This window comes from Ixodes scapularis, unplaced genomic scaffold, assembly GCF_016920785.2.
Source record: "Ixodes scapularis isolate PalLabHiFi unplaced genomic scaffold, ASM1692078v2 ptg000972l_1__unscaffolded, whole genome shotgun sequence".
Taxonomy (NCBI): domain Eukaryota; kingdom Metazoa; phylum Arthropoda; class Arachnida; order Ixodida; family Ixodidae; genus Ixodes; species Ixodes scapularis.
The window spans coordinates 296,517-368,302 of record NW_024610076.1 but is presented as its reverse complement, the minus strand read 5'-3'; the positions used below and the strand labels follow the sequence as shown (position 1 = coordinate 368,302).

The following is a 71,786-nucleotide window of genomic DNA, read 5'->3' as shown; positions in this document are numbered from 1 at the left end:
GTCACTTCTCGTATGTGGTAAAACATCGTTGTAATCTCTCCACGCCTCTGGAAGGTGTTCACGAAAAATGCGTGATTGTTACACAATTTTTGTTCTGCTAACCTATATTTTCTCGCTTATTCGAGGTTGAAATGTTTTATTATTTTTTTCGTCCCGCATACCAGATACTGAACCCACGTGAATTATAACGACAGCAAATAAGAAACATCTATAAAAATCCTATTCGTATTTTAACGACTTTTTCAACTTTCTAACCAGTCATGTCGTATCAATATTTTTGTAAAAGACTTTCTATGGACTTTATTCACAACCGAATTTCGAAAGTACAGACGATAAAAATGCGATGGAATTTCTATCAGCACGTCTCTATAGACTTTCTGCCACCATATTTTTTTAGAACATATATATATATATATATACAAAGAATCGATAAAATGATAAGATGCAGTGCGGAGAAACGAAATCACGTTCAATTTGAGCTTCCTAGCGTAGGCTGCTTGTTTCGGCGGCGCGACGGCCCGTGGAAAACAGACGCGGAATTCTCTCCCCCCCAACGGGGAGCCTATCTAGGAACTCTGGGGTAAGCCATCGAATTCCAGCAGCTAATTCGAGGCAAGGTATACGCAAATACAAGCCAAGGCCGCAAATCGGTTGCACCGACAAAGAGAAGGAAGCTGCGCAGTCAATCACGAGCTCTCCTTGCGGCTGGCTGCCAGTGTTTTGCTCCCAAAGCACCTGGTTGTTCCTCTTGCTCGAGTGGTCTATCGTTTCAAGCACGACCAGGAAACGACACCAGAAAAAAGAAAAAAGATGCAGCCCCTTGGAGGACAGCCAGGACAGCCAGATCAGCTGGATCCGATGGACGAAATGATGGTGCGGGACCTCATGATGTAAGTTCTAAACTGGTGAAATCGAACATTAGTAGCCCGAGTAACTAGAGGTTTTTTGTAGATCGTGCGCTGCGAGTCGCGAGGCTTGTAAACGCGTGCTCGATTTATGCTTCGGAAGGACGGCACAAGCTCCCGCTAGCAACCCGCAGCCCTGGCGAACAGTCTCCTAATTAGTCTCTATACTATAGACTTCTACTGGACCACACGTTAGAGCTTCCCATTGCTAGCGGAAGCTCATGCCGCCATTTCAGAGCATGACTTGAGCATGCTACCGCTAGGCCCGCCATCCGCAGCATGTGGTCTACTTAAACACAATAGAAAATGGCCAAACCACAGATCGCGAGCCTCATGCATGCAGCTCTTCAAGAGCTCAAGTGGAGTTCGCGGCTTCCCAGTAAACATATACCTCCCTCCCCTTCCCTCGGCAACAAGATCATTCAAAAGGAAACAATATATAAAAAAGGCAGCTGACGCTTCGTCAGCTTTGTGCCATAGTAATACGCTCATCGGACAAGGTCCTTCTTTTTGCGAACAAAAAAATCACAATAAGAAAACGTACTGAGCAATCTCCTCATGACTGTATTTTAGCGGCGGCCGCAACCTGAGCGGGAAAAATGGCAAACAGTGTCACACCCCCTTTTTATTTTGGCCCTTCTTATATGCTTATTTAAAAGATATCCGCCCGGCCACCCCAATTCACTGAAGGCTATATTTAAGTCCCAAGCTGCTTTGCGTCTGCTGACGACGAGTTTCCATATTTCTTTTGCAACGTGCATTCCGTACCACCCAGACGACCAATTTTCGCCATCTGTGAAATGGTTCTGAGCATGCGTTGTAAACAGCGCATGCAAATGTGACGTCCAGTCAATACCGCCTCTAGATAGCGCGAGACGAGAGCGCCCCGAGAGTGTCAGATCCTCTAGCTTCGATCAGCTTTGCTGGCATATTTTAATTGTCTATTACTCGCTGTATAGAAGGGCATATGCAATCACCTTGATGGCAACCTGAAGATTCGGAAGACCTTGAAGATTTTTAAAGAGCCTGCAACATAGATTATTGTACTCAGTTGGAGACGGAAAGCCATCTTTTTGAGTGCCACTTATACATATCGAGCTGTTTGAAATTGTCTATTACTCGCTGTCTACAAGGGCATTAGCAATCATCTTGCCAGCAATTTAAAGATTCTGAACACCTTGAAGATTTGCAAAGACCCAGTTGGAGACGTAAACCCATCTCTTCGTGTGCCACATACAGATCTCGAGCTGTTTGATACCTTCCATGTATAACGCATCACACGAAAAGCGTTTGTCAAATTATCTAAGCATTAAGGAGAATGCTGGGAACGTAAGTACATGCTCTGCTCGCGCTCGCCTTATAAAAGATTTAAATTAAATAACTAAAATAAATCGCCGGTGTTCACGCGTCACAAGAACAATTTTTTGGGGGTTTTTGCTTTCGAACAGTTGCGGCTGCATAAGGCAGCACGCGCAGCGCGTGTAATTGCATTTCCGCACGCCCTTTGGAGCCCTGGAAATTCAGTACAAGGTATATTTTTGTCGTATTATAAATATATAAGAAAAGGTTTATAAATGTATTGTCCTAAGAACGAAAAAAAAAATCTTTGCTTCGAACGGCCTTCTGGTTGAAGTCGCCTTGAGCGGTGCTGTTCATTAAATAACCTGGCTTTTGCTGCCTACCACTAAAAGAAGCGCGACGTCTGTACAGTACAGTGTGTGGACTTCAGCTGTTTTGAGCTAAGGTTTTTAGACGGAAAAACAATCCATATTGCCGTGTTACTTGGACTAAAATCCGCGCCCAAAGTAGCCCGCAAAAAAAAAAAAAAAAAAAAAAGATTAACGATTTTTTTTTTAGCTAATGTGCACCTTTTGCATAGAGCCTAATGCCTGGTCCGCACATGGACAAGTCGCATACACAGCGCCTCTTGAAAAAAGACCTGTATTAACTAAAACAAAAAAACAAAACAAAAAAAACGTGTATCGCACACAATTTAGCAATAACAGGCTCTGTTATTCGTAACATCTGTGATGTGTTGGTGTAAAGAACGTTCTAGAAAATACTAAACATTGTAGTGTCCGCACAAAGTAGACTTTCAAGTTTAATTCCGTAAAATACGGAGCCTTGAATAAAAATATTTATGTCAACATATTACACTGCCTTCTCAAACTCCATCTCACAATAGTTCCGTGCCAAGCAAAAGATGAATTCCCTCGCAGACGTATTTAATATGCTCCTTTGTTAACAAATTTTTAGGTTCAACGTATGATGATCACGATGACCGCATTCATGCGAACATCTTTGTGAACGTGCAGTACGGCTGAAGATATCTCGGATGCGATAGGAACTATTTCTTTCTCTCGGGTGGGCGAGCGTCGACTCGCAAGATGCAGTCGGATGACATCTTTGCATCCAGGACACTGCCTCACGTAGTTAGTTAGTTAAAGCATTGAGAAACTGGAAATCAAAGCACTGCTTACCGGTGTTTGTAGGTATAACCACAAAACTGTTGTCTTTTTTTGTGCTAGCGCACTAACGCTCGACGATGCTGCTTGACGCGTATAAATCATTCCAGGGCTCGTTCACTCGAAGCCGGTTAACTTTAACCGCGGTTAAAAGTTAACCGCCCTTGCCTTCTAGGTAGCTACAAGTACCGTGCCAAGTTTGACGAGGGCTGGATAAGCGATAGCTCCGTGTTTTATTATAGGGTGGTAGCTGGTGTCACCTGGTTGTAGCGCATAAAAGTGGCTTCCGTGGAAAAGTTTCCGAAAAGGGGGGAACGCAAAAATGCGCGCTACCGGGTTTTCGCGACGCAGCGCGGTATGCGTTTGAGCTTAAGAAACCATTTTTATTGCTCGCGGTACAGATAATCGGTAAGGTAAAACTAAATTTACCCTTGCTTGGAAAATTTCTAAATATTTCGCTACATGTTTGAAGTGAAGACAAGCCTCGTTGAAATTTCCTTCCAAATTCGAAAAAGGACGACAAAGTTCTAGAAACGATAAGGAAGGAAGTGAGCAGTGAAAGGCGGGCGGTGCACCGGCAGCATGGTTGGCCAGCATGTAAGGACTGTATATAACACCATCATAAATTGAAAAACCTGTAATTCGGCTCTAGTAAAAATTGCCCTCTTAGTTAATTAACTGAGCATCAAGGAGAACGTTGAAAATGTAATTCTACGATCCGCTCGCGCTGGCCTTCCCCTTATAAAGTTTTCGAAGTAAATAATCATAATAGGTCTTTGACGAATGCGCGTGCAAGGCAAAATTGGTTTTAGGCCTTTTGCTTTATTACAGTTAATACTGCAGACGCCAGCACATGCAGCCCGTGTAACTACACTCGTTGCATGCACCTCGGTGCTTGGGAAATTTAACAAAAGGTCTGTCGGGACGCTGTTTGCTTTTGTGTGCTATCAATACCCGGCCGATTCAGCCGAGGCAATCCACTTTCCAAAGACGTTGCCATGCCGACAACTATCGCGTTCATTTAGGCTTAAAAATGGCCAGAATTGAAAGACTATCTGGAGAATGCGGCTAGATCATTGCTCATGCTTTGCGATTTAAGTGAGGTAAGGCAAAGCGAAAGCCTCCTGCACCGTTAATTGCTGACTAACGCGCCTGATATTGCAGCTACAACGACATATTACTTCCAAAGCGAACGGCGCTCACTCACCGGGGCACCCGCCATGTTTCTCCACCGTCATTACTCTGCCGGTCACGTGACCTGAAATTCCCCCTCGTAGGGAGCTGCGGTTAACTTCTAACCGCGGTTAGACTTAACCATCTTCGAGCAAACGGGCCCTGGTCAGCAGTCTGTGGTGATCTATACAGCAACACAATGTTTACAAAGAAGCTCGCTTTGCCCACACCATGGGATGGGCACGGCGCGTGCGCAAAAACCAAATTCGAGAGGAGTGAAGCGCGTGCGCATGCGCAGTACCGACGGAAGCGCCACCGCAGGGACGTTAATACTGCAGATTGGGCGAGTTGGTAAGGCATCATCACGAACCAGCGCAAGTAGACAGTTATTCAAAATCCAAACACACAAAAAAATACACTCACACAGCGCTGAACTATCAACTGAATTGTATTTCAAACTTCCTCTTCTTCGACCCCAAGGAATAGGTTGCCAAGGAAGAACAGGGCAAAGACAAGGCAAATGGGGGAAGGCGAAAGAAAAAGAAAAGGCAAACAGATGAATAGAAGACAAAGAAAAGGAAAATAAAGGAGAATAATACTAAAGCACCAAAGTGCAAGAGTTACAAAAATTACAAAAAATAATTACAAAATTAATCACGAACAGGTATAAACCAGGTGATAAGCTGGCCTACTGTCGACTACACTCTAGGCGTAAATAGTTTGAGTGATGAAAAAAGTCCAAGAGTTACAGAAATTAGTTGTTAAATAATATAAAATGTAGACAAAAATCAGTGCTTATACTGGCTTACTGTCTTAAACACCTTCTGTCTAAATAATGTAGTTCTTTCTCTGATAAAGCTAAGGACGGAGTGCTAACGCACTGGGCTTCTCGTCTTGCAATGTTCTCCGCTTCTATAATTTCTCGGGTGAGCTGGTTTTTACTCCTGCCTAACACAGCACAGTTGTCCAGTCGCGCAAAACAGCCACAATCCCTACAGTGAATACCTAGGTGACCGGAGTTGGCATTGGCAATGTTGTTGTTGTGCTCTCGCAGGCGGTCGTTTAAACACCGCCCCGTCTGTCCAATGTACTCTTTTCCACAGGAAAGGGGAAACGAATAGACTACTCCTTCAACACATGGGACAAAGTTGGATCTGGGTTTCTTTGCGCAGCTGACGGTGCTGATTGAGGAGGTGTTTACTTTTTTGCAGAGGCTGTGAAGTTTGTGTGGTGCTGAAAACACTACATCCACATTTACTCTGTTCGCTATTTTCTTTAGACCATGAGATAGATTATGCATATATGGCACGACTACCGGTCTGGTTGTCCTGTCTCTGGGTATTTTTGCGGCGCTACCGAGCTTGATTTCTCTGAGGAGAACCTCGGTTACCGACGTCAATATTTGCAGAGGATATGTAAATGATTTTTTAATCTTCCTTGCTACAGATGATACAAACTTCACAGCCATGGTGGAAGAGGTCCTCTACAATTTCAAGAACTGTATGAATCCTCTGGAGCTCACCTACGAACTGCCGGTCGAAAGATCATTACGATTCCTGGATCTTCGACTGTATGTGCTACCATATCACATCTGTTGGTCCTATGAGCCCAGGGGCAAGAAACCTCTTCTACCATTCAAATCTGCACATTCCAAGCTTGTAAAAAGAGGTATAGTGAGGTCATGCCTTAAGAACTCTATTAGCAAGTCATGCTTACATTCAATGCAGGCGAGCTTCGACGCTCAAGTATCAAGGCTAAGGTCCGCTGGATATCCTCTACAAATATTGACGTCGGTAACCGAGGTTCTCCTCAGAGAAATCAAGCTCGGTAGCGCCGCAAAAATACCCAGAGACAGGACAACCAGACCGGTAGTCGTGCCATATATGCATAATCTATCTCATGGTCTAAAGAAAATAGCGAACAGAGTAAATGTGGATGTAGTGTTTTCAGCACCACACAAACTTCACAGCCTCTGCAAAAAAGTAAACACCTCCTCAATCAGCACCGTCAGCTGCGCAAAGAAACCCAGATCCAACTTTGTCCCATGTGTTGAAGGAGTAGTCTATTCGTTTCCCCTTTCCTGTGGAAAAGAGTACATTGGACAGACGGGGCGGTGTTTAAACGACCGCCTGCGAGAGCACAACAACAACATTGCCAATGCCAACTCCGGTCACCTAGGTATTCACTGTAGGGATTGTGGCTGTTTTGCGCGACTGGACAACTGTGCTGTGTTAGGCAGGAGTAAAAACCAGCTCACCCGAGAAATTATAGAAGCGGAGAACATTGCAAGACGAGAAGCCCAGTGCGTTAGCACTCCGTCCTTAGCTTTATCGGAGAAAGAACTACATTATTTAGACAGAAGGTGTTTAAGACAGTAAGCCAGTATAAGCACTGATTTTCGTCTACATCTTATATTATTTAACAACTAATTTCTGTAACTCTTGGACTTTTTTCATCACTCAAACTATTTACGCCTAGAGTGTAGTCGACAGTAGGCCAGCTTATCACCTGGTTTATACCTGTTCGTGATTAATTTTGTAATTATTTTTTGTAATTTTTGTAACTCTTGCACTTTGGTGCTTTAGTATTATTCTCCTTTATTTTCCTTTTCTTTGTCTTCTATTCATCTGTTTGCCTTTTCTTTTTCTTTCGCCTTCCCCCATTTGCCTTGTCTTTGCCCTGTTCTTCCTTGGCAACCTATTCCTTGGGGTCGAAGAAGAGGAAGTTTGAAATACAATTCAGTTGATAGTTCAGCGCTGTGTGAGTGTATTTTTTTGTGTGTTTGGATTTTGAATAACTGTCTACTTGCGCTGGTTCGTGATGACGCAGGGACGCGACGTCAATGAGTTGAGTTAGTCTATATTCCGCCTCACACTGAGTCCGTCCGCAAAACGTAGCTGCGATTCAATGAAGGCAATCAACCAGTGCATATTATGCATCGCCATGGCGATCGTCGTTTCTCTGAGTTCAGGCACTGGCTAAACGAACCACGTAGAAAAATAAATGGGACAAAATTGCTGCTGCTGCCACGCCGATTCTCAGTGAAATGCGGGTACATTTCGCGCAGCGGTTATATGGATCATTTCATCACATCGCGCAGCGGTTATATGGATAACGAAACATGGTGAATGCAGCCTTTCCGAACCTTTCCGCTGGTTGAATATTTCCGAAACCCTTATACTCTCTGGTACAAGCACTTAGCGTGTGCATGAAGGACGTGCGCGTGATGCGCGGAAAACGACAGCGCCATTTCGCCGTTGTGCCTTGCATCTTTATTTATTTATTTAACAACGCTACCTGGCCCAAGGGGCCGTGGTAGCAGAGACACAATAATACAAAAAATAAGAATGCAATATATCACCACGCATACTGTGGCACAAACATTATACAATATACCTATAGGTGACATTCACTTGACGTCACTCGCTAGGTTCGCTGGCATCGCCCACCACGGTCGCCATCTTCGAGGTCTCTTGCTATCGCGAATGCCATCTGGCCGGACCTTTTGAGCGTGGTTTAGCAGGATTTTACAACTTTAAAGGGTCTTTTTGATCGAAACTAGGGGTTATTCTTATACTTTGGTGCTTTTGAAGCGCCGTGGGAGTGTTTTTTGTGTGTTTTAGTTCGTTTTTGTCGCTATCGGACTCGATCACCGCGGCCGCGTTGCTCCCTCGGCTCCATGAAGCGCTCCGTGTCGCCCGCCGTGCCGACGGCGGTAGCTCTTGCAAGAACTAATTTTTCTACTTTGGTGCTTTTGTAGCACGGCGTGATTACTCTTTGTTTTGTTTTGCTAGTTTCTTTATTGTTTTTCTCTAGCGGATTTTCTGTACTACGGCCGTGTAACCGTGTTGCTCCATCGCCGCTGTGTCGTACATACGTAGTGCCTTCGGTGTTCGTTCCTGTGCAGAAACATACCGTGCGGCTCACAGAGTGCGCAGCTTATGAAAAATGCGGCGCATTTTTCATTAGCCCAAGCGATTTAAAAACCGCATGTAAGCGATTTGGCGAGCGGGAAGACAGCGACGGCGACCCGCTTCGCTGCCGCTCGGTCACTCGCGCGACGAGGCAAACCGCATGAAAGCGACGGGAGCACACGACCGAGGCGATAGCGCTATGTTTTCTAGAAATCCCAAAACCGAGCTACGCGACGAGTGACAGAGAAGGGTGAACCGCATGTAAGCGATTTAGCGAGCGATGGCGACAGCGACGGGAGTCGGCGACGAGCGACGGAGATTTCTCACGGTCGGTCGTCGCGTCGCTCGGTTTTTGGATTTCTAGAAAGGGTCGCTTATCGCCTTGGTCGCTTGCTCCCGTCGCTTTCATGCGGTTTGCCACGTCGCGCGAGTGACCGAGCGACAGCGAAGCGGGTCGCCGTCGCTTGTCTCGTCGCTGTCGCTCGTCTCGTCCCGTCGCTCGCCGAATTGCTTACATGCGGTTCAGCCTTTCCACACGGTACTCGGCGGCAACAAGGAAAACCGCCCGCCCCCGAGACCAACTTTTCTTCTCTCTTCTGTTCAACGAAGCTTCAACGATATGAAATTAGCACACACTAGCAGCGGACGACCGCGTAGCGTACCCAAGCCAGTCAAACCGAGACCTCGAAGATGGCGGATCGACGGTGGCGCTCCCTGGCAAAATCGAACCTGCAGGCTCAGTGAATACCACCTATATAGCGCCCAGCATACAAAACAATAAATACTAACAAGATATAGAGTGTGATTTGGTGACATCAGCGTGCATAAGTGTGGCCGAAAACATTATAAAATATATAGCACCCAAAATACAAGACAATAACTATTACAAGTTCTCGGAACGTGAAAAAAAAAAATTCAATCGATTCTAGAAAAAAAAAGGCAATGTTTTTATTGATAAAATAGTCAAAAATACTCACGAATAGTTGGGCATTCAAGGGCGACGACATTGTGCGCTCACGGCCTTGTGGCATGGTAAGACGACTGCGCGTCAAGAACGGCGTGGCAGGCCGAAGAACGGAACCGCAGCCTGTGTGCGCCCACAGGTCTCCAAAGCCGGCGGGAGGAGCTCCCGAAGGGCGTCCGAAGCGCGCAGCTGCGCGCCGGTTCCGTGACGTAACAACAACCGATGTGCAGTGGGGGACAAGGGACTTTCTTTCTGGTGGTGCAATGGGGCACAGCGGGCCTAGGGCGTGCTTCGGCCGGGGGCCGATCGCCGCGAAGTGGCGTGTGCGGGTGGCCTAAGGTGGGAGTAATATATTATGATGAGCCATCCGCAGCGAAGCGGCGTGAGCGATGTTGCCGGGTTTGGTTGAACGCGCCCCAATGATACACCCGCCGTACCCGACTGCACGGCTCCGATATTGGCGAAGGGCAATGTCGCCGGCGATCTTCGGTTGTTTAGCTGTTACGTCACGGCGCCGCTTCCTAGAGTGGGTGGTAGGTGAAAAGTACAGTGGAAGCTCCTCCCACCTCTTTCCACTTCAGCAGAGCGAACGCTGGAGAGGAGCTGGCCCTTTCTTCAGCGTTCGCGCTGCTAAAGGGGGGGAGGGAAGAGGTGGAAAGAGCTTCCCCTCTAGTCTTAACCTGTTACTTATAATATAACGAGCCAATCCAGTGCGGCTTCGGTGGATATGCGTCCTATCGCATAGACTCTCGGAATACAAAACTCGCCGCTATCTGTCGGCGCTTGCACAAGGTATCTTCGAGCCAGTTTCTACAGCCAGTGGTGCTGTGGCGGCATCCCGTGGCGCCGTTGCGAAATTTCAATAGCCCTGCTCCAGACCAGTTTCGTCAGCGCACGTACCACGGCACTAATGCTAACGCATTAAAAAGCGCGGGGTCATGGTGTTTCACCGAGCATAGCAAAGACGGAAAGACGACAAGCGCCATGACAAAACATTCTTGCCGCTACTTGAATGGTATGAAGAGCGCAATTTCGTCTGCTTTTTTTGCAGTGGTTGTGGTGACGTCAGAAGGAAACTGAGCTCTAATTGTCCCTGATTGAAGGAGGGCAAGTAGTCCTCAAAGCAGCTTGCGTTGAGGTCTACTACCCCCTCTATCCTTTAATATTGGAGCTGAGCGGTCTGACGTCACCACACAACCCCTGCAAAAGTAGCAGACGAACTTGCACTCCCGATACATCTGATGATAGTGTCGGCTGCCGTCAGACTTAGGGCTTGATTAAGCTTTTCCTTATGAACTCGTGGGAAAGCTTACATTGGATCAATGGGACGCGAGTAAGAACAGCACCCGTGCTTGAGTTCAGAAATCCGCGACCAGCTGCGCCCTTCAATATGGCGACGACGAGTAAGGCGCTGAGGCCTCGTCGGCGCCGACGATAGAAACCCTTCGTTTTTCTCTGTCTGGATCTGAGTGCCGAAACGCACCGAACCTTGCACGTAAACAGAAAAGAAATTGAACCCGCTTTCATCAGGACGCCGTCGCCGAGAAAGCAGCAACGGTGAGGCGGAATCTTGCGCTGTAAGCGCACATGCAACCAACGTCACTACGGAGCGTACGGTGCTTCGACGCGCACGGCATCGCAGACGTCACACATAGATTTACTAAAAATGCTGCACACAGCAATTAGGCTAAAAGACATATCTCATTGAACACGCAAATGCAAACTATACTTGCATTATTTCGGCGGTGATTCCGCCGTGAAAGTTGTTGCTAACGGCAACAGTCACTGCGGGAAACCCACGCTATCAATCAAACACCTTCCTCCTTGTTCCCCGAGGCGTACTGACATAACTAATTTCTCACTTATGATTGATATGCGCTTTAGGAAAGTATCCAACATAAGGAACCAAAAATAGGTTTATCACCAACGTAGCCCAAGCGGAAGGGTGGAGGGGCTAAGCGGGACCAAGCACAATAGAATGGTTGCCATAAGGAAGCATCTCGACCGACTGTGTCGCTGCCGAAGGTAACAGGACGCACTGCAGCAGTTGTGCCGTGTGTACGATTTAATACCGTTGAGAAAAAAAAAAAAGAAACACAGAAAACCACACAGGCATTACCGTAACAAGCGGCGAACTTGGAGTACACTGGCGCGGCACGCACAATCTCTAGCTCGCTTCGCCGGTCCGACCGATCTCTTCTTACGAGTATCTTCCTTTTTGCTGTCTTAAATTTCTTTACAATAGCATTGCAGATATTTAACAGTCAAAAAACACAGAAAGAAAGCGCTTGATGTAAAAGACAAAGAACAGGTAATTTAGTTTCTACAAGCAAGGAGAAACACAACGGCCACCTTGTCGACGAAATGACCACTGATGCAGTCTATGGCTTTGTAGCTGGTTCTGGACTCACATTTAGACAACAAGTGATGTATGTCTGAGCAACACATTAGAAACTACATGCTCGCGGACGACCCATACAACGCAGCCAACGTAGTTTAATTGCTGCGCTCGACAGCCTTCGCCGCGGCCGCTAGAACCTAAGTTTGGTTTTGGTTGGTTCCAACCGCCCCAAAGAGCTGTTTCAAGAACATTAAAGGACCCTACCCTCTCCAACAATCTGATTCGGCTGCCGCTCTGTCTTATACACGTGCAACACGGGCAACTTGAATGTCATTCAAAACGAATGACATTTGCGCGGATGGCCAATCAGCGCGCGACACTCCGGGCCTAGCGCATTCCACGCGCGACAGATTTCTATCTGATTCACCGATCACACAAATGTCATTCGTTGTAAATGGCATTCGAGTTGCCCTTGTGGCACGGGAATTACTGGCATGTCTATAGCTGGTCCACTATTGCCTAACGGCAATCATTGCGAGATGCTTTCTATAAGGTGTTGCTTACGTTCTGTAGCGCCTTGGCCGAGCAGTATGAACGCGCAGAACGTTATCGTACGTTACCTAGCATAACGAATCGCAACGTAACATAGCATAACAGGAGCAAACGTAACGGCATGAACCAACCATTTAGAGTGAAACAGATTATAATCCCCCATCTAAAGCGGAGCCACCAGGCGTTGCCTCAAGAGATCGATGCTTTCTGAAACAGAAAGCTTGGATTCGATCAGCGAGAAACTAGAGATGCGAATAGCAAAAAGTGGACAAAAAGCCGAATGTAGCATCGAATACGGTTACCAAAATTTGTACTGACAATGATCACACGGCTAAAAAAAAATGAGGAAAAAACGCAAAGACGAGCAGGTAGCCCTAGCACTACGTGTTTATTCTCCGGCACAGCACGCGGAATAAATAACAAGTGTGTTACAGGCCACGCTCAAACATCATATAGGTGCAATTTAGTTCAGTTTTAATAGTATCCGGTACACAACACAAGCAGGGGAAAAAATATCCGACAGCTCTGCAGTGCGTCAGAACAGCCTCCGTTCCCGTAACGTTTTGTCGTAATGGTCATCGCAAGGCCGTCATATGGCCAGCACAGGTTTAGTGCAAGATACATAGGGATTCGTTTGGGTCTGATAAGATGTTGCAGCTATCGCTGTGGCCTGGTAATTCACACAGGCCTGATCTTTTTTTAATTAAAATCATACAGTTAGACGGAATCAAATTTTGCTCTGGATTCTATTAGCTACAAAGATTTAATAACATAATTATTGAACGAAAGAAAATCGTCTGATGGTTCCAACTTTCCTTCACACAACTTAGGTGACGTGAGCACAAATCTGACAAATTTGTTATTGTTAAAAAAGTGTAATATTTTGTAGTGCTCTGTACTTATCGCGGATATTTTGCATGCCTCTCCAGTCAACAGGCGCTGATCGACCTGATGAACAAGCCTATCATTCCTGACAGCCTGGTCTTCTGCTGCGCATGTCTGTACCTCGCTTTCATCGTAGGAGTTCTTGGCATCGGTGCTATCTACCTCACCATTCGCTGTACGTTTGGTTTCTTTTCTAATTGCATATAGAGTAATGCATTGACCATGAATGTCACTTTTTTTCAAATTGTGTTGATATTTGTAGCAAGGTTACATTTTTTTAATGCAGAGCTCTATTAAGTAACACAGTGAAAATCTATATATGCGATTTTTTCGCACTGTCCGATTTATGACTGTGAATCACGGGGAACATTATGTTTTCTTAACGAAATATGAGCGATACAGCTAAAGTAAAACATGGCAGATGATTTACTTTATTAATAATAACGCTGTTATGTATCATCTCAATATTCATCAGCAATATCGCCATGTCCATGGGATAGGAAGTGCAATCATTAGAGGCAATAGAAATTAAGAAGATCTGGTTATCTTAAGCATGTTTGAAAAACTTGAACACATAAGGCTATTTTTCATTTTCATTCAGAATGCCCAACGGTCTAGTCTGGTGCACAATGTTACCACTTTTTTTTTTTGCAACCTGCCGAAATTAATTTTTTTTAATCTTGCATCAAAAAGGATATTTGAGTTTGTCGGAAATTACAACTCTGCTTTTTACCCCTACTCTAATAACTGGGGCGATTTTTTTTTTGTACTAGCCATGTGCATGTGCGAACGACATAAGCGTAGCTGTTCGGGTTTAAAATTTATTTTTCTTTGTAACACCAACTTATAAAGAAACAGGAAGCGACGCCATAGCATCGCAGGTACTGTCTCGTTCAGAGCCTTAAAGACCCGTTCACACATACCGCACAGTGCAAATTCAGAGCTAGAAACACAACACTGACTTCAAACCAGATTCGCTGTATCAGAGCTTCGAAAACGTGATCCCCTTCCCCGGGGGCGTTCTCTACGTTGCACACACACACAACGCTGCGCTATCTCATATATATCTCTTGAGGTACCACCTGTTATAAAAGCTACATTCATTAACATCCATCTATCCATCCATCAACCTGATTTTTTAGAATACCGGAGAACAACTCATCGGAGAAAAATCATTGGCCGATGCTTGGCAATGGTCCTTTGGCAAGTGGCCACAGAGTGGTCAGCCATTGGCCGTCGACTGGCTTTTCTGTGGCCATGGCCAATCGCCACTGGTCATCAGCCATCGTCCAAGCATGAGCCGATGATTGGCTACTTTTTGGCCATTTGCCAAAGGACCATGGGCAGCCATGAGCCAATGATTAGCAAAAATTGTGCTGCTTAGGAACTTATTGAAGAAGGGCCCACCGGAAAAATGCTTAGAGGATAAAAGCTTACGTAAGAAAAGCTTATCCAGTTTTGTGCGTGTCCGGAGAAAAGCTCGCCAGTCTTTCGAGAGACCCAAGGAATACGTTTTATATAACGTGCTCATTGACTGCTAGAAGAAATAGAGAATAACCGCATGTACTTAATGCATCCAAACATACTTTGTTAAGGGAACGTTTGTGCAACTTTCAGCGATGCAGGTACCGCCCTGTGAGAATCGCGGTCTCTGCTTCCTAAAGGACCCGCTTAACAATAAAGGTACTTGCTTACACCGTACACGTTCCTGACGTGACGAAATGAAGTAAGGCTCTAATATTTTTTATATGAAAAGAAAAACAGAATTACATATGCGTCACAGTCCCAACCTCGTATACTGCTGTTCTAGGACAATCATTTAGATTACAACCATTCGGACAGGCGCCGACTTTAACCTTGGTTCACATATCTGTAGGTGAGCTGTCCTCCACATCCGCTAAAGGCCGGTGAGCTTTTCTCCGCATTTCACGGTTTTTATGGTGAGCTTTTTCATAGAGTTTTTCTCAGGCGAGTTTATGTCTGGTAAATTTGTCTCCGGTGAGCTTTTCTCCGCTGTACGATTTTGCAATATCTCAGCGCCATGCGGCATGTGTGAAAACGGACCTAACTTGTCTTCGAAAAAAAAAAGAAGTGCTTAGTATATGCATATATATATATATATATATATATATATATATATATATATATATATATATATATATATATATATATATATATATATATATATATATATATATATATATATATATATATATATATATATATATATATATATATATATATATATATATATATATATATATATATATATTGTACCTAAGGCTGCTCACGAAGTTTTTTTCAGGATGTATGTATAAAATGGTGGTACTTTTTTTTGTAAATAGTATTAGTTTCCTCCGTTTGAATTGTTTCTCTTTTTCCCTTCATAGACTTCGTTTCTCCTTATGTCTAGACGCAGCCGATTCTACGAGCTGAAAGAACTAGAGAAGCAGCATAAAGAGGCGCAGTTCATTGGGAATTCTGTGTACATCATTGGTTCGGCGATGGTAGAACAAGTACAGAAATCTGACGAACGCCATAATGCTGCTCTTTTGACGCTCTTTGATTGCGCGGTTCCAGCCGCTCGTAGTGTCAGCTGCGTGAGTTTTGTGAAGGGCGGATAGTGAAATAAATAATGGTTCGTGCTTTCTTCAGCATGAACATATTAGACAAATAATCTGTTGCAAGACTGAATCATCAAGAGAAGGTTCGCCCCATAATTCCCTGGAACAAAAGGCATATCTATGTTATGAAAGCGCGCGATATTTTTTGTCTACGCTCACATTGGGATGTTACGAACCAATCGCTTCAACGGGGACATGTGGAAATGACTCATAAAAAATTAATTAAGTTTTGAGTATCGGGGTCAAAAGTTGTTAGTGTAGAGTAGCAATATCTAAGTTTCAAAGTAATTCAGTAAACTATTGTAAAAAGGTAGCCTATTACTTTCCAAGTTACTTTAGCAGTAGGCTCTTTCTCTGTATGCGTTTGTTTTCTGGTATCTTTTTTTTTTTTAGTTTTGTCAGATGATGTACAAAGGGGTTTTGACGTTTAGGCGTGCACAGGGGAGGTTTGTCGTTTCTACCTTAAGGTTTCGCCTTGCATGAGCTTGGTTTTGCATACATTGCACTTGCCATTTTTTTTTTCTTTTTTTTAAATCGATGCTTGAGATACGTGCGTATCCCGAGTTCTGGCAAGCACTATCAACTAAAAAGATCACTCGTCTCTCCCGTGCGGCGACCGGCTTCTTTCCTCGGGTTGCCCTCCTTTGCTTCCTTATGACTATCGTCTCTTTCTCGCAGAAATCCTTTCCTTCCAACAGAAAGAACTGAATGTTTAAACTCAAGCAACAAAAATAAAAAAAAAAGAAACAATAACACTCAATTCTTCACGTACGGCACAAAAACTATGAAAGTGGCGTCTATTGCAAAGCTCGAAATCGAAGAGCACCTTGCGCGCGAGCTACATAGCGGACGCTGATTTTGTTGCCTTCTTTTGGTGAGGCTGTACGTGCGTAATCGGTGAGAGATGTCCACGGGAAGAGACAAGTCCTTTCTGGCAAATGCGCGCAAGTTGTCTCTGCGAGGATGTAAAAATAGTCACAGTCTCCGAACTAATCCCGCGGTTACTCCGCCCACCTTGAAACGCACAATTCCAGACGCACCTTCACGTTAAATGTCCAATTACAGCCGTCGTTCGGGCTCTCAAAGAATTGCTTTCGCTCTGAATTATTTTTGCTCGAGGTCTGAGCCCTCTTTCGCGAATATCAGGTGATTCCCCTTTTTGATTTGTGTGTGCGAAAATATCCGCTGATCATAAAAAAGTCTATTTCAAAAGTAATTTGTAACTTGAGTAGAAATTTCTTGGAAAATGTAGTTAAAGCAAACTACTAATGTCGAAATATACATGTAATTGAAAAATTTTAATTACAAAAAAAGTAGCTGAACTAAAGTAACTCGAATAACCGTACAAATCTGCATCTCCATATATAACAACAAGCATTTGACTGCAAATTTATATTATATGATTAATGAAATTGTAATCTCTACTGTGGTTTCTAGCTGCCACTGTGTAGCATGTGACCAGGAACGAGCCAATGGCGCGGCAGCCTTCTCCTGTGTGGGCGGAGCTTTACGTGGGCCGGGTCTCTCTTGCACATCTTATGTTGCCATCACACCCTGGAGCCCCAACTATATTGTTTCCAGGGTTGAACCGACTACAACGGGTACAACGAGTACAACAGCGATCATGTGAACAATATTTTCGTTTCCAGTGGTTCCCCCACCCGCTCAGACTGCTGTGGCGGAAACCGAAATCGATGTCCTTTTCAACGCAAGTGAGTTTCGGCGATATTAGACTTTTTAAAGCTCAATATTTTTACTGCTCAGCGTATAAAAGCTTAGGTACACTCTAAAAAAAGCCTGTGCGTCTATTTTCCTGCACAGCGATTGGAAACCCAATCACCGCAACTTAGGGAGGCAGCTCAGCGAATGGCAATGCCGAAACGTATGTTTAGAACAGAAAACGCAGTCTGAGTTGTGACATTAAAGGGATACTGAACCGAAATTTCGAGCTCACTAAACAAGGCCGGGCGGATAGGCGGGAAGCTGCAAAACCAAATGATATCACTCATACGGCGATATGTCTAACGGATCGCCGTATTTCTTGGAAAAGAAGTGCGCGATTGAACCCGGCCGACAAGACAAGGCACGTCACGATTCCCATTCTCTCTCCTCCTCGCTACGTCCCGTCAAGCTGGTGGACCGAAGCGAGGAGGAGAGAAGCGAGGCCGCTTCTCCTCATTCTCAAATTCTCCCGGAGGACAGTTACGTCAAAGAACTCGCTTGATCGCGCCCTTCTTTTCCAAAAGTACGGCCATCAGTTTGAGATATCGATGTACGAGCGATGTTTTGGAGTTCGTAGCGTCTGGTTCAACACTTCTGCAGCCTTACTTTGCGAAATCCAAATTTCGGTTCAGTATCCCTATTGAAAAAATGTCTGTGAGGCACACTAGGATTTTCTGTGAGGGTCTGAGAGGCCTTTTAGGATATCCTGAAAGGTCTGATGGGCCCACCATACTCCGTTAGTAGGTCTGTGGGGCCCATCAAGATATCTTTCAGAGAGGTCTGCGTTCCTTCAGGATCGTCCCAAAAGGTCTGTGTGGCCTTTCAGGGCCGTTCTAAAGGGTCTGTGAAACTCACCAGAGATTATCGGGAGGACCTCGTAGAATTCATCCGAAGACGGTAGTGCGTAAACGTGCTGTATTCATTGGCAGACCGCTTCGGTGACGCGAGTGCGTAAACCTGTTGTCTCGCTCTTTATATTGGTTCAATATGTAGACGCAGTTGCAAGCAAATGTTGCTTTGATCGAACCTATTTGAGTGCAAACGATGAACACATATTGCCACCCATTGAGAACAGATAGAAGTCTATCGAGCTAGTTTTATCGTACGATCTCTCCCCAAGAATTCGGCGGTGCGAGTTGGCCACCCTGCGGCCCAGCCGCCCGCCCAACAATAGTAAGCCAAGCCAGTCTGAAATGTGTGACATATGCGACGGACAGCAGACGGACTTATACCTCTTGCCTATTTTTACAAACACTTTCTAGCACCGTCTGCGTGTATACAACGTTTCAATATTTACGAATTAAAGGCCCACCAGCGCTTGGTTGTTGCTTCAGAAACGGAGTGTTGAAAATGCGATTTATTGAGAAGTTGCCGGCATTTTAGCCGGCATAAGATCGCGGCTTCCAAGAGTGTTTTCGGGCTGCTGAAGGAAATCCCGGCTGCACCCCCGCACTGCGAATATCTCTCATTCTCTTTGGGAGAGGGTGTTTGACTACGCAGACCACGGCATCCTGAATGTGGAGTGCCCCGAAAAGCAAACTAGTCTGCTTTTACCAGCGCCCGACTGGGAGAAGCGCCTTGAAATTAGAGTCGCTGTGACAACCCCGCGCCCGGATTGGTCAATTCGCTGCCGGTGGCAACGGTCGTATGTGGGCGGGAAAGTCTTTGTTCGTGTTGGCTATTGACGCTCGGTGAGCTCGTGTGAAGGAGCTGTTTGTGCGAACGAAGTCTGTGCATTCCTGCGGTGACTTTCCTCGGCAGGTTCTTCGAGAGTCTGTGCGGCACGGGGCTGTTTTCGATATATGGGTGGTACACAACGATGGCCCTACTCACCAGGAGTCGTGCGTCCGAGAACGCAGCCACGCTGGAGGTCGGACAAGCTTCGTCGCCCTGGGCCGAAGCCGCCAAGCGATCCGGCTTCTCATTCCCTCAAATGCCGCAGTGGGCCGACAGCCGCTGGGAGATATTTCTCCATTCTTGGTGCTGCAACATGATCGCCGCGTTCGCCAACTCTCCGGGGTTAGCGGTGCACGCTCCAGGTTGGCGAGCCGGGTCAGTGCCGCCTTCGAGTCGCTCAGGATTACCGGGCAGTCAGGCGCACTCTCCGCTTCAGCCAAGGACAGTGCCCGGCGAAGCGACGCCAGCCCGGCGGTCGCCGAGCGTGCAAAGAGGTGGCGCTCCGCTGCTTGTGCTCCGAAGTTTCTCGACACCGTGCTGCGGCTGTTACTGTGCGTGCGTCGTGGTCGACGGACTCGTCAGTGTAGCATCGCGCCCATTCCTTGATGCGCTCATTGTGGTTTTGGCCCTCGAGGTTGGTTTTGACGGACTCGTCAGTATAGCATCGCGCCGATCCCTTGAAGCGCTCTTTGTGTTTCGGGCCCTCGAGGTCGACGTTGAGTTCGAGCGGTGCATCTGTTCGGTTTTATTAGTTGAACTTCCACACGTCTCAGGACTTTACCCAGCGGCATTGTGAGTACCTCGAAATATATTTTTTTGCAGAGAACAACTCAGTTGTCCTTATTTGGTTTAATCACTTGTCTGCAGCTGCTTGCGCGCGTGTTTGAGTAAACGCTTTACACACATTTTCATGATGTCGCGGCTTTCCGGAAAGCTGCATTTCTAAGGTATGTTGGCTAACGGGTTAGGCCGAAGGGATAAAGTCTGGAGTTTGAAATCTTGAAGTCTGAAGTCTTGAAGTTTGAAGTCTTGAAGGCTGAAGTCTTGAAGCCTTGAAGTCTAAAGTCTTGAAGTCTGAAGTCTTGAAGTCTGAAGTCTTGAAGTATGAAGGGCTAAAGTTTGAAGTGCTGAAGTCTTGAAGGTCTATTAGGGTCCCATAACACATCAGGGCTGAAAGGTCTTTTTTCAATAGGGATCCCTTTAATCAATGCAAGCGTGACGTTTTGCATTGCTTAATGTCACAACTCAGACTGCGTTTTTGGTCTAAACATATGTTTCGGCGTCGTCATTCGCTGAGCTGCCTCCGTAAGTTATGGTGACCGGCTTTCCGAGTGTTGTGAGGAAAAGTAGACACACCGGCGTTTTTTAGAGAGTACGGAACTGTTTAAACGAAACATCAAGCGGTTGTGCGTATGATAGGAAAAAACTTTTTTTTTACATTGTTATCAATATTAACAGAAAAAGGCAATCAATCTAGCAATATTACAAAAATAATTCAGTAAAGCAATTGTACAATCAGGCAGTAATACAAAAGAGCAATTAGTTCCAGACTTTCTTTTTGTAACGTCATTCAATCCTCTAATTTATGTTTATATACCTGATGATATTTGTCACTCAAGAAATATAAAAAAACGTGTGTTCGGTGTTTTTTTCGGGTGCTAGGAAGGAGGTGAGAGGTGTAATTAGCTACTTGGCCAACTTCATTCCTGTTAACTTTGAATTATTTTATATTATTAATGCGACAGCATTAATTGTCCCATTGAGCTCAGCCAGCGTTTTATGTGACCGCGAAAAAACGGCTCCTAACTTCCTTCCCAAACGACGGTTAAGATGACTGCGACGCGTGTTCCAAGGAACGCCACCCCAGTTCACAGAGAAGCCCGTAAAAGGAAGACGGTGACGCAGCGCGCTAAATTCCATCTGGCACAAAGAAAAAAAAAAAAAAAGCGAATTGAAATAAGTTTTGTAGTCATGCGGAATATCAAGGCGTGGAATAAAACAAAAAGAGTCTGGATGTCTAGAAGCCGGAATATAGTCCAGACCGGTCTAGTCCGTAAACCAAGCCGTACCAAAGCAGTCCGTAAACCAAGCCGTACCAAAGCAGTCCGTAAATCAAGCCGAACCAATCCAGACCGTAAACCAAGCCGTACCAAACTAGTCCGTAAACCAAGCCGTAGAAAACCAGTCCGAAAACCAGTCCGTAAACCAAGCCGTACCAAAGCAGTCCGTAAATCAAGCCGAACCAATCCAGACCGTAAACCAAGCCGTACCAAACTAGTCCGTAAACCAAGCCGTAGAAAACCAGTCCGTAAACCAAGCCGTACCAAACTAGTCCGTAAACCAAGCCGTAGAAAACCAGTCCGAAAACCAGTCCGTAAACCAAGCCGTACCAAAGCAGTCCGTAAATCAAGCCGAACCAATCCAGACCGTAAACCAAGCCGTACCAAACTAGTCCGTAAACCAATCCGTAGAAAACCAATCCGAAAACCAGTCCGTAAACCAAGCCGTACCAAACTAGTCCGTAAACCAAGCCGTAGAAAACCAGTCCGTAAACCAAGCCGTACCAAAGAAGTCCGTAAATCAAGCCGAACCAATCCAGACCGTAAACCAAGCCGTACCAAACTAGTCCGTAAACCAAGCCGTAGAAAACCAGTCCGAAAACCAGTCCGTAAACCAAGCCGTACCAAACTAGTCCGTAAACCAAGCCGTAGAAAACCAGTCCGAAAACCTGTCCGTAAACCAAGCCGTACCAAAGCAGTCCGTCAATCAAGCCGAACCAATCCAGACCGTAAACCAAGCCGTACCAAACTAGTCCGTAAACCAATCCGTAGAAAACCAATCCGAAAACCAGTCCGTAAACCAAGCCGTACCAAACTAGTCCGTAAACCAAGCCGTAGAAAACCAATCCGAAAACCAGTCCGTAAACCAAGCCGTACCAAACTAGTCCGTAAACCAATCCGTAGAAAACCAATCCGAAAACCAGTCCGTAAACCAAGCCGTACCAAAGCAGTCCGTAAATCAAGCCGAACCAATCCAGACCGTAAACCAAGCCGTACCAAACTAGTCCGTAAACCAATCCGTAGAAAACCAATCCGAAAACCAGTCCGTAAACCAAGCCGTACCAAACTAGTCCGTAAACCAAGCCGTAGAAAACCAGTCCGTAAACCAAGCCGTACCAAAGAAGTCCGTAAATCAAGCCGAACCAATCCAGACCGTAAACCAGGCCGTACCAAACTAGTCCGTAAACCAAGCCGTAGAAAACCAGTCCGAAAACCAGTCCGTAAACCAAGCCGTACCAAACTAGTCCGTAAACCAAGCCGTAGAAAACCAGTCCGAAAACCAGTCCGTAAACCAAGCCGTACCAAAGCAGTCCGTAAATCAAGCCGAACCAATCCAGACCGTAAACCAAGCCGTACCAAACTAGTCCGTAAACCAATCCGTAGAAAACCAATCCGAAAACCAGTCCGTAAACCAAGCCGTACCAAACTAGTCCGTAAACCAAGCCGTAGAAAACCAGTCCGTAAACCAAGCCGTACCAAAGAAGTCCGTAAATCAAGCCGAACCAATCCAGACCGTAAACCAAGCCGTACCAAACTAGTCCGTAAACCAAGCCGTAGAAAACCAGTCCGAAAACCAGTCCGTAAACCAAGCCGTACCAAACTAGTCCGTAAACCAAGCCGTAGAAAACCAGTCCGAAAACCAGTCCGTAAACCAAGCCGTACCAAACTAGTCCGTAAACCAAGCCGTAGAAAACCAGTCCGAAAACCAGTCCGTAAACCAAGCCGGACCTGACCAGTCCGTAAACCAAAGCGAACCTGACCAGTCTGTAAACCACACTAAGCTTGGCCAGTTCAGAATTTAAGTGGATCTAGTTGACGCAGATCCGTTCCTTTCCGAAAACTGAACCAGAATAGTTCTCAAGGCTGGGATAGGTTTGAGATAAAACAACATAGAACTGCACCACAATCAAAACATATGAATATCGATGTATCTTCTTATTTTTAAATCCACTACAGCCAAAAAATTACGAGCATGTTTTTATTACGAAATCGGCAGTATTTGCACAATAAATGCCCGTGCATAATTTTGTGAAAATCACTGGCACGAAACTGTTTGCTACATTCCAACCCATAATGTGGTGTTCAGTTTGCCTTTGCAGAAGTGTGCAACATTGGAAAATAAATAAAATTTGGTTAGGATATCTCGTGTATGCACGCAACTCATGATAACAGGCCAGCGTAATATGTTACATTTCATTTAATAATGAAACAAAAAGCTGATCACACTATTATTCAAACAAAAAATAAAATTCTGTAATTTAGTGCACTTTATGACAAAAGTCATTCCATGATGTTTTCCAGATAATATAAAACCATTATAAAACACTAAAGTGGCACAAATAAAAGATGTACGTCGAAAATCACAAAAAAGAAGGTCTAGATACTATGTCAAATAGTGGCACAAAAGAACAGACCGCCGAAGCCAATTCATCAGGATATTGTGAAACTAAATAAAGAATCGCATAAAACAATTTGATATTAGGATGATGCATAGATTACTGAGAAAAAAATTGTACTGAATAAAACAATACATTTTTATGCGATGGTGTACACAGGGCAAAGAAAATAAAATAAGAATAGGACATATATCACAGAACCAATGCATCAGCAATTGAAGCCTTAAAAGAGTATTGAATCGAAATTTGTACTTTGCAAAAAGGCAGTAGGAGGATTAAACGGGACGCTAGACACCCCAGGACATCAATTTTACAACAATGTCTCGAACGGAAAGCTCCAATTTTTTTTTTTTAAGAATAATGCAAATGAGCGAAGCTGCTAGGCCGACTTATGTCACGCTACCGGTCCGACGTCAAATTATGGGGCTTCCTTCGAAGCTTGCCTGGGAGAGGAGTAGAAGGCCGAGGAGCCCGGTAACCTGACGTCAGACGTCCTGCAAGCTTCGGTGAACCGCGTCTGTCATTTCCTAAAATACAGTCGCCCATTCGAGATATCCCCCGTTAGAACCCTAACCTTGCACTTTTCGGCGTACAGATTTCTGTTCAGTATCTCTAAGAGGCATCATTAAAAAAAGGCAGATATGCAGATTATCCTTCACAGTTCATACCAGATCAGTGTCAGAGGACTTCCTTTTGTAAATCTGCGCCCTGTCGTCCTTCCTGTTAACGTTTATTAAGTATGTCCCCATTAACTCCATTACTTTTTCTTATGGTGCCAGCACTTTCTTCGGTTTCTTCTTGGTTCCCACCTTCTAGTTTTCCTCCTGGAAAAATATAAGCATGTGCATCTGCTTTAAATCCTGTTACATTCGAAACCTGCTATCCGATGCAACAAGCTAAGTTGTCCGGCTGTTGCCTCCACCTTCTCTTTGCTGCGCTTCCCTCTTATGGATCCGTTACCTCTTTCACCAGCTGCATATCATTTCTTACTTGACGGGCATGACCCTGAACTAGCCTTGGACTGTACTCGGGCCTTTGCGGTACCTCGTACAGCTTTCAATGCTCCTTTGCAAGTGTGCATGTCTCCTGTGCGAAGACGGAAACATTGATGTCTTTTGGATATCTTCTTATTCACAAATTCATTTTCCTAAAAAAGACACACATTGCGCAATGAAGAGATATATAGATAATACATGTTTAGACAGCATGGGTTTGGTTTTTCATAGCATGCATGGCGTCACTGGTTCACATACTAAGTATTCACCCAGCACTATACAATACAACAGCTAGGGAGGGGTTGATGCGGCTCGTCAACTGCTTCGATCTGTGGCACTTCTGTTCACTATACTCCATTTGTTACTCCACTCCTAGTAAAGACAAAGGGGCGCAAACTCTGCATTCCCTGCACCTGCAAGAAGGTATAGGACAAACACCTCGAGGTTAGCAAGCGATACACCAAACAAGGTGCTTCATCTGTTTCGAAGGGTTCCAAAAATATTTCGATGTCCTTGCACTAGCAGAGTTGATTGGTTCGTTATAAAAGGTAAACCAACAAAACTATAAGACCTATGGCGAAAAAAGGTTACGGTGTCTGTAGCAATCTGTGCCTTCGACTTGGAATTTTCGGAGAAATGAGTTCAATTTACTGGAAATTAGAAATTATATTTTCTCTGCAAGAATTGCATTTCTGCAGAAATTCTTGCAGAAGGTTGCACAGGAGGTTGACATTGCCACCACAAGCCGGCATCAGGAGACCAGATCCGAGGTGGAGCACGCGATCCGAATGAATTCGCGCCGCCTCTAGATCCCCAGTTTGATATGACTACTCCTTCGGGATCAGCGAATGCCTTCCCTTCATTCACCTTTTCGGGAATCCCCTTTCCGCAGTTCCGGATCCCGAAGCACATGTTTTTGCAATCGCGGGTCTAAGAACACCTGTTGAACGCACGTGCGAAGTTAATCATGATGTGAAAGTTGCGTGTAGATAACGGATGCGCATCAGCGAAGCCCACTTGCCCCTTCATCGGAATGCTCGTGAAGGGTGTCTAACCGCTCATTCACACTGGAAGCGGATCCGCGTTCGCAAAGCGGTTGCGAACGCGGTTGTATAAAGATCCAGTACAATTGCACGCGCACTCGATGACATCAAGTGCGCGTGCAATTGCACTGGATCTTTATACAACCGCGTTCGCAACCGCTTTGCAAACGCGGATCCGCTTCCAGTGTGAATGAGCGGTAAGTGCCTCTCGATTTTCGTCCTCTTGCAATCCTCGTCGTCGCTGCTAGTCGATTCGTTGTTGCGGGAGCGGCTCGAGCAACTTTACGACGAACTGTCATCAAGCGGCAGCAGCAGTGACGCGGGCGGCACTTAATTCGCAAGCGGCCATTACGAATTCTTCCGAAGCGCGATCAGCGAGATGTCCGGCGAGAAAGGGAGTCACGTGTCCGCATCGAGGTCTGGCCAGGCTGGCTTCCGGTCGAAGCCGCCAAAAAGGGCGGAGCGCTTTTTTTTCGGATCCGGATCGAGATCTCGAGTGGGAGCTAGGTGATCCGAAACGACGTCTGAAACACGTCAACTCGATCCCGAGCCCCCTGTGAATAGGCGCGCTTCAGGAAAGTCGATCCCGGCGCGCTCAACAATGACCGTGGAATTTACCATCAGGTTCTTGCCGTGGCGGAATGAGATATAAAAAAAAAAAATAATAATAAATAGACCCTGCCATTTTTTGTAACATTTCTTTAATTTTTTTTTTAATTTTATTTCCTCTTTTGTTGAAGGTTTGAGTCTGCATCTTTTGGCCTGGCTTGTTTCCTGTTCTTTGTTAAGTTTCTTCCGCTTCAAGTCTGCAATCGCTCAACTTTTCCTCAGGGTGTGCTCATTTCTATTCCGGTAGAAAAAAATCCAGAGAAGCACTGAAAAATTATTCTTAGTTAATTTGTACAATCTAGTGAAAAATGTAAAATAGTATATCAAATACATTCGATGAACTGTATTTCATAAGGTACAAACTTACGACCAAAGATATTTGAACTGCAGTATCTTGAACAGAGTATTTTGAGACGACCGCAAGTCTGAGTTTTAACGTGGCGCACCGTAAGTAGCAAACGCAAGCCCGATACGTTTCCTTTATCCTTTTGTGCTCCGCGTTGCATATGCGCGTCTTCGCCGTGCGCCAATCCAAGTTAAAAGTTTGGGCTCCCGCGGAAGCGCAGTGGTGAAGACGCAACTGTAACGCAAAAGGCTTACGTTTACTCGACTAAACCTCACTCTAGAGGGTATTTACTGGACGCCCTATTTAAGGACGATTTTGTTAGAGCGCGTGTGCTCAGAACGAGTTTATATTAATAGCCTGCTAAGATCGGCAACCTTGATGGTGCGGAACGCACTTGGCGAAGTAACTGCGGAAACTCGTTTTTAGCACGCGCTCAGCAACCGCGCGCACTGATATGGCCGGATGTGAATAATCCTTATTGTCCAATTAGCTCCCGTTTGAAGCCGCGGACAAGGATTGTATATCTTATCTTGTAGCACCCGCTACGAATTACAACTAAAACTTAAATATGCACTTAGAAAAATTATAGTTGTAATTAAGACATCTATGTCTGGGCATCAGTTAGAGTGCTTAACCCCCCGATTGATCGCTATTGTCTAGTGAACTAAACGGACATTTGTACTTTGAGGTGTATATACATATATATATTTAAAGTGTCAAGCTGTCTATTCTGTTTATTATTTCTCGTGCTATGTCGTCCATCGTGAAATGTACAACCTTGTTGAAAACGTGACGCTCTATCTCCCATTAAAAAAAAGAAAAATAAATAATAAAGACATTTATGAACAAGCTATATTAAAACACATTCCTCGTGCATTATTGTTCAAAACAAAGGATCACTTTAAATAACAATAAAATAAAATAACAAAAAATAACTCTACCGTCGATTAAAACAGTGCTGCCCTTATAAAATAAAAAAATAATCAATATAAAATGTAGCAGGCTTTTCTCATTTTTAGCAGAGCTGTTGAGGGCTAGTTTCCCCAGGATCGTGTCCACCAGCAAAAAAATGATGATACCGAACTCTGCACAGCTACCGCCATCTATGAGCGACGGCGGCAACCAGAAAACCCGGCTGGTTGACGCCGTCCCCCCTAGATGGTGGTAGCTGTCGGAGTTTGGTGTCATCATCTATGACAGCGTTGTGCGCAGCAGCGCGTATGGTTCCGCAACCGCCGCGAGGGCGCTATCGCATCAAGTTCCACTTCGTCGAGCGCTTCAGATTCCCTTGTGAAAGGAAAGCAGATCGTTCACCTGGAAAAGCACCGCCGAGAAGAGATGCTACAGCTCCGCTGCTCTTCCTTCTTCACCAGAGTAAAAAAGTTGAAAGTTTTTCCATTAAATTTCGCTCAGAAAGCAACCATTTAACCGTAAAAACGTTAATCGCGATTATTGCATTAGTCGATTAAACGGAATGTTAGTCTATTAATTGCCGAGCCCTACATTTTAGTAATTTTCATTCAGTAAATAAGTCGTTTTTCCTAGTTGCCGCCATGGCCAGCCGCTAGCACCCAGGCCTAAAGGAACCCTAGCGCATGCTCCCTTCCTTTAAGGTTTCGACCAACAAAATATAACGTTGTATATAATACCTTCCAGAGAGAAACGACAGCGATTTCGCCATTATTTGCATTTGGTTTTACGGGAAGAAGCAAGTTACCAATAGATACCTTAAAAAACGGCTAGCTTTCTTGAGACGCCTGATCCGTTGGCATGGCGTGCACAAATCTTTTTTTTTTTTTTTATATTTATGCCGAAGGTAATTTAAAGCCTCGAAATGTAAGACATTAGTGCCTATTACGCTGGCTAGAAAGAAAATGTGTCAGCATCGCGGAGTTTGCTCCGTGTGCGGCGGCGCCCTAAGTATATAATGACGACGATAGGTGGCGCGCTGATCGACTCTGAGGTGCCTATAGCTGACGCCGCGCCGTGAAAGGCTCGTTCGCTTCGCTAGAAACACTCGTTTGGGGTGCTGTTTCCGTAGAGATTGCCCCATGCGTCCAGGCTACCGCGATGCCAAAAGAGCTCACTCCTTTGATGCCGGATGCACCACCAGATACATTTCTGGGAGAAAGAAAGGAAGAAAGCCTCCTTCTTCGCCGTTCCGGACAACGACGACGACGGCAAAAGCATCGGCAGGTTTATTTATTTGTTACGTTAGCCACATGTCCAGAATCAACATAGTTAAACTTTCAAAGGCATTTCAAGGAATCGCATATCGCACGCGACACTTATTCTTGGAGCAAGAAAGCGCCCGAATCGCAGCGGACGCGAGCGGACAACGACGCAGCTCAGTGTCAACAGCAGCCCCCCCGCCGCACCCTGACAGGCTGCTGCTTATCTCGCGCGCCTATGCTGACACAGTGACACCTCTCTTTCTAACCTTCGTTCCAGCTGAAGTCCAGGCGCAGACGATGCCACAAACGCGAGATCCGGGCTTTAAGCGTCCCTACCAAGCATCCGCGCTCGTGCTTAGCAAGCACTGTTCAGGTGCACATGCTCGCTTTCGTAGCATCGGCTTCGTCTGGACTTCAGCTGAAACGGAGTATTGCAGCCGTAGGGCCAATCCTCAGCGTCAGCTTTTCTTTTTTTGACGTTGTTTAGCCTAGTTTTACTTCCGCAGAACTCCCCCATCGTCAAAGGCAGTTGCGCAAGCGCGTGTGAATGAGAGTCAAAATAAATGCACGTGACCTCGCAGCAGTGCGGGGCTAGAGCACTGTGCAAGCCACGTGCAAGCTGCGCTCGCCGTCTCATATAATTAACATAGAACGCGGTCAAAGCTACTGGTGTGAACGCGTGGCTTCATCTATGGCTTCATTAGCGCGAGAACGCGTGCAAATGTTCGACGAGATCAAGTACCATGCTCGCGCCAGCAGCTGTGACAGCCCGGCCTGCGATTCCCTCAGTCCAGCACGCGCATGTGCGTCGCTTCGGAAAGCGGGCGAATCACGCGCCATATCCACGAACACTGAAAATGGAACTGGACGGAAGCCCTTTTTTTGGAAAGGTCTGTATCGACGTTACTAGAACACTCAGTTGGGAAACTCACCGTTGAAACCTTGGCCGCTGGCGTCCAACGAGAGCGAGCTAAATTAGAGTGCCTTCATAAGTTCATACACACGCGCGATTTTGCTTGAGTGGTGACGTCTCAGCCATTTCTCGACCCACTCGTTTTTTTATGCATTTCGAAATGCGCGCAATCCGGTGTCACTCAGCCTGAACGCGTAGCTTAGGCTAATGCATAGACGCCATTTTACCGCCCAAGTCACGCACGGAGTGCGCGAGAGCGTCGCGCGCTGGCACATACAGGGCAACATTGGATGTCTTCACCCTGAGACAGACATGTAGCACCCTAAGCTAAATACGACAACAGTGCTACACTTTCTAATTTGTCTTTCACCTTCAGCTTTTAGGAAGCACGTTTTCACGCAGAAACCAACGGAAAAAAGTTTTTGTAGTAACTTTTATTGGAGTTTAGTACAAAATGAAGGGCGCGTGACGTTTTTTTTTTTTTTAAATCTTTAGTTCGCAAGGTTTTGCGGCACAATTATTATTGTTTTTTTACAAACTTGCATCAGCGGTGAGCTCAGGTAGCGCGACCCGACCAAGGCGCATCCTAACTTTGGTAGTAAAACGCTGCGCGTCTGCTTGAGAGACGCTGGTGGCACCCCTGAGACCCCTTCCACCGTATCTGCTTCACGTGTAGTTCCTCGAGTGGCCGCTGCGGGAGAAATGGCGGCGTTGCGATCGCCATTAGCTCATCTCTCGAGTACGGATCGGTGCCACTTTTTCAGAGCGGCTCTGTGGAAGTTTCCAGACTGCTCGTGTCGACACGCCCGTGCAATTGCAAGCTTTCCAAAGCTATGTTCACGCGCAAGCTACAGCTGCTTGCACGCAAGGGGCACCAGTCGGGTAATCATTCTTGCAATATAGACTTTTCCAATGTTTACAAAGGCTGTGTTCCAAATCTTACTAAAATGGATCCGAGTAACTCCGTCGGGTCGTGTCACGTGACAATACAGATAGAAAAGCGCTGGACGCGGGTGGCTTTTGGGACGCTAAGGCACAAAACCCTTACCCTGGAGTAATTTAGAGTAAATTTTGGAACACGGCCAAAGTAACTGTCCCGCCCGCGATCTTCACAGCCCAGGGTGTGTGTGTTCCTCACATCGGAAAGCGAGAAAAGCACGCGCCGTACGCACGAACACCCTAGATGGAACCGGCCACACGCTCTTTTTTTTAACGTCTATACACCAACTAATGTTTGCAAACAAACCGGAGCGCCTCTAACCACGGTGCAAGATACACTCCTACACCGTGCCTCTAACTAACTCCACCGGCGCCGCGCATGCGCGATGGACAGTGGGCAAGAAGCTCGCCGTCGCCCATAAACAAACCATTGAAATGTGATTTTGCCGGCGTCGGTGTGAGTCCCCCTGTCCCATCTTTACGTTGGAATTGTTGATTCTTTCTACGTCATCCTGGCCCTGTCTGACTAACTGAGTGGCCTGAGCGAAATTACAGAGGCTCCTCATACCGCAAGCCTTCGCGTGAATAATATGATATGCGGCGATTTATTCGGCGTCGACGCCGCGGTATGTACGCTAAAGTCTAATTTGCATGATGAGATTTCGGTCGCAATTTTTAGTCGCGACGTCGCTCGAGCTACAAAAGCGTGAACCGTAGCTGAGATGGTAAACATCGATATTGAAAATCGCCAGCAGAATCGGACCAAGTGAATTAGGCATAACAAGTCGGTGATGGTCACTGGTAACAATGATCAATATCTCCTTGTATATACTGTTTACATCGAGCCTGTCTAGCAACCTTAAAACTTAAGTCTTTTGAGGTCTGCACTTACTTCCTATCGCAAGCACCGGGCCAATATTTGATCTACGGGTTGGTGTCATCTAAAAGAGCAGACGACAAGCAGAACCGTTTGAAAGAGCAGACGACAGTTCGAATAGTCAGGCGGCCATTTGAACTTGAAGACGCACTGAACGTAGTCCGCAGGTGGTCCGCACAACTTGACGGTTTTTCGGCGTTCATGTTGGAACAAAACAAATAAATCTGAAAACAGAAGTATCCGTGAATTCAACCCAAAGTGCTTCTCTCCCAAGCAATCGTGATCCAACGGCGTCTGGTTTTTCCTTTTCACGGCATATATCCACGTTCTCGGACGAACCGAGCACGTGAAAAGTGACGTTTAAACCTTTCCAACTCCTTTGGTACAGCCCCAGTCACGGCGTTTTGACGAGAAGGCAGGTCTTTGTCTAGTTTCTTTCAAAACAACGCAGAAATACGCGTCTCACATGGGGACTTGTGCTTACTGCCCCAGACCGGAAGTGCGCCCGACACGCCACCACCGCGCCTTGACGTAAGAGAGTTGAGTTCGTGTATAGACATTTTGCTAAATTACCCAATCATCGAAGAGAATGTTTGGAACGTAGGTACTCGCGCTACACGTGCTCGCCTTCCTTATAAAAATATTTTAAGTAAATAACCAAAGTAAAGCGTTCGCGGAACGCGCGTGCGAAGAGCCTTTTGTTTTGGATTTTTACTTTCGAACAGTTAGAGCCGAAGACGTCAGGACGCGCAGAACGTCTACTTACGTTCACGGCACTCGTTTTGATGCTTTGGTAATTCGGCAAGAGGTCTATTGTCTATTGGCCTCGAGACCCAGGTTAAATTGTGTCGAAGCGTGCTTTTATCTATCCATCGTTCTCTATGAGGCACGCGGTCATTTCCACTGTCCACAATGCGGGAGGACACAAAGCATCCACACTAACGACGCAGAGCACGGGCAAGGGTGCAGATCACGAGCTCTTCGCTGTTAATTCCAGCGCGCAAGCGCTGCATGGTCGCCTCCAATGACTTCAGCCTCGCGTGCGTAGCACTCGTTTTGCTACAAGTTAGTGTAAAACAAAGCGTGGTTCAGCTTTTCACCACGAGGCAAATACTCCGTTCACCCTTAACCTTAGACTGTAGCCTATGCCACAAACGCAAGAACATGAGGTAGCTGCTTTGACGCCTTCTTCTGCAGGACGAGCGCTCGCGCCAAAAATACGTGTCTAAAAGGCAGGAGCGGGGGCTAGCGGGCACTTGAAACTTTGGCTGCAGTGTTAGCATAAGGGTGAACAGGGTATAATCACTGTCGGAACGCTTCTGAATGTTTCGCCCTTCTGCCACTGTCCTCGTCAAAATTTCTCTCAGGGCCTTCTTACAACGATCGCTTCCGCGAAACCATGGCATTTTTCGTTCACAATCGTGGTCGATTTCTGAGTGTCTGACATTGAAATGCTGGGTTTCCATCTTAAATATAGTGTTAATAAATACTTAGGTGATGAATACAAGCATTACGTATAACAAGTATTTTGTTTCATTTTTTTTAATTTTTCTTAATGTTATTACATAAACCTGTGAATTGATATGTCATATTGTTGTTTTCTTATTCCTAGCATCTTTGACGACCACCATTAAAACAACAAGTAAGTAATATCAGCCCATCCTCTACACGACTGCAGATTTATTTATTATTTGTACTGCCTGGAAGATGCCTCGGTGACTTAGTTACTGGGAGAAGGAACAGCTTAATTATATACTTTATTGGGAGAACAAAAAATGAAATCCGTTTACAATTCCCTGTAACGCCGGTTAGAGCGCAGCTCTTGAGGAGGAGGATGGAAGCGTACTGAGGGATAGGTGACTCCTTGAGGTCACGTGACCTCAAGGGGGTCACGTGACTTCAGAGGGTCACGTGACCTCAGGGGCTCACGTGACCTTTGGCGGTCACGTGACCTGAAGGGGTCACATGACCTCAGGGGGGTCACGTGACCTCAAGGGGGTCACGTGACTTCAGGGGGTCACGTGACTTCTGGGTGGGTCACGTGACCTCAAGGGGGTCACGTGACTTCAGGGGGTCACGTGACTTCTGGGGGTCACGTGACCTAGGGGTGTCACGTGACCCGCTGACTACCTGCGGGTAGTCACGTGACCCCGGGGGGGTCACGTGAATTCGGGGGGGGGGGGTCACGTGACCTTGGGGGGTCACGTGACCTCGGGGGATCACTTGACTTCGGGGGGGGTCACGTGATCTCGGGGGGGGGGGGGGTCACGTGACCTCGGAGGGGGGTCACGTGACCTCGAAGGGAGGGTCACGCGACCCCCCCGGTTACGCCGACGCCGACGCCGCTCAGGCTGGAAACAGGCCCCTAAGAGCTGCGCTCTATAAGTGAAATAGAGGGAGCCAAGGTAAACTATACCATAAGCAGAACGCATTTCATTTATCCGTCCAGTTGAGTAAATGTTAGCAGGTTCGATGGTGGCGCAACCTCGATCTTTTAACTGCACAATCAATCAATCAATTAATGGTTTTATTAAAGTCAATGCATATTACAGGTTACAGAAATAACCTGCGCGCTATCGGCGATCGGCCCAACGTTACGTCTGAAAGCATGGACTAGCCAGTGGCGTAGCCAAAGGGCGGGAACTTAAAAGGCTTAAAGGGATACTGAACCGATATCTGAACTTTTCAAAATAAGCCCCGGACGAGCTGCCCGGGACGTTACTATACCTAAAAATCAAGACCATACCAAGGGATGGTGATCGGATTATTATATTTCTTTGATTGAAGAGCCGCGTTCGAGCAATCCGTCGGCCGGAAGCCGCCGGTGCGATTGACGCCACCGCGGAGGAGCCCTAGCGGAACTGACGTCACAGACCTCTCGCTCCTTGGCAGACTCGGTTGTCCCGCTGCAGTCCTAATGGAGAACCGCGCCGAGTGTTCCTCATTCTGATCCCGTTTCTTCAATAATTATGCCGCGGTACTGCGCTGCACAAGACTGCTCGAACAGCGTATGTTACAGCGGCAGGCCTGCGCACAAGTTTCCGAGTGAGCCCACGTTGCGGAAGCTGTGGATTCGCGCGGCCCGTCCTTCCCAGCCAACATGGAAGCCCGCCAAAGGCGATTGTCTTTGCACGGAGCACTTCGAAGACGAGGACTACAAGACGAGCCCGAAGTTACTGCAAAGTCTGGGCTTGCCTGTAAAACAGGCCTATTTGAAGCCTGACGTGGTGCCATCGCTCTTCACGCGAAAACGCAAGCGAGAGCGGCACAGCGGCGCCGTGGAAAAACGGCGACGGAAAGAGGTGAGCGCAGTTACTAAAATATTTTTCTGCTTGTTTCTGAGAGGAAAGCACGAATGCGAGTGGTCGTGAGATTAGCGTAGTACATTGCGCGACGCTGTTAGCGCAAGCCTGCTAACTCGCCTTTGAAGACGAGCGCGGAGAAACGCCGAGATCGCGTTTTCGCTAGCAGCGTCGCGCAGGGTAAGTGTGTACTATATCCGTGTTCGCTATCGTGCCCTTAGCCGGACGAAAGGTTGCCGCCAATCGCAGGTGCTCCACTGTCGGTATCGTGTACATGGCGAGACTGCAGCTATACTCTGTTTCACCTTATGATGTACCGCAGGAAAGGCTACAAGCTCGAGCTTGTAGCCTTTCCTGCGAGCTCACAGCGTAGGCAGCTGCCTACGCTGTGAGCTCGCGATTCTTGCCTTCGTTGCGGTACAACATAAGGTGAAACGGAGTATAGTAGCTGCGGCGATGGCACTCGGTTTTCGGGCTCATTTGCTAGAAACTTGCTTTGAAGCTACGAGCTTGCGCCGGCACCTTTGGCTCAGTTGTGAAGGCTGGTATTTATCTTTATTACTACTGATAAATGCCAGCTAATTTTAATTTGAGAAATTTGGCATTAACCAATAAATATCGAATTTTGATTTGGGCTACCTGAAAATGGCACATAGGACCGAGCTGAACCATTCCTGGGAGAATGTGGTTAATTGATGATCTACGTACTTCCTTTTGGTTTGCAGCGGGTATATTCCGAGCTTGAGCAGGATGTGCAAACTCCGCGGCATCTTGAGCATGTGCTATTCTTCATTGTGGCGCATAAGGAGATGCTGTTGAATTTCGGAATAGGGTACTCACAGTATGAGTGCCACGCCATTTAGAAAAGTGTGCCTGTATACATCATTCTGTTTTGGAAAACTCATTTTCCTCTCTGGTCTGCTCTCCCTGATGAGGTGGTCAAGCTGCTGTCGCTTCATCTGTTCAGTGTTAACCTGGAAGGCAGTTTCTCTCAACTGCGGAAAATAAATGAAAAAGAGCGCTGCAGTTTTTTTTAATGAGAACCTTGTTATGGTACATATTTCCACCCCTTGTTTATATTTCTGATTACTATGACGATATCTTAGTTATAGACCAACACGCGGCCCTGACGTCACGCAGCTGCGGTGGCACTCTTGACGGCACTGCGCAGGCGCAGAGGCTTCACTTCACGTGAATTCGGTTTCTGCGTTCGCACAGTCCCCACACCTGGTGTGGGCAAATGCAGGCTTTTTTGTAAACAGTGTGCCGGTTTATAAGATCTTGTTTCGTCTATGTTCTTCCCATACATTGAATACATGCTCGCAGTAATGCTTCACGTCGACAAGTGCCGAGAATGCCTAAAAACCTGGTGGTGTATGGAATTAAATTGCAGCAAAAATCAATTCTAGTGCCAAAAATAGATGCTGCTAAACGCGTGCCAATTTAGAACAAAAATAAACACTGCGAAATCTTTTGCTGAGTTACTCTGTCTTAATCTCGCGGAATGTGGTGTTTATTTATAAAGTTCACTAAGAACACCAGCTGGCCATTTATGACAATTGCACCCCAATCAAGAGGTTATTACAAGTGTTGTTCAATTTCTCGACTCGAGGCAAGGCCACTAATTAACCTCGGTCGTCATTCGACCGTTTCATCTTAGTGTTCATGACTGTGCACTTGACGGTGTGATTTGCTTACCAGTTCAAGCAAAGTCAAGATGAGGAGGGTACACAGAGTGACATGAGCCTAACGAAGATAAGGGCTTGGGCCAGTCACCCTCATTTGAGCAGAACCTGGGTGTTAGCAGCATATTGACAGTGTGTTTGTTTGCATGTTGTAAGTTTTTATGCCTATCATTTATAGATAATTGCTGAATTGCTGGAGGCACCGGCACAAGCAAAGGCCACACTCATCGCTGAAGAAGTCAGCACATCGTCAACCCCTTCTGGTGACGACACTGAGCAAGGTCCTGACTCTGGACATGAACCAATGCATGATGCAAATGCTGGCATCGAAGAACCTTGTTCGAGCTCAGGTATGTGCGCCAATTGAAACTACTCGGCTGACATATTTTAGTACTGAATTCTGCCAAATTAGGGTAATCTAGCCTATTGCTGATTACATGAGCCAAGGATGATTTTGTTTTGAAAGACACTTTATTTCCTCTGCTGTGAACAGCCCCCTCCATCAGTAATGCCAAACAGGTTCAACCTGACCTTCGGAACGCTGCTACGCAGACCTCGGGCATCTACAGAAATCGAGGTATGTATCTGCAAGAAGAAATTTCACAGAAGGCAGCATTGTTCAGATCGTTGTAACACGTTATGATGGCACAGGCATACAAGTCACCTTGAAGACTTCATCACGAAAGTCCCAAACGAATCCTGTCCTCGTGACACCACGATGCTCTTCACCAAATCATGTCCCCCAGGCTCCATTGGATTGGATGTTGCCTGAAGGGCTGACTCTGTCGCCGCAGCCGCCAGTGCACAGACAACCAGCTCCACCACCGGACCCACCACAGCTGCCAACAATAAACAATGAGCTGCCCAGTGCAGGCCAGGAAGAGTCTGTTGAAGAGTGTCCCACGGAGCTGCCAGAGCCACACGTGGAAGCAGACAGCCTATACCTCCCCTCTGACGCTAGCTTCCTCATGATGATGTCCGACACCGGCTTTCTGAGGTTGGTATCAGTCGGATATATGTCATCTTTAGTGACGAGTATGAGAGGGTGTGTAAGAGGTTGCTTTTTTCTTTTCTTTTTTTATTCCAGGGATGCACAGCAGAACACTGCATCTGACAGCGCACTCAGTCAGCATGAGAGCAGCAAAAGCATCGACTACGTCTCGGAACGAAAGTTTATTGTTTTCGAGTCTTGTTTGGACGAGCTACTAGGTAATTGTCCCGAGTGCACTGCACTGTGCCGCATCACAGAGAAGAAGATCAGAGGGACATGTCTCCGGGTGCACAGAATGTGCAACAATGGCCACCAACACACCTGGACCAGCCAACCATCAGTGAATAGGAGGGCCCTGGGCGATGTGCTCCTAGCTGCAGCAACGCTCTTCTCTGGGAGCATCGTCAAAAAAGTGCTAAGGCTCCTCCACCAGATGGGCGTGCCCTGTTTATCGTACGAGACATACTTTAAGATTCAGGGTGCCTTCCTTCTACCAGCGATCAGACAGGTATGGCACGTTTTCAAGCTTTTCCTTTCCTGTGAGAGGTTCATTTTAGGTGCCAATATTTCAGGCTCAGCACTCCTATGGGATCCTGAATGGTGTAGTACATGCGTAGGAAGCACCATATGTTTCTGTCTACAAGTCACACACTCCTATAAACGGCTGTTTTTACAAAAAGCTTGATATATACATGTTTGCAAGTGCGTCTTCAGGGTGCCTCCATCTTGCCGAGTTGGGTTGTGCTTGGGCGCGGCCATAGTCTGATTACGACACCTTAGTGAGGCATCGTAATCGAATTTAATGCGCCCAAGTGCACTCCAACTGGGCAAGGTGGCGGCGCCCCGAGGCCGTACTTGCAAACGTCTATAGGTGGCACATCTTTATACGGGCCGCAAGGCAAAACTGCATTGATAAGCTGTCATATGTATATTGTAATATAAGCACAAGTAAGAGCCAGCTTCAATGTTCTTGCGAAATACTGTGGGAAATTTGTTCTGATATGGCCGGCTGTAAGCTCTGCTGGAAGCCGGCATATTGCCAAGGTTCCAATTGTAAGGAAAAGCTGATCCGCCGACCCGAAGGCCACATCTAATGGATCTAGGTCTGTACGATTCAATACACTGCAGCACCTGAGGCTACATCTAATGGATCTAGGTCTGTGCGATGCCATACAAACTACAGGCTCTGCCGATTCTCCTTTGTTGTAACTTTGATACGGCCTTGCACAGCTATGGCTTATACTTGCAAAAAAAGCGGTGTAAGTCGCACCTCTGTGTAAGATGCAGTGACAGGAATTTGAGGAAAGAAACAACTTATGTGCTGGAAAATATTGTAAATAGGGAGAGCTGAGATGTCCTCTGTTCCTCTGCACCTATTTTTACCACACTCCTGGGGTGGAAAGGTACCAACTGTGTGGGCAAAGCAAGTATATACAAAGTTCATGGCACATACTTCAAGCTCGAAGACTCGCCGCATTCCATGTGGGTGAATTGTCGCCCTATGTGTTTCTAAACGTGGAGGCAACGTTTTTAATTAGTTCTTATTCTCCTGCTTCGTGACTGATTGCACCTACTGGATAAGTGTACAGTGTAAAGGGCAGATTTTGATTTGGGGAATAAGTAAAAGAATCAAAAATAAATGTTTCCCAGGCCGATCGTAAAGATTAATCGGCGAGTACTCTATTTTTTATACGGGGTGGCATTTCTTCAAGGTTAAAAAAACGAGCCCGCTCTTGAGAAGGCGGCTCCTCGGCAGCCAAACTGTCCTTGTTGATTGCTACGAGGGGAACAAGACCTGAACAGGCAGGGGTGTATGCGACCTAAATAAGTGCAAAACTATGCTTCTTGAGTTTCAATACGGAAAATGTCAAAAGCTATTCATCAACTAGCCCTTGCATAGATAATAGAAAGTAAAAAAGTGTTTTGCCAATCTACCTAGTAGTGCATATGTGCCTTCAATATTTATACTCACGACTCGGAGCATTTCATCCCCTCATTTTGAAAAGAAAGAAAGACGAATTACAATTTGTCAATGCTTTGATCGCATTTACTGGGATTCAAACTTAAATGCTGAACTTCCATGGACGTTCACATAAAGAAAAGAAGCTTGCAGTATACTTATAGGTGAAATGAAAAGCATGTTCAGGATTTATGTTTGTTTACAAAAGTCTTTGCAAATAAACTTCCAGGTGTGGAACAGGAAACAAAACGAGCTCTTCGAGCAAGCAAGTGGACGAGAACTGGTCCTCGCTGGTGATGGGCGGTCAGACTCCCCCGGGCACTCAGCAAAATATGGAACGTACACCGTCGTCGACGTGTCAACGAAGAAGGTTCTCCATGTGGAAACAGTGCAGGTAAATTTCCCCTGCTATAAATGTTCTGATGCTTCTGTTCTTCTGGAATGAAACCTTTCTGTAATTAATTGAAAATGAATGGCGAAAACAACTTGTTTCAGACATGGGTTGTCTCATTCAACAGCTCTAGTTGACTTCGTTCTGGATACTTCATGTTCGGTGTGATAATGCAATGTTTTATTTGTCACTTCAGTCCAACGAAACGAAGGGCAGCTGGGCAATGGAGCTCGAGGGCCTGAAAAGGACTCTACTGATTTGTGAAGCCAATGGATTGACTGTGGGAGGAATCATCACTGATCGCCACTCCATGATCAAGTCATTCCTTGCCAAGTGGTACCCCCAGATTCGGCACATGTTCGACTGCTGGCATGTTGCAAAAGGTGAGCCATAAGTAATCGGGGTTCCAGGTTATGCAAAAACAAAAAAAAATTGAATTGCAGAACACTCCTACCCTTGCCTGTCACTATACTTTGTTTCTGCGTATGTTGTACTGCAGGAAAGGCTACAAGCGGGAGCTCCTTGCTGTATGGCAACTGCTCGGCGGCACAAGCTCTCGTGCAGCAGGAGCAGCTGCCAAGGCCATGAGCTTGCGCTTCTAGTTTTCGCTGCAGTACAATATAAGCTGAAACATAAGCCGTGTTTACATGAATGCGGCTTAGTCGCATCGAATCCAGTTGTCGCATTCAATGCGGTGATGTAAACAAACAATACAGTAGGAGAGCGCATCGCATTCAAGTCGCTAGACAGAGGTGGATTGAGATGGCGAATGCACATTTATTCAAAACATGTAAATGGAGGTTGCATCGCAATTTGGATCGGGGAGGATTATGGGAAGGCACCCGCTCTGGGAGCAAGCGAACAGCTGAGAACATGGCGGCAGCCACCCTCGGCGGCGGCGGAGAGCAGTCCGTGTGGTCGCCCGCAATATTTTCTCCAGAGAAGAACCGCAAGCTTTTATTGTCAAACTATGTGAGCGACATATAGCAAATCTGCTCGGTAATGCGGCCCTTGTCCAGGCCTCGCGAAATAGGACCTTCGTGTCCGAAGGAGTCCCTAGAGCCTTCAGTGTAAGGACAGACGCCGATAGCTCTGAGCACTGCATGCTAGGCAGAAAGAGGAGCTCCAACCTCGGTGCCGTTCCTGGCTCTGCCAGAGCCTTTCGGCCTCAGGGTCCGGTCGCGGTTGGCAAGGTTGGGCGAGGTGGCGTCCCCAGAGCGGTTGGGAACGATCTCGCTCACCAGGCCATGCGCATGCCGACTTGGAGCCCAAACTGCTTGGGTTTTGATGTTTCTTCCGTCCCGTAACTATTTGCGCAGCATCGAAGACAGCAGGCACAAACTTTACACTCGACGAAAGCGTCTAAAAAGTAAAGTGTCCTAGAGTGAGGTATCGCCATGTTTTTTTTATACTTGAGAAAATGGGGCAGGATTGGGTTTTTCTTGTTTTTGGTGTTCATAATTATGAACTCTTTATTTTGTCAAGCTGTTGTTTCTGGCAATGTAAGCTTGGTGCTTAGCAGAATGAATACAATGCTTCATTTTTCAGGCATCAAGAAACGCATGGTCTCAGCTGGGAAACTCAAATCCCTTGTGGGACTCCAAGACTGGGTGCAGGCAACTGTCAAGCACCTCTATTGGTGTGCGGAATCCAGCGATGGAGCGCCAGAGGAGATCCTTCCTAAGTGGACTTCCCTGGTGGGACACGTGGCTGACTTGCACGAACATGCCGACCCCCTGTATCCAAGGTGCCAGCACGGAGACCTGGGGAAGAAAAAGTGGCTTCCTGAGGGCAAGTAGACCACAGCATATTAACAGTGTTGATATGTTAGTGTTTCATACCAAGTGATGCTGTGAAGTATGCACCAACTCATGTTTGCAAACAAACAGGTCCGGCCGATAGCAGTGCCACACATTGCGCAATGAGATGTGGGCAGACATGCTGGTCTGCCCACAAGTCTAAAACAAATTTTGCCTTGCACGCATGCTTGTCAAAGCCTTATGATTATTTACTTTGAATTGTTTATAAGAGGAAGACCAGCGCTCGTGGACCATAGAATTACACTTTCAGCGTTCTCCTCAATGCTTGGGTATTTAGAAAAAGGTCTGCTGCGACGCTGTCTGCTTTTGTGTGGTATGAATACCCGGCCGATTCAGTCAAGGCAATCCGTTTTCCAAAGACGTTGCCATGCTGACAATTATCGCATTCATTTAGGCTTAGAAATGGCCAGAATGGAAAGACTAAAAAATGTGGCAAGGTCATTGCTCATGCTTTGCGATTTAAGTGAGGTAAGGCAAAGTGAAGGCTCCTGCACCATTCGTTGCTGATTAACGCACCCGATACTGCAGCTACAACGACATATTAGTTCCAAAGCGAGCAGCGCTAACTCACCGGGGCACTGCCATGTTTCCCCGCATCTCTACCGAGCCAGTCGCGTGATTTCAAAATCCCTCGCCTAGGTACTGCAGTCAACTTGTAGCCATAGTTAGCGCTTCAAGCAAACGGGCCCTGGTGTGCCTTTTCTAGTGGAACCGCAATTTGCTCACACATAAAACTTTTGAATTGGCCTCAGGTTGAATTCTTTAACAATTTCAACCAAGTTGTTGTACTGGTTCTTAGTTTCAAGGTGTCTGATTATGAATGTGGCAAGTTTACTGGCTCTCTATACTGGTTAGTCCGTGTGGCAGCCAGGGAAGAACCTATGACTGCTGGTAGAGGGGAGTGAGCCGATAGGTGGTAGCTTCAGCTTTCTTCCGCGTGCATCGTTACCGCGCGGTGTTTATACGGACCGCTGGGACCTGTACTTACATGTTCGGGCACACGAGTCAACCAAGCATGACGATTTGGTGCATCATGCCTTTGCAAAATTAAAATCGGCATCGCTTGGTCTATTCGATAAAAAAATCTAGGCGTCATAAACACGGGCAGTAAGCAGGACTGGTAGCAGCCTATTAAACTTACCCAATTTAATCTGTTCTCATCAGCTCTAACCCTTTTATTAACCTCTGGATATCATATATTTTTAATTTAATTACACAAAACTACTACTTTTTCTTATGAGCCTTAGTGTTATTGTTGTAATTGCAGATTTGAAACCACACAGTCTGTAATACAAGTGTCCTACTTTATCCAGGACTTCAGGCACACGACAAGCTAAAGAGCATCGTGCTGTCAAAGCCACTGCTGAAGGACATCCCGCAGCTCTCAACCTCAGCGCAAACCTACGCAACTGAGTGCTTTCACAGCACGGTGAACCAGTTCGCACCAAAGTCGACACACTTCGGTTACGAGAGCATGCAGGCAAGGTATGCAAGCTAACCAATTGTTTGCATGTGCCCGCTAAAGTCTTAACTTTTCAGAGTCTTTGTGGCAGCGCTGCATTTCAACGAAAACAGCGACAGGCCACAGGCGACTACTAAGGAAGGCAAAAAAAGGTTCCTGGTCAAGCGGCCTAAACAAACAAAGAGGCCAATTGCATCTCCCATGAAAGGGCCCTGCACATACGGTAAGATGTCAAAACGAGTACAACTACCAGCTTCTAACATCTAGTCTTAATTTCAGCCTATGTACTAGAGCTCATGAAGGAAACCCTCGCCCTCAATTGCCACTACCCGTCGTACCGAGCTGCACGAAAGGCCAACTGTGTCGAGGCTCCCCCAACTCTGTCCAGTGGATATGAACGCCCCAACAAGGACCTGCTCATCTCTAACCACCGTTCCCGGTTCAACTGCTAAGCTGAAGCTGAAGGAACATGTACTGTCGGGGAAAAATCAAATGCGAACAGAAGAGCGCGTGGCTTGCGGTACAAGCTGCGCCGCCTGGAAGCGAGCCTAGGGGCGAGGGTGCATGGCCTACCCGATGAGTTTACGCCCTTCGCTCGGCACTCCCCAAGCTTCAGCAGTGCGCCTCTTAGTGCACTGAAAGCTATCACCACTATCTTTGCTCACTCGGCGCATGCGGCACAAGGAAGCTTGCTGCTTGTAGCAGCTAAAGCGCGCACTCTCTCGGAGCGAGCAAAGATAGAGGTGGTAGCTTTCAGTGCACTAAGAGACGCACTGATGAAGCTTAGGGAGCGCCAAGCGGAGAGCATAAACATATCGGAGTAGGCCACGCACCTTCGCCCCTAGGCTCACTTCCAGGCAGCGCAACCTGTACCGCAAGCCACGCGCTCCTCTGTTTGCATATCATTTTTCCCTGACAGTACATTGTGCAGGAACTTGAAACATTTATTTACACTATGCACAAGCAGCAAAGCAGTTTGATCTGACGTGTCAATCGCATCTGTTCCGAGCACGAGCCCCCGGCCGCCAGCCCCTTGCCACGAGCTCCTTTTCAAAACGTCTGTGGCCCATTTTCTCGTCTTAGGTCTCCGATTGTTGGTACAGACTCCCCACCGAATGGGTGTTACCCCATTTTAAATTTGTTATCTCTAGCGGATAGAGAAGTTGGTCTTTTCAGAAGACTGCCCCTGTCCGGACGCACTATACATGCACAAATCCTGCCGTCTCGCCTACAGAAAACCTTTTCAACTCTTCCTATCTTCCGGAGTAAACGTGGGAGCTGTTCCTTCAGAAGGACGAGCCCGCCCACCTCCAGACGTGGCGATTGCTGGCCTTTTGTTTCAAGGGCAGATCGAAGTTCTCTCGGGTAGTCTGACCTCCCGTTACCCAGAGTCTGTTAAAGAATGCTTTCCTTTGTTTCCATATTTCTCGGAGCATCTCTGGAGACGACGCAAAGTCTTCTCTTTCAGCCACTGGAAGTGCTGTCAGTCGTCCTCCCCTGAAAAAGCTAGTCTGTGTGAGCGGCTGGCCTTCGTCAAGCTCATTGTAAACGAATGTTGGGGGACAAGAATTTAGCATCGCCTCAATTTCGCATAGGACTGTGGACAACTCTTCTGCTGCGTTCATAGTTTTTCTCCCGATCACTTTTCTTAGTCCCACCTTCACGTATCAAACCAGTCGCTCGTAGAATCCTCCCCACCAAGGAGCACGCTCAACAATAAAACTCCCCTCGATGGTTGCATTGGCGAAGTGATTCACCACTTCTGAGTGTCGTAGGATCTTCCTAAGTTCTGCCAGGTCTCTGGAGGCTCGCTTGAAGGTTAGCGCATTGTTTGAGTAGATGATGCGGCAAAGTCCCCTCCATGACACAAACTTACGGGCAGCTACAAGAAAACTTCTCGTTGAAACGTCTGGTACGAGCTCCAAGTGGACCACCCGCGCCACTGGACAAGTGAACAGCGTGATGTACGACGTCCTTTGCCTGTATGTACAGCAGTCCTGCAAAATCTACACCAACTACCTCGAAAGGTTCAGCCTGCGTCGTTCTCGTACGCAGCAGAGGTCCCGCTGGAGCACTGGAGCACTCGCCGGAATAGCACTAAATCGCTGGCACGTTACACACAGCGCAGCATCTTCTTCACCAGCTCTCGTACCCCGAAGGATCCAATACCTCTCGCGGAGCTGGACTGGAGTGTGTCTTACTCCTGCGTGTAACACCATCCTGTGAGCGTCGATCACAAGTACCGTGGAATATCGATGCTCTTTCAGTAGTACGATAGGGTTTCGTTCATCGTATGTCATGTTGTTCGATCGGAGTCGCCCTCTTATGCGAAGCACTACCTCTTGGTTGATGAAACTACTGAAGTCTCGAAGAGGAGAAGTGGATGGGGTCTCGGTTCTGCTGGTCGCACGTCGAAGCTTGGCGGCAAACGCCGATATTAGCTTTTAGCCAATATGTCCGCGCTCCTTGGATTTCCTCTGCAGTCAGAGGCCCCGATTGTTTTCCCGTTGACCTAACGTTGTGAAGGAATCGAAACATCCACACTCTTGTTCTGTTGAGTTTTGAAGCTGAGCTGAATGTGGTGACATCAAGCAACGTTGCAGATGGTGTTGAAATGTCCAATATGTCAGCTCTCGGTCCCCTCTCCTCGAGCTTATATCGAGGTGGCTCCTCGCGCTTCTCCTTGGGCCATTCTTTAGCTGGCAGCGGCAACCAACTGGTCCCCGAACAACAGAGTGGAGTGGAGACCAATCCAAGGTGGTCAGACCTCGTGACATGAGGTCGGCGGGGTTCTCCTTTCCCGGCAGGTGGTGCCATGTCACACATTGCAGTTCTTCTGTGGCATTCCAGCAACCTTGTCATTTGCCAACCTGATGTCTGCCCTCTATGGAAGGCCGACTTCGCACCTCCCATTGGTCTTGGCGATCATAGTTTCGGAGTCTCGCATGACATCGTTGTCCGAAGGATCGTCCACCGATGCGTCGATGACACCCATCCTCTGAAGTTCCCAGAATTGCTTGAGACTTGGCATGGGTTCGGGCTCTTGGACCGCCGTTCTCCGCATGACCACCCTGGAGCAACTAATAACCGGGGAGCTTGACCCTTTTCGTCCCTGAACCGCCCATCCGAATACGGGCTGCACTGCAGTCAAGCTTCCTCTGTCGGTGAATCTTTCCAATGATGTACTCCCAGTAGTGATCCGGGCCAAGCAGGATATCGATGCCCCGATGTTCCAGTCCGGTCATGGCATCTCCTACTAAGCAACCGAGCTCCTTTAATGTCGCGACGATGGATTAATCTGGGCTTGGGAGATTTTGTTCGCAGATGGTAGGTGTTTCTAGCATGTCGATTTCATATTTTTTGTAGTACCGTTGGTCCCGCAAAGTAAGCTGCACCCTGCGAAACATACGTTCGGTGCTTTCGCCTCTGAACACGCCGAACGTGAGGATCTCCATCCCGAGTTGTTTGCAACCAAGTCTCTGGGACAGCTCCTCCGTAATGAAGGAACGTTGACTGCTGCTGTCAAAAAGAATTCGGGATAGTCTTCTTTTGTTTTTGTTCTCGGCCCATGCGGTCACCGTCTCCAAGAACACTGCTGGCTTGCAGTTCTTTTCATTGATCTGAAGACTGACCGGTGTTTTATCTTCGCTTTCTGTTTTATTCACCGCGAAAAGTCGTTCCAGTACGTAATCCGGGTCACACATAGTAGGCGCATGCCATCCTTGACACCTGGGGCAACACGGCGTGCTTCGGCACATTCTCGCCGTGTGGTTTGCTTTTGTGCAACGAAAGCATCTGTTGCCAGCCTGTAATCTTTGTTTTTTTTTCTCAGTGAGCTCAATATTGGCGTTGCAGTCAGGTGTGGCGTGTTCTTCGGATTTGCAGAACTAACACTCTAAGCCTTCAGTCTTGCCATACAAGGCCGCTGCGGTAGAGTTTCGAAGGTTTGTGTAGTTTGAAAGTTTCTTCGGCAGTTCTTGTTTAGGGAAACGAATTGCAGGCTTACCGCCAAAGTCGTCCTCTTGTTCCTCTGACGTCCTTTCCCAGCTCTCGACTTCAACTCGAATAAATTTGAGTAGAGTCTGTAGAGCTCTTAGATGAACATTCTCTGTTGGAGACTCGGGACTGGTGCCCGTCACTGCGGTGGCGTTCTTGGTGTCCTCCAACGACATCTTCCGGTTGTAATCCAGGGACATGTCCTTCGGTAGTGCTCGCAGTAGGAGCGAGTAGAGCATGGCGCAGTAGGATTCCTCGCCCACACCCAGTGCTCCAAGTCCCCAGATGTGCGCCTGAAGACTGTCGTACAAACGACGCAGGGTTCGGGCATTGCCCTGTAGTGGTACCTTCTGGATGTCCATCAGACTTTCCATGTGGTTGTGTACCAGAGTCTCTTGCTTGCCGAACCGCTGCTGTTGAAGGTCGAGCGCGTCCGTATAGCATTGAGCGGTTGGCTGTAGTTTCGGATGGCAGCTGATCCATCTCCGGTAAGCGCTGATCTCAGGTAATTGAACTTTTTCGATGGAGTCAGTTCCGGATTCTCGTGGATTGTGGTTTCACTCCCAGAATGCTTGCCAATTCTTCCGGTTGCCGTTGAACTTGATAAATTCTAATTTTGGAAGCTTGACTTTCTACGGCTGTTGCTCTCCAATCGTTCGAGGGACCACTTGCTCGTTGGCTGTTCTCCACGCCCTTCGCCTTCTTTCTGAGCTTCGTGAGGCATGTGACAATCTTGTCAGTATAATCTATGATTTGCGTGAACTCCATTTTCACGTCTCTTTCGGTAATCAAAGGCTCGATCGCGGCATCTACGTGGCCGAGTTGATCCCGAGAGAGGCTTATGCACTCAATCAAAATCTCTAGGTCATCGATGACTGCTGGAGTCAGCTGAAATAATTCTTTTGCCTCGCTGAGGAGTTTAGTTACTTGTGTTTGCAGAGTCTTCCGTTTCTTCTTGAGGATGTCCATGATCTTTCAGTCTTGTCTCGATGGAACGTTGCTTCTGTCGTTCGATAGGTATTGCTTCGGTCTACCAGATTCCCTTCGTCGAATCGTTCCGTAGCGGGTTTCCGCACAAAATGCATGAACTTCTGGTGGTCATTGTTGGTTACATTGATGCAAACATTTATTTACACTATGCACAAGCAACAAAGCAGTTCGATCTGACGTGTCAATCTCATGTGTTCCGAGCACAAGCCCTGGGCCATGCGCTCCCAGGACACTAGCTCCTTGCCATGAGCTCCTTTTCAAAACGTCTCTGGCCCATTTCCTCGTCTCCAGTCTGTGATCGTTGTTACACATTGTTTGTAAAGTAAAAAATTGGTTAGCTTGCAATAAACAGTGAGTTTCTTATATGTCAAATATTGATCTCTTCATTCTAACATTAATTATGTACTGCTCGTGCAAGCTGTTGCTCCCAAGTGCTTGGTAGGAAAAGATACATATTTAGGAGGTTTGAAGGTAGATAGCATGCAAACTTACTCAGCACTTTGACTGCTTGAAGCCCGTGTAGTCTGCAGGGTTCGGGGCGGGGAACTCTTTGCGGACCCTGGTCACCACGCAGCTGGGCAAGGTGACCCGGTTCTCCTTTCCGAGCCTTCCGTGTATCCACCAAACAAATTGGCAGTATGCCGTGTACCTGTACTTACTGCAATGATAACATAATAAAGTTATTTAGTTACACTGCCAGGTATCCACTTGGAACTAGAAGGCATTCATTGTTTTTAGTTCGATGGCCAGCAGCAAGACGCCACAAGCTGTAGTTTCATTAAAACATGCATATTCGAGCGAGCAAGCATGTAATGAATGGTTTGCTTCTAAATTTTGGGTATGTTTTTCAGGCCACCAATAAAAACCTGCCTGTGTCGGAAACTTCAATTGCCAACATTGAGGCACTGCCTTTTCTGGTTCATCTAATGCAAATCTCGCTTTGCATCCTCCCTTTATTTACAAAGCGGTGCACATGATAGTAAAAAAGTATAGCAATTTAGTTTCACTGTACGTACGCATTTATCTCCTTTATGTTTCTTGTGCTGAGAGGCCGGCAGACTCTCAGCTTCCTGTACTCTAGGTCCAGGATATCCCTGTCCAGGCAGTACAGCTCGAAGAGCCTGTGTGCCGTGATGCAGGGAAGGCTCCCAGCCTTCTCTTTGACCTTGCACTGCTCCTTGCAGCACACACTTTCCACTGGTGTAGACATGGTGCCACACCGGGATTCGCAGCAGCACCTGTTTCCCAAAGGTAGAAACATGAATTAGTGCATATGTCAACATTTCTGTAATGCTGTGTGGGCACTGGTGTGGCTACACACTTTGCCTCTTTCTTTTCTCAATCCAATTGTGTCACCCAAACACTGCTCAAGCCTCAAAATGCCTTTTGGGAGTATCCACAACCACGATGCAGTCACTATACAGCAGCTACATTTTTGCGTATAATAATATAGTAATACTTTATTCATATTCCGGAATCTTTGACCCAGGCATAGAGGGCCACAAAAAAGCAGTGCTGCCCATGCCACAAAGGCCTGAGTGCCCAACCTGGGGCCCAGCATTGCGCAAACACGTGCATAATAAAAAAACAAAAACAAAAAAAAAAAACGTACAGCGCGCACGTGAGTACTTCGACGGTGTATCGGCACTACGTGCAGGTTCAAGCCCGCACGCAGCTGATGCATCTTCAATTTCTAACGCGCCTTCGCGGGACAGGTGCACGGGTAGCCCCTGCCTTAGCACTGACAATTTCTAGCAAAAGGAGGCGCATCTTTCTGTAGCCCAAACGATGGAGCCGATAAGTTCAGGTTGGAGCTTACTCGCCGCCGCTCGGCGATACCAAGAGCATGTCAGTCACTAGTACACCTGATAACATAATATATAAAACCCCATTTATCATCGGTTCTTCGAGGCTACAAGTCAACTTCGCGCAACCCCAAAACAATCGGTTCTTCGAGGCTGCAAGTCAACTTCGCGCAACCCCAAAACAATCGCTCTCCCGGGCCTATGCAAGACATACGCTGCGCCATGTGCGCGTGTTCTTACCAGCGTGTGTTGAGTAGCCGCCGCCTGTCACTTCGCGGCAGAGCGTCTGGCGAGGACTCCGCTGCTGGCTCCGTTGAAGTTTCATTACTGTCCGACGTCGCGGACGGGTCGCAGGCGTAAGGCAGCACCTTACGCCTCTTCGCTGGCGGGTGCTCGCGCTCCTCATCCGACGGTACTGCGTCGCTCCCGCTGCAGCTACTGCTGCTGCTGCTGCCGCTCTTGGCGCACGCACGTGTCGCCATAACCACGCCACCGAGCTCGAGGTAAACGCGGCAGGTCACAGGTGACAGCAAACCAACAAAGTTGTGATTTTTCGCGTCTCCTGAGGCAGCTGCGCGAGGTCTCTGAGGTCTTTGACGTCACGAAGCGAGGTTCCGGAGACGCTCACCAGGGGCACCTTAAAATGCTTATTTTCCGGTTTATTAAAATTTACGTGGTATTTTCGCTTTACCAGCGCCAGTAAAAATTAAATGACGTGCCATACTTGCGATTAAGACCAAAAACGTCGACCCGATTTCTCAGTTCAGTATCCCTTTAAGCCACCCACCCCCTCTCCGCACCCCAAGTCATAAACATCCCAGACACCTCAACCAGACACAAACACATACAAAAAAGAATACCTGGCTACGCTCTGTAGCAATAGTGGTATGGATTTTCCGGACTGTTGAGTAGGGGATATGTCAATCGCTTATCGTTAATGTATAAAAAAATACTTAAATACATCAACAAACGCATCGAAAGTGTCAAAAAGTAAATATCGCGGTGCCAATTCACTAAAACAATTAAAAACACCCAATGCCTAAAAAAATACAAAAAAAACAACAGGCGACCAAAATGTTTTTGTCCCGGGGTCATTATATCCGAGGCCATCCGACCGGAAACATGATTTCTATTGACCAGTGGTGACATGGTGGAATATCTGCCATCATTTCACGTGGAATTCATTTCGACGCTGTTAACTATAACCGACTGTGCACGTCCCCGGCAGTACGGGCCAAGACGGGACATTGTCGTAATTGTACCTGAGACGAAACCGGATTCATCGCAAACATGTTATCTCTGCTCCGTCGCACTGTCAAATAATTTAATGCGCCCATAGTTTCCATGACGGCCTCATTGGTGAAGATAATTTTTTAGAACGTTGACCGATGCATCTTGAACCCAGCTAAGAAGCGGTTTTACTGACGACGCTACAGAATGCCGACTGTCAACCGACCGGTCCCTGTCACCTTGAGAAAGGCAGGTCGTGGCTATCCCCGGGCATCTCATTACCGTTCGACAACCAATCAGATTGCTGCATCACATGGCAAGACCGCAGAAGAGCCATCTACAAAACGCGTAGCCTGAGGAAAACTAACCACGCCCATCCTTTCTTAAGCTCCCAGTGATTATACGGCATTCATGTTCGTCTGCTTCCTGCACAGGGGTCGCGGTGACGTCAGTACGACGCCGAGCTCCGATTGGCTTTGATTAGAAAGTGAATGGTTCGACCTCAAGTGATCTGGCGTTGACGCCTTCCCCACTAACCTTCCAATCGAAGACAATCTTAGTTCGGCGTCATTCTCACGTCACCGCAACACCTCCGCAAGAAGCAGACGACTTGCTCTCCGCGTAGTGCCTCTTCCGCTTCTCGTCATCACGACAACGTTTATGTAACGCGATAAATATCGACGACATTAGTATTTCACACCGGCGATTGTGCCATGTTTACGCTGTCTGATTGAAAGGTATGTGCGTACACTCTTTTTGACCCGATTTGATGCGCCTCTGGTACCTGTGGGGCGTACGAAAATTCCGTGTATACACAAACATTATTTCACCTATCATTGCTCAGAAGTTGCGTTAACAATGCGTACGAAAACAAGTGCAAGTGTTATGAGGCACATTCTTTTAAGGCGATGATGAGTGTTGAAATTATTATCTTGTAACTACTTCTCGCAGTGTACGACTTTTATTTCTTTGAAATCTAGTATACTACGGGCGGACTGCTTAACATATATTTACCATTTTTCAGCAACGACGGTTCCTCCAACAGTTTCTTGGCCGAAAAGTGAGCGCACCATAAAAATATTCGCTAAAATATTTGAAAAGGCGTTGCATCGATAAGATAAAGCAAATGTTCGAGTCTTTATAACAAGTCAACCTTGCTGTCGACATGAACAAAACTCTATTAAGACTGTTCCTAGTAGTACTCTCAGCAAGAATTTCCTCGCTTCTTTGCAGTGGCCCACCTAACTTTATCGGGTACACCGGGTGGATGCTTTCAATTCGTAGATACTGTCAGGTATACTTTTCAGACGTTACCTTAATACGTTTGCAATATTTTTACACTTACAAAAAATATCCCGCATTGTGCTACGTGCGCGCAGTGTTGTAGTGCACCGAATTTCTATAAATATGTTTAAAATAACTATATATTTAAGAAAGCATATACGTTCTTCCGATGAAAAAACAAACAAACAACATTCGAGTGGCGATTGCTTTGCATTAAGATATTTACATCACTGGCGTCGTTTATCTTTATTTTTGGCAAAACTGGGAGTTACAGAATTGCCTTGAGTATTGAACAAAGCATCTGCAGTGTTGCCCAGACTTAACGCCGGCACTCGCGGTTACTCGAACAATCATGTTAGAGAGTTTTTAAAAAACACTTTATTACTCAAGTTAGGTATCCTGTGCGGTAGGATAGTGATATAGGGCGCAGGACGTTAAAAGGTACTTTCACCTGTAGTAGCAGGAATTGGCGACGATGTGTTTCGGTGGCGTCACCTCACGGACTCTTTTTTTGTGACTTAGCCAGAAAACTTCGAGCCGGCAACGCGCTAAATGATAGTACGGAGTGTTTACATTATTTTGTACCTTTTGCTTAATTAAGAAATAAAATATACTTTATGTATTTATAGCACATTCTCCTAGCCTTTGTTGAGACTTTTTGTTTTCCGATTTCTTGGGCTTGTGCTGTTGCTCGCTTCCTGTTTTGTTACTGTAGCGTCTCCCGTCACGAGGCGATGCCATGGTGTATGTTATATATGTGAGGATACACAACGCGGCGAAGGCTACCGGTGATCGCCCAGATAAAGTCCCGTTAGAGAGCGCCGAAAAGCTTCAGCCGACAGCGTCTCCTTCGTCCAGACCGAGCAACTGAGGATAAAGGAAACAAATAAATTACAGAATGACGCTGAAGCTTCGCCTTGAAGGGTGGAACGCGATAGCTAAACATAAATCGGCGGTCGTTCCCAAGCCCTGCAAGCGTGTCTTCCCAGCCTTGCCGGTAGCGTGTCTGCACTCTAAGAAAAAAGGCAGTCACATGTGACCACCTTTGGGGTGGTAAAACGTTGTCCCAAATATAACGACCCCTAGGGTAAAAATGACGACCCCACACGTAGTCAATAAGCAGGTAGTCAAATTTCACTACCCCCAAAAGCAATATGACGGCCGGTTAGCGAAGCTCGGATTTCCCGGTAAGGCCTAGCAAACAGCACGGCTTTTCGGCCGAGTGAGAGAGTAGGGCGCACACGCCTATTCGACGTCTTCCAAGCACCACCAGACACTCTAAACATCCGTCTTTAGACACCGGTACCGTACCTATTAGCCGGAAGGACGGCAGCGTGTTGGCCGGAATCGCCGCGATTGTACCCGACGGCATCTCGCTAGATTGACTGCATTTATACCGCCGGCGGAGAACGCTAAAAAAATAAATCGTAACGCGAGGAATGGGCATGCTGACTCTATTGAAGACAGAAAGCGCTGCAAAGGCTGGGGCGCGCGAGAGTATGAGTCCCGTCCAGCTCGTGCGCTGGCTTTGAGAATGCTTTCTCTCCCCCAGTCTCAGCTGAGTCGCGGTTTCTAGCAACCGGCGCAGAACGCCGAGTTTGGGTTGGAATGATTAGTGGCAGACGTGTAAAACTAGCTGCCTTTTACTTTCTACTCACACTTTGGATGCGTTCCTTTGCCGTCCGACCGCGTCCAGCTTTTGGCGTTTGAGTTTGGTAAGCAGCTACCTTTAGGTGTAATTATGATTCCAGTCTGAGCTCATCAATCCAGTCAGAAGGAAATGATTAGACTTAGCTTAAAGTCTAATCATTCCAGTCAGTGAGGTATGATAAGACCTAGCTTAAGGTCTATTCATTTCAGTCAGAACTCGTCGTTCTGACGTCCCCGCACGCTCCCTTCTCCTCCTCTCCCTCCGCTTCTAGTCGCACTAAGAGCAATGTGACGGCTAAGGCGAATATTTTAGCGTTAAATGCGTTTTAAGAGGACTCCGCGGCTTCGCCAGCCGATACCTTTCGTATGGCAGCTGTTTTAACTCAGCGCTCCTCTTCTACACTCTGACGCTCCGAGCTTCATACTTCAAGCGCTGCAACTAAACAGATTATAAGCTTGCGGTCGCGAGCGCGTCCGCAAGGCTTACGCAAGACGCGACCATCTTATGCTGACTGCACCATCCGCGTGGCGCTGTAACGTTCGATTTCGCATGTGCCACGTTCGAATACAAACATCAGTCAGTATCTGCAAATGCGCAATCACAAAACGTCTAAAAGAGTTATGCAGCTCACGGCCGCAACGTTTCATTAAACATTCTTTTCAGCTTTAATATTTGTATAGACCCGTTGCTCTGGGGCTGGGGGCGCGAGCGCGTCCGGAATACTTACCCAAGATGCGACCATGTTATGCAGGCTGCACCATCCAGGAGGCTCTGTAACGTATGATTTTGCACGTGCCGTTCGAATACAAGCACCTGTCAGCATCTGTAGATGCGCGGTAACAAAACGTGTAAAAAATTAAAAAATCAATAAACAATTATGCAGCTCGCGGCCGCAGCGTTCCATTAAACATTCCTTTCATCTTTGCATTCTTCATAGCTTCTGCGAGCAGGTATATTTCACTTTACGTGATACCGATGCCGAAGCTACTCGCAAACGCACGTACTCCTGAACGATGCTCGCACTGCACGGGCGCGCGTGCTTGGAAGGGACACTGAAACTTCGCTAAGCTCGCTCTTGTAGCCTCTGCTACGCTGCCAGTTGTAATGGAACGGAGTATACACGACGGTAGTGGAGAAGCATAATGACACATGTTCAAAACGCGAGCAACAAATATTCTATATTGCTCACCTGGAGCGCTGTTCAAAACTTGAGAGCTACGGTCCTATAGCGTACCGAAGCGCGGCGCGAAACCGAAACTGTCTACGAGCCGCATGAGCCACTTCCCGCCGCATGGTTACGACGAATATCCGGCGCCTCGTGGATACGAATGGCAGAAGCCGAAATTAATTGCGAAGATGAATTAACTAGGGCCTGCGTGGTCCGTGTGGAGGCGGTGGTGTCGGCACACGGCGCAGGCGCGGACATTCAACGCAAATCTGGTTTCTGAAAACACAAGCAGTGCGCAGACTTGTTTTCATACAGCGCGTCGTTCTGTACATATCTATGTGTGTATCGCGTATTTTAGCGAGTAAATTTTACGTTTTTTTTTTTTTTTTGCAGGCTCGCCTTCCAACCCTCTTATTTGCGTCTTTGCGGCTCCTGAATATGCCAGAAATATTTCCGCATTTTCCGCATTGAAGCCATCACTCTGCCAAGTTGTTGTCGTCAAGAACATTGTGGAGATCACTGGGAAGGTCACAGGTTTACGAGATATCAGTTGTAAGTCTGGTAATATTATGTCGCCATAATAGTCATATTACAATCAAATGTACAACAGCTGGCGATATGCCGATCAACGTTATTTTATCTATCAGTCGAATAGCTCCGCTAAAGAGACTCATTCGAAAATGGTTCTTAAAAAAACCATGAAATGATTTTTTTTTCTTACCTTTTCCTCCTTAGTTTTTATTTTCAACTCAAAAGCCACATGAGAAATCGCGTCTTCGTGATGTACATGTACTTAGCCACCAGATGCAATGACCCGAAACGTTCACCATTCTTTTTAAGCACACCATATATAGCTTGTCATCCGCAAGTGACAACTGCATTCACGGTACTCATTGTCCACGAACGCGAATCCAAATATTCGTCGGCGAATTGACTGTTGACGAACGCATACTTTCAACTTACGCAGTGCTCTTGTCCAATGCGCGAGCAGGTACCCGCTGACGTACTAGGGTATCGCGGATGTATCACAGGGAAAAGGCGGAGAGCTTTCGAAGGAAAAGAGGTGCGAAATACTCTTTATGTTTTGAAACCTCGAGCCAAAAAGCCAACTTTTGATTTCCTGCCCCGTCTTTGGGGGGAGCCACTGAACGATATGCGGTTAGTAAAAGCCTAATTTAAAATCATTTACCCACCGCACAACTCATTTCATGGTCGCTGTAAATGGCCCTTGCCTGGACGCGGGCAGCTACAGCTAGCGCCATCGTCGGCAACGCCTCCATGGCAACGGAGGGAGCTAACCACCGTCATTAAGACGGTGGCTAGGAAAATATTTATTTACCGTTTTGAATAAAATAGAACTTCCAAATAGAAGCGCCGTCACATAATCTCTGAAAAAATACATTAGAATCGATAAATGTAACATAGATTTTGCAGCGCAAACTTGAATATTAGACTGCTCAAAGGAGCTCTAACCACGTTTTGTTAAAACGAAAGTCCCGACGTTTCGGTGCCAGCTCGGCCCCTTTATCACTGGTGACTGATCATTGGGCAGTTGCGAACGGCTTGCTCAAACTTGCTTTCCCGGCACTCCCCGCGCGGTTGTTTGCAGACGACTGCATATTGTACAAAGAAGTAGAAACCCATAATGACCAGCTAGCTCTCGAAAATAATCTTCAGAATGTCTATGCGTGGTGTGAACAGTGGCAAATGCCGTTGAACTTGGATAAATGTACATTACTAAGGGTTACAAATAAAAAAACTGTACTGGACTTTCCCTATACAATTAATGGCACTCAAGTTAAAGAAGCCTCTGAAGTTAAGTACCTTGGGGTAACAATTACGAGTAGTTTGAACTGGAATGCACATATTGCCAATGTTTGTGCTGCTGCGAGACGAGCGTTGTGGTCCCTAAGGCGCAGACTTCCGCTGGCACCCTCCAGTGTCAAGCTCTGTGCCTATAAGACTTTGGTCAGGCCAGTTTTAGAATACGCGTGCGTAGTCTGGGACCCGTGTACACAAAAAGCCATAGACGAATTAGAGAAAGTTCAAAGGCTAGCTGCGCGATTCATATGCAATAGGTACCGCCGCTTAGACAGCCCATCAGAAATGGTAAAATCACTTGAATTGGAGTCTTTGAGATCGCGCCGGAAAAATTTCAGATTGAAGTTTTTGTACCTAATGAAGAATAATTACTTTAATTTAGATTCATCACCTTACATAAAGCACGTCACACGCCGAAATACACGCTTTAATCATGGAAGTCTTTTAGAGCCATACCAAAGCGCAAACAACATTTTTAAAAATTCGTTTTTCCCAAGGACCATAATAGAATGGAATTGCTTAGAAAAAGACACTGTTGATAGCCCTACCCCTGATGTATTTTTTTCGAAATTGCGATGATATATGCTATTTAGTATCAGTGTTGTGTTGAAGAACGTGTGTGTTTGCGACTCTGCCATCCCTTCCCCTTTCTTTTCCCCCCACTCCTGCCTGGGCCCCAACGGGGCCTGCAGTATTGTGAAATAAATAATAAAAATAAATAAATAAATAAACACCCAGCCATCCGGAAACGTAGGTTTCCGGAATGCGGAAACGCTCGGCACCCCGCAGCCCGGTGTACGTTGTTTCAAGTGCTTTGGGCGTGCCAGGACTCCAACAAAAACCGCCTCCAGAAGTTTCTCTCCGTGCCGAGGACGAAACTTTCGCCGACGCCGATAAAGTTATGCTCTCAGATGTCGCGATGAACCACAAGAATCACGATATCCGACAGCCTAACACTTTGAATTTTGCGACGTCATTTGATGTCGCTTCAGGACCACTTTCTATGCATGGCCGGATACGACGCTAAACACAGCAGACGGAGATGCTTTCCGCCGACAACGCCGTTGTCCGGTTGCGGGACTGACATTTTCCGCTACCACCGCAGCGCTATGGCATTATGCGCAAAACGAACTGTGTTGTGTGCCGCTGTTACGCACCAGGCGAGACACAACATGTAGTGACAGGCGTAGAACGAAACGACATTAGCTTTACTAACGGAAGGAATCTCGTCCCCGATTACTTCCGGTCAGCATTTCAGTACACCGCAAAACACTAAGAAGGCCTCGCTGGTTGAAAGGCCGAATAAATGGGGGAGTAAAGACCGCGGAGTGCTAGACGAGTTTTTTGGAGATGCTTCTTGACTCAGACTCGGAGGAGTACTGAAAACTGCAGCCCACCAGCCGTGAATAGTTCCTGCAGCTTCCTCCACGCGTGGAACTAATAGACCGACACACGGAGCGGCTCTGTTTACCAACACGGCCGGAAGGCCGCGCATGCGCGGTAGCTGTGTGGGCAAAAGGAGCCCGGCTCTCCGTGCTTTCGCCATTGCGTTCTATGGCGTGCGCTCGTTGTTGACGCTTTAGGGACGCTTGTATCTGTATTTGTGCGTCGTATTACCTCACAAGATATGTCGTATGCTATGCCCAATTATTTGAGCTCGTGGCCCGAGCCTGAACGGCAGCGGTATCGAAACAAACTGCGCGTGGACGGCGTTGCCTACGAGGATCCGTACGCTTTAAACAAGTCCTGCTGGACTTCCGACGTAAGTTGCTGCCACGGAAGTCGACGGCTCACATCGTCGTATATCTAGTTTTTTCGCCAAGCCAGTTCACGGCCGACACGGTGAAGGCGTACGAGTCTCTCGAGGTCTACGATTACTTCGAGTCGGTTTCCGCACTGCCGGCGGGATCAGCAGACTCTGGGTCTCCGGAAGTGTGTGTATTTATTAATTGATTAAATACACACAGCGTCTTCAAGTCAAGGTATAATATTTTTCCTACCCTCATGACCACAAGGCATGACAAGCAGTAACGGTTTGTCCGTTCTGCAGTCTTGGCGGTAACAGGTTACAAGTAACGCCGTTGTTGGTAACGCGTTACTTTTTTCAGTAACGTATTAACGCACTCGTTACGGTTTCGACACAGTAACGGGTAACTTACTAATGTTACTCTTTCAAGTAACGTAGTTACGTTAGTCGTTACTACTTCCCAATTCTTAAAGAAATTACACTTCAATATTTTCCGTGTTTTAGGCGTCAAGCCATGTTTTCCTTTGCGTTTTTTCCCGTAAGTATTTAGGTAAAACCGTAAAAAGAGATAAAATAATTATGTTCAGTTTCTGCATGAACGTAATGTTTCTTAATATAGGACCTGTATTGTCAAAACAGTAAAATGTGTTAAATTATAATTTAAAAAAAGTAAGCAGAACTAACCTGCGTTACTTTTTATCGGTAGCGGTAACGCGTTCCTTTTATTTTTAGGTAACGTAGCTCAGTAACGCGTACCTTTTATTTGCTAGTAACGAGTAACGTATTTCGTTACTTTATTTAGGTAACGCCTACAACACTGCCGTTCTGTCGCCGATCCCCTTCTGCTGGGTAGCATGGGCATAGCGAGCCGGTGCTTTGTGCGCGAACACCATGGGAACAAAATACGGGTGGTCTCGATCAGACAACGGTTTCTCTGCACATAAGCAAGCCTCGGAACTGTGATTGAAATGAATGCTGCACTTGCCTTTAAGAAAGTGTTTGCCGCACAAACGGTCGCTCGCGCGAGGCGGCCATTCTTTAAAAAGAAAAAAAAAAAAATATCCATGGGTATTATCTACCTTCTATGTCTTTCAGAGTCTGCCGGAAACTTGCGGAAAGTCACTCCGCTGCTTTTCTTGTACATTTCGGTGCAATTAACGGCAACACAGCTTCGCGGCATGCTGAAATGCTATGACGCCCATGCGAAACGTGCGCGCTTTTGCCCACACCCCCGGCTCCGGCGCGATCGCAGCGCCGCCGCAGCTCCGTGACGTCAAGCCCGCGTGTCGGTCAAGGTTACGAAGAAAACACAATTATGTTATGGGACGTCAGGTGACGTGACGCCACAGTCTCACCAAATTGAGGGGGAAAACTGAATTGATGTATAGGTCACATGACGTCAATTCTTCGGCCAAATTAAGCGCAAAATTGAAATAGGTCTGTGTGTCCCATGTCTTCAGGTCACGTGACATCTATTTTATTGCGGAATCTAGCTGAGAAACTGAATTCGTGTATAGGTCTCGTGATATCAATTTCCCCGTTGGATTTAGTGGGAAATTCACGGACGGACAAACAAATTTTTGGGATTGGCGGATATCGTCAAAACGCATTTCATGCTGTAAAAAGGTAATTGATTACACTCCAACAAAGAATTTAATTGGTTGGTTGTGCAGTGTTTTGTCAGTGGCGCCCTATCATGATACTTCTCGTGAAGTCAGGTGCAGAACTTTCCTCTTTGTGATATCACGAGCTGTGATCCTGACGACCTATCACTTCTGAGCGGTACGTTCGATCATCTACTTGAACGCCAGGAACTAAGCTTGCATTTAGGCTTGCACACTAAAAAAGGGGGTATATTCTTGCACCCCTTGTCACATGTAATACACCCCAAAACTTTTGTTGGACGTATAGACCTTTCCAGCGGCAGTCTCGAACGAAGCGATTTAGAGCGCGCGTCCCTGGTCTTGAGAGGGCACATTAGTGTTGCCCTATTGTGCTGGGCTATGGGTTTTCTAGGTAGTGGGTTGTGGGCCTTGTGGCAGCCTGGGTGGAAGCACTTCCGGACGCTGGTAGAAGCTAAATTTTTGCGTTTTATTTGTTATCTTGTGTTCTATGGTGAATTGAATTTCTCGGGGTTTTTAAGAACGGGTTGTACATTTTTGGGGAACAAAGACAAAAAAAAAAATGAAGGCTGTTTTGGTGAGTCTGTGCGCGACAGAACCAACGCAACTGGAACATTTGTTTAATTCTATGTTGATCTTTTTACGGCACCATACACTCAGCCTTGTCAATATGCAAAGGTCTTAACCGTCGAAAATATTTGAACACACAGAATACCCGAACTGCAACCCCCCCCCCCTCTCCCCCAGCGTGAAATTGACCGAGTCTCATCATTCGAACACCATATATTGTACGTACCCCACGGTGACGCGCTATACCAACAGGATTTGAGAAAGGTCTCAAATAACACAGCATATCCAATACACACTGTCGACGATTGTCACTGCACGATGATCGGACGGAATCCGGCGTGTTTTGGGGCACATGTAAAAGTCAGCAAATCAGTCAAAGCAAGTGAACGAGTGTGTCTATTCCGTCCCCACACCCCGGACCCGACCCTATCAGCTATTTTTCGCGAAGACCCGGAACATAGCCAGGAAGGCTTTTTGAAGATTATCTCAACGGAAATAATCCTCCAGAAACGTGGAACTGCCCGCTTCGCGGGCTGCTTGAGGCTCGCTCTCTTCGTTTGTTTCCTGCAAGGCCGAGCAGGCTAAGAGCAATGGTACTATTCCCTGGTTCTCACAGTGGAAGATAACACACAAAGGGTAAGCATCCTAAACAGGCAAATAAAGTAAAAACTTCTAAGGAAAACCTGCGAACTCCGAATACACAATGCAGGGAGTCACGCTGACCGGGTTCCCACAGCTAAAGCGGGTGGCAGAAATTTCTGGCTGAAAGGGGTCCCCCGATTCGCAAAATGGCGGCGGCCAGAGAGCTCTTTTTGCAAAGGTCTATACGCACTTACGTTCAAGCGACGCTACGAACAATCACAAGTATCTTAACCACCGAGTTGTACAACTTAATAAAATAGCTAAAGTAATTGCGACTGACTGTAAAGTAAGGGGCGCTTTCTTGGGCCTGCAACAAAACCTCATGCAATGTTTGTTTCCGGTAGTCTTTGATATGTACTTTAGCTGTTTAATACGTTACATCGCACCCTCATCAAGCCTTTCGTGAAAGCTGGGGCCGTCAATTCGACGTCAGTGTGCTCGCTGTACGTCAAACTAAAGTTTTGCGATGTCGTATATGTGAGAAGGGAAGTAAGCGTTCACCTCTTTTTACAGCGAAGCTATTTGTGGCTAGGGTTCTGTGGATTCTTTCTGTTCGACAACAAAAGCTCTGAGAGGGCTCGCACCTAGATCTCTTCTCGTACCAAGCCCCCCGCTTGCGTGCCTAGTTTCCTTTCCTTCCGCCGGGTGGCGGTCCCGTCGCGCGTGCCTAGTTTCTTTCGGCTCCTTGGATCGGTGATAGTTCTTGGCATGTGTATGCGCACCCTTCCTCACGATGACCACCGATAAAGACAATCAATGTGTTCGTGCCTTTGCTCGAAATTCCGTGTCACGTCCGCGTCGTGTGCCAAAGAGCTTCGCTTGTCATCCACCTTTAGAAAGTGTATTGGCTCATGATTTTTAATTCTTTTAGAGAGCAGTTTGGACAGTTCGTTGCTTGTGTTCAGAGTGACCTAAACGACAGCAGCGACAAACTCACTGGGAGAAGCGATAGCCTTGCGCAACTATGCAAAAAAAAAAAGAGGCTCGAGGTACACCTAAGCACTTCTTATGAGTTGTGAATGCGAAAGCATGTACATTATTCTTCCGCTCCGCTTTGCCGGAGAGGAGAGAGCGCCTCTCCTCACCGCTCGGATCTTAGACGTCTCGTGTTGGCGCTGCGTGTCCGCCCCATGGGAGCCTCGTCGACGCCCGCGAACCAATGGGACTGAAGACGAAAATCGTCAGTTTAAATCCGCTTGTTTGGGATCGGGGAATTTTTCGGCCGTTGGCTAGCTTTGCGCGTGGTTTCATAGCTGGGAGCTGGCTTCACTTGGAGAAAGGATTTAAGGTGCCATTTGGCGCGGTTTCAAAGCTGATGACGTCGGCTCGCTCCATGAGACCCCCCAGTTAGTGCATTCGTATTAAAATAACTTCGTGGAGCAATCATGAGGCGCTTGGTTGTCCCGGTGTTGCGGTGGTTGCTGTCGTTTCTGGTTGCTCTCGACTCAACCAACACAAATATGCGAACCAATTTTTGCGCGCTCGACTGCAAAGTTGTTAAACCCTTTGGGACATCTTGCCCTTGTATTCGTCGATGAAAGCGGAGTAAGTCTAATTAATGATGTCATAATGAGCTCTCTACCAATCTCGGGAGGCCCACCGCATGGTCGTTTTTGGTTAGGCACATTGCTACCATGGGTGTCAGACTAAGAATGCAGTAGTACAGGGTGTCACAAGAAAAAAAATTACAGGGTTTTTTTCTTTTACCAAAAAAATAAAATATGCATCGCCGAATGGTCATTTTCCGCCCAAAGGTAGCGCTAGAGGTTACAACGATACTTGTTCAAAAGTTACAAGTGATTTTCTAAAAGATTCAATGGGAAAATGGCGGCCGACGGGGTTGTCAAATACATGGGGCTCTGTGGCACCAGAAACCGAAAATGGGTCGAAAATGGGCTCCATTAAATTTCTAGAAAATCACTTATAACTTTTGAATGAGGTATCCGATCGGGCAGGAAATTTGGCATCTGGTTCTGACCCCTTGCGCTACCTTGCGGCGGAGAATGAGCGTTAGGCGATGCGTAGTTTTTTTGTTTTTTTTTTTTTTTGCGGTAAAAAAAAGAAAAACTAAATTTTTTGTGACACCCTGTCGATGCTTTGACGGCGAGTGCAAGTTATTTCTTTTTTGTCATCGATAAAAAATTGGCCCTTACAGGAACGCCATAAATTGTACAGATATGTTATTTATACAGAGTCATATATACGAATGTACGACAGCATATAGCGCCATTATAACCATATAAGAGGGCAAGTAGGGGCCGATCCGGCAAACAACAAAAAAAAAGTCATATATGGCACCAAATAAGGAATTAAATGACAAGAAAACGCCATGCCGCCAAATCGGGGCTGATACGGCGATATCCGGTATCCGAGGTTATTTATTTTATTTATTTTATTTATTTTACAATACTGCAGGCCAGTTCTCTGGCCCAAGCAGGAGGGGCAAAAAATGCAACATATGGGTGCACATGAAAAAATGACAAAAACAATAATACAAAAGAAGACAAGACCACTGCTGCGGAATGAATTATCGAATTAGGTTCCGTTATAATTCCTGAATGAAATTGGCTGACTGAATAATGGTTTCTGGTAGCAAGTTCCAGTCCGAAATAGTGCGCGGAAAAAAACTGTGCTTAAAGGCATTTGTTTTTGCGAAGATGGGCTGTAGTGCGTGATCCCTAGTGTGTCGTGTTTTTCTTGAAGTTAGTTGATTGAGATATGGGAGTGTATTTAGGCTTACTCTGGATGTCAGGATGTTGTAAAGAAATAAAATACGAGTCATTTTCCGACGTGTATCGAGAGGTGGTATTTGGTTATCCCTCATAAGTTCCGTGGGCGAGTCCAATGTATTGTATTTACTGAATATAAACCTAACTGCCTTTCTTTGTACAAGTATTAGGTGGTGAATATCCTTTTTATTGTGGGGATCCCAAATGACTGATGCATATTCGAGTTTTGACCTGATGAACGTATTGTATGCGAGGAGCTTAACACTACTGGGAACGTGTTTGAGCTTTCGCCTTAGAAAACACAATTTAGCGAAAGCTTTAGAGCAAATATTTGAAATGTGTGTAGACCAAATTAAACAATTAGTAATGGTAACACCTAGATATTATAGCTAGTGACCTCAGGAATGGCAATGTTGTGAAGCTGATACTCAAATGAGCTTATATGTTTTTTTCGTGTAATTTCTAGAAGCACAGTTTTTTTCAATATTCAAATCCATATCCCAAGCTTCTCACCAGTGCTCTATCTCGATAATAGGTTCTTGAAGCGCAAGATTGTCGTCAGCAGTGTTGATGTCTTTAAAAACAATACAGTCATCCGCAAACAATCTCATGGAAACAGACGAAGAAACCACTTCGGTTAGATCATTTATATAAATAAGAAACAGTAATGGTCCCAACACACTTCCTTGGGGCACGCCGGAAGTGACAGATAGAACGTTTAAAACATGGCCGTTAACATCAACGAATTGGGATCTATTTCTTAAGTAGGCACTTATCCAAAGAATAATGTAAGAGGGAAGTGCTATGCGTTCGAGTTTATAAAGCAGTTTTGCATGCGGCACCTTATCGAACGCCTTACAGAAGTCTAAAAAAAGAACATCGCATTGCCCTGAATCATCGAGTATCGCGAGAAATTCATGAACAGACGTAACGAGTTGCGTGACGGTGGACATTCCTTTCCTATATCCATGCTGCTTAGGCGATAAGATACCCTTTTCAGATAAGAAGCTTTTAATATAACCGGCCACGACATGTTACAATAACTTGCAGCAACTACAAGTAATTGAAATCGGCCTATAATTAGACACCAATAACTTATCCCCTTTCTTGTGAATCGGTACAACCCGAGCTCTATTCCAGTCATCTGGCACTACTCCGGTAAGTAAGGAAACTTGAAAAATCTTGGTCAAACATTCAACTAATTGCAGTGCATAACGTTTTAAAAAGGCATTGGGTAGACCGTCTGGACCAGAACTCTTTTTTACTTTCAGTTTACGCAACATTGACAAGACACCTTCGACTGAAATTACAGGAACCTCGAGAGAATTTATAGGAGGGGCTGGTGTCCCGTTGTCATCTTTTGGAATAAATACACTTGGAAAATATTGGTTAAAAATTGTCGTTATTTCCTTACCCTCGGTCACAAGGTTCCCATCCACTTTAATTTTTGTTAACACTTGTTTATTTGATCCCAGATAGCGCCAAAATTTCTGTGGGTCGCTTTTAATGAACTCATGAAGCGTAATATCAAAATAACGTGTTTTTGCTAAATTTACCATAGCCACAAGTTGTTTTTTTAAGTTCCTCAAAGTACTCTGATGCAGTGTTATGTTGTCTTCTACGACGCTTTAATTTACGCTTAATCTGAATCATTTCTCGGCTAATCCAGGGGTTTTGACGTTTATTTTGTACTTTCGTCGAAGGGACAAAGTGTTCGACGGAAAACTTTATAGCTTTCTTAAAATGTTTCCACAAGTCCGAAACGCTTTGCTCGGAGTTAATACTTAACTTATCATCAAGGTAATCGATTATGTCAATATCGTTAGCTCGTTCATAGTCTTTGCCTTATATAGGCCGATATTACTGCCCGATATGGCAATTTGCTTCCAAATGTCTCATGTCTTACTCATATTTCTACTTTTATGGCAAAGTTATATGGCCCGTATTTCGCACCGCCACTACAAACATTTGACAACGAAAGCTCCCGTCCGTTCACGCGCACAAAAAACGAGCCCAGTATTACACCGCACCCAAAGTGTGTGACTGTCTCACCCGGTGGCAGCAGAGGCTAAAAAATTACGAGCGCCATGACAGCGCACTTTTGGAGCCACTTGATTGGCCCTGTCGATTCGTAGCTTTGACTGCGGTCAAACTTAAGTCGAAAGGAAGCATACTTCCCTACTGAAAAAGATTATATGAATTTATTTCTGATATGTTTATTGGATACCTTTTTCACATCAGAACTTATTATTTCATATCTGTTTCATATGCCGCATATCAGTTACACTAGGCTAGGTGGCGCTGTACCGCCCAATTCATGTGCTACAAAAAATACTTTTATTTACTAACGCCACCATGTAAATACATTACGCATACCACTAGCGTCAGCTGAACATATATGCATTGAGCGCATACACACAGACGGCACAACAAACATGAATACAACAGCACACCAAATAACTACATCCGAGTTCTGTGTTTCCGGCTTTTATACAGGTAGTTTTATAAGTACGGAGTTTTTTGGTGACCACCTAGGCATTAAATAATATTTTCAGCATGTTGGATATTTTTTTTTTTTTTTGTAATGCCATACCTTTGAGAGTATTTTGAGCGGCTCGGGGGATGAATCTCTTAAAAAATAGAAAACGCTAATGCCATAATTATTTGAAAGCCAGTAAATCAAGCCGCTCCACTGCGGTTCCAAGCCACGTGTCTGTTTTCCCGCGCGGCACGTCGTATACTGAAAAAAAAAATTATATGAATTTATTTCTGATATGTTTATTGGACACATTCATATCAGTTGGCATATGTTGCATATCAGTTCTTATATATCGCATTTCAGTTTTTGAGTATTTCATATCAGTTTCATATATGGCATATCAGTTCTTAAATATTTCAAATCAGTTTCATATGTCGCATATCAGTTTTTGGATATTTCATATTAGTTCTTATATAGGTTCATATAATTTTTTTCAGGAAGGAAAGGCCGGTTCAAACATATAGCGGAGCACTAATGGCGAATTCGCGTGGTCAATCGTCGGCAACTTATTTTGCCGGAAAACCGGCAATACTGTTCGCGTGGTCAGTTTCCGGCCGGCGCGACCGTTCGGGTGGTGGTTCTCCGGCAAGCACCGGCAACTTTCCGGCGCCTTTTCCGCCCGAGCTCCGAACGGCCGGGCGAGTGGGCGCCAGACTGTATCCGGTGTCGTCACTTCTGAAATGAGAGAGAAGGTCAGTGAGAAAAAAAAAATGAACGAAAGAACGAAACTGATCTGAAGTAACTTTAGCAGCCGCTACGAAAGTCAATCCAAGTCGTTGGGACATGAGTGACGGCGGCGACAGGCTCTCGCTAGCGGTGTCGCGCGGGCAAGAGGCGAAGTAAACTGCCGCCGTCTGGCGTTTCGTGTTCGGGTGGTGAGAGTCACGTGGTGTGCCGCCGGCGCGTTTCTGGTTGCCGGTTCCGCCGGCTCGTTCTCGCCGGCAACTGACCACCCGAATTCGCCATAAGTCAGCGCCTATGAGCGCTGGAAGCAGCGCTCATGTGGAACCGACTTGCGCGAGCTGCTGAAGCGCTTTCACCGCGCTTCAGCAGCGCGGTGAAAGCGCTCTCACTCTCCATGTGCCGTGCTTGCTTCTGCGGAACAGCGCATGCACTGCAATTCCGTTGTTGTTGCTTTTCCTTTGGAAGTGAAAGAAGAGGAAGTAAAGTAGCCGCTTTCCAAGCAGAGGGTCGGACAGACAATCCAGGGGCACGGACTTTGAGCGACTAATTGATTGGGTACGACCTCATCGCTTTCTATTCGACATGCCTGACCCTGGTTTCAAAAACACGCGAGTTAAAAAAATAATCACATTCGGAAGAGCTCTGTACCCCGGTCAATCAGCCTGAGAACAAGGTCCGCCGGGGACCCGTCGGTATCTTTGTGGCGAAAAAGATTCCGCACCTATTTGGCTCTTCAGGGTGTTAAGCCGTCCACACTCATATCCAATAATTGCGTATGTAACCGCATTGTTCGCGTTTCTATTAAAACATCCCATTAGTCCCGCCATTATGCTGCTGAAAGCTCACCCAACCACAGGAACCGGAACCGCAGTTTACGCGGCACGCGCTAATACGCAGCAGTAATCGCGGTTCAAGAAGCGACAAGAAGGCGCTACTGAAGTGCTAACAAGGCGCTAGTGAAGCTCTAACAAGGCGCTACAAACAAGGCTACTAACAAGGCGCTACTAAAGCGCTAACAAGGCTCTACGGAAGCTCTAACAAGGCGCTACAAACAAGGCTACTAACAAGGTGCTAATCACGCGCTATATTAGAACTGTCACGCGAAAGTAAGCGCCACACGAGCGTTGTAAAGAGCGCTGACGTGGCGCTGATGTGTCGCTTCGCTGTATGTGTGAACAGGCCTTAACGAAATACATCGGGTTTGATTCGATGCGTTTGATTTCCGAATCGAGGCATTTGCATATGGGCCGATTCGATACTATGCGGGCAGCAAGTCGTCTGCTTTTTCCGCAGGGGTTGCGGTGACGTCGGAACAATGCCAAGTTCTGATTGACTTTTGCTGGAAGGATGAAGGTAGACCTCTTTTCTAGGTGCCTCGAGGTCTACCCACTATTTTTTTTTACGTTATCCAATAAGAGCTTGGCGTTCTGACATCATCGCCACCGCTGTACAAGAAGCAGACGAACTTGCGCCTCGTAGACACAACGAGAGCTTGAGAAACGCAGCGGGTGGCCAGTCCCAAGCGCCAATTGTTATCACTCGATCGCTGCACCAGATGGCTGCACCAGCCGATGGGAACGCGGCAGAACCAATCATAAAGCTGGAAGTGCGCAAATAATATAACGAATACTTGCTCTTTTTTTTAAGGGCTTGGTCACTATATATTTTTTGAGTGGAAGCGCTTCTCTCACATTAATGGGAACGCAACCATCAATGGATAGATGGATGCTATCGGCTCTACCCCTTATGACGGGGCGGTAGCTCGCGCCACCTATAGCCTAGAAACCAAAAATATGATTCTTCCCCTCACCCTTCTTAATCAATTTCCTTCCCCTCTGTATTTTTCTAACTATCACCAGGCAGGATTTCTAAGTACTCGGTTGGCAGATCATCGGGGAAAGTCTCGTGGTGGCCCGCGTCAGTATTAGCGGGGTTCTTCTACCGTTACCAAAGGGACATTGATCCACACTTAAACGTTAAATAAGCTTGACTATAATTGATCATAGAAGAGTTTTGTCGATTCATATGTATGTTTAGATTGATTATCTTGATTCGAGGTGGGCTGAGCTGTTAGTGTGGTACCTCGTGCCTCTGCTCAAACAGTTACTCCTGTCTGTATTTCACTCCTAAATAGACCTTTTAAACAAGATGATGATGGAACTCTCGAGATTTGGGATTAGTCCCCACGTTTCATTCGAAGACGCTAACTTCGGGGTGATGACTCCGCAAGCGACAAGTGATTTGAGACAAGCCGCGGGGTACTACGTCAAACTCCAGCCGAACGCAACACCAAGTACTGTGCAGTCTCTTCTAAGGGTAAGTTATATTTTTTTTTAATTTCTAGTAAGGGCCAGTTCACAGATTTTCGTTCGCCTACGACGGAGTTGTGATTTCTTACGATGAAAGGACGTACCGGCACGCTTCTGCTTTCTATGATCTGGCCCCGGAATTGTACTTCACTGGAGCGAGGGGTCTTCTCTATTTCCCAGGGAAAATGCCCGTACTATCAATGAGAAATGAGTGTTTACTGCACTGTCAAAGGTGTTACAAGACAATTGTGAACGTCTATTTGGCGAAATAATAGTAACCATGCGGAAATCGCACGTGTTCCGTAACTATCGGATAGATAGCGCCAGTGCTTTTTTTTTTTTTTTTTTTTGCAATAAATTACAAGATGTTTTAACGGGATAGCCGTGTAGGAGCTAATGTCGCAAAAAATCCGGCGTCGGCGTCGGTGGGATCAATAAATTTCAAAATACAACGCGCGCTGTCACGTGTGACTTCAAACGTGACTCTGACATCGTTGCCCTATCGAGCCGCTAAATTTGTCGGGAAAGTTTTTCGTTAGTTTTAGCGGAAAATTTTGAGAAACTGAATTTGTGTATATATAGGTCTCGAGATAATAATTTTCCCGATAAATTTAGCGTTTAACGGAAAATGCACGTACCGACAGAACGGACGGACAAAATTTTGGGATGGGGGATAGCCTTATATTAGCAGAAAATCTTCTAGCCAATCTTAGCGGAAAATTTTCTCGTCAAATTTAGCAGAAAACGCTTCCACCAATATTGACAAATATTTTGCCGCAAAATTTGGCGGAAAATCTACCTTCAAAATTTATCGGAAAGCATTCCCGTCAAAGTTATCAGAAAATTTTTCAACCAAATTTAGCGGAAAGTTTACCGACAAATCTAGGGAAACACTGTCCCTCCATATCTAGCAGAACATTTCAAGCCAAATATAACGAAATCTTTTCCCGACAAATCTTAGGAAAAATTTTCCGCTAAATTTAACGGGTCCACAAGGTCATGACGTCTCAGCCACGTGACACGAAGTCACACGTGACGCTACCGACTAGAGTACGCACACACGCTTGCACGGCTTGGGAACCAGGCGGGTTTATATGGAGACTTTGCCAACGCAACCCGATAACGCTATCTCGTTCCACCCTTAAAGGAGAAGCTTCAGCGTCCCCAAATATTTTTATGCACTCGGTAGTAAACAGTCGCCACTGGGTAAACCAGCCTGAAAAAGCTGCTAAGCTAGAGGTGACAGTAAAGTAGTAGCTGACTGTGGAAGTCCGATGCCCCTTCTCATCCTTCGGGGGGTTAATTTGCCCCAAAACGGGTATCATCTCTAGGAATGTATTTGTGTCTCGGCTTACAGACCTCACATCAACTGTGAGTTCATAAAAGTTGTGTTAAATAGCGCAAAGGTTAGACAAAGGACAAGGAAAAGAACATGTAGACAGGACAAGCGCTAGCTCACAACTGGCGTTTTAATAGAAATGAAGAGAAGGAAGGAGCATATAAGTACACCGAAAAAAGGAAGAAAGAAGATTTATAATAAAAGGAGAAAATTGAAAAATATATACAAAAAAGAAAGAAAAAAGAAAGAAAGACGGAACAGCGTAACTAAATTAATTGCGGGGAATATATCGACATTAAGGATAAGACTATAGCTTAAAGAAAGAAGAAGTTGAAAAAACTAGAAAATCCCGCTGAATCAACCTCAAGTTGGCTACCGAAGGGAAAATAATTCTTTGTCAGGTAATTCCACCGATGGTGCACTCACACAAGCGCCTTCCTTTTCCTTGACGGTTAAGGCCTCCTATATTTCTCGT

The 71,786-nt window shown here is 46.3% G+C and overlaps 2 protein-coding genes across 2 annotated transcripts; one reads left to right on the top strand and one right to left on the bottom strand.

Annotated features, from left to right (window-relative positions):
* The first annotated feature begins 34,249 nt into the window (after positions 1-34,249).
* LOC115319219 lies at positions 34,250-43,696 on the top strand. Its single transcript, XM_029979099.2, has 11 exons — positions 34,250-34,876; positions 36,740-36,911; positions 37,055-37,138; positions 37,213-37,558; positions 37,649-38,060; positions 39,742-39,906; positions 40,100-40,286; positions 41,452-41,694; positions 43,037-43,208; positions 43,263-43,408; positions 43,465-43,696. Exons 1-11 carry the CDS (start codon positions 34,544-34,546, stop codon positions 43,635-43,637), a joined length of 2,433 nt encoding a protein of 810 aa, XP_029834959.2. The 5' UTR covers positions 34,250-34,543; the 3' UTR covers positions 43,638-43,696.
* Positions 41,346-50,686, bottom strand: LOC115321482 (P2X purinoceptor 7-like). The gene is made up of 4 exons (XM_029981707.2): positions 50,217-50,686; positions 49,188-49,409; positions 48,664-48,829; positions 41,346-41,666 (listed from the first exon to the last, which is right to left on the bottom strand). The coding sequence occupies exons 1-3, from the start codon at positions 50,456-50,458 to the stop codon at positions 48,664-48,666; spliced, it is 630 nt and encodes a 209-aa protein (XP_029837567.2). The 5' UTR covers positions 50,459-50,686; the 3' UTR covers positions 41,346-41,666.
* Positions 50,687-71,786: the final 21,100 nt, after the last annotated feature.

Coding starts and splice junctions, on each gene's coding strand:
- LOC115319219 (XM_029979099.2), top strand. CDS start 34,544: ATGCCGCGGTACTGCGCTGCACAAGACTGCTCGAACAGCGTATGTTAC. Junction 41,695..43,036: donor GAAAAAGTGGCTTCCTGAGG/GCAAGTAGACCA, acceptor TACTTTATCCAG/GACTTCAGGCACACGACAAG. Junction 43,209..43,262: donor TACGAGAGCATGCAGGCAAG/GTATGCAAGCTA, acceptor TTAACTTTTCAG/AGTCTTTGTGGCAGCGCTGC.
- LOC115321482 (XM_029981707.2), bottom strand. CDS start 50,458: ATGGCGACACGTGCGTGCGCCAAGAGCGGCAGCAGCAGCAGCAGTAGC. Junction 49,410..50,216: donor CGGCTACTCAACACACGCTG/GTAAGAACACGC, acceptor TTTGGGAAACAG/GTGCTGCTGCGAATCCCGGT. Junction 48,830..49,187: donor AACATAAAGGAGATAAATGC/GTACGTACAGTG, acceptor TTATCATTGCAG/TAAGTACAGGTACACGGCAT.